The sequence below is a fragment of the Mustela putorius genome, unplaced genomic scaffold (assembly GCF_011764305.1).
Source record: "Mustela putorius furo isolate JIRA1106 unplaced genomic scaffold, ASM1176430v1.1 tig00003964_pilon_pilon_pilon, whole genome shotgun sequence".
Classification (NCBI taxonomy): Eukaryota; Metazoa; Chordata; class Mammalia; order Carnivora; family Mustelidae; genus Mustela; species Mustela putorius.
Genome location: NW_025422108.1, coordinates 994730 through 1066818, shown reverse-complemented (window position 1 = coordinate 1066818; position 72089 = coordinate 994730). Strand labels below are relative to the sequence as shown.

Sequence of the window (72089 nt, the reverse complement as noted above, 5' to 3'; positions counted from 1 at the left end):
TGCACATGGAGATGTAACCACATAGACACATAGACCCTGTTCTCAGGCTGCTCAGCTGGGAGAGGCAGATCTCCAAGGGAGGGTCATGTGTGCAAGGTCACCAGCAACCCTGACCAATGATGGAGTAAAGATGCTGGAAGATTGTATGAAGGGTAATGTCGGAGTTAGAGAAGCCTTCCCTGGGAAGAGACATTTGTGCTGATGTGAGAATCCGCATGGAAGGGAGAAGGGAAAGAGCCTGGCACAGGGAAGGGAAGAAAGGCTGGTGTGACCTGCATTTGCACAGTGGGGGGTTGCGGTGACCCAAGATGAGGTGGCAAAGGGTCACACTGCATGCGACCTTGTGGCCTAGGATGAGGGTCAGAACCCAGTGATTTTAAGCAAGGATCTATCTTGAGTTTTTAAAAAAGATCACTCCAGCCACCTTGTGGAGATACGATAGGTCATTGTTAACACTCCCCATTCTCTATGGGGCAAAACGATTTCCAACAATTATTGTTTCCTGGAGCTGTTCAGGTTTAGTGCAATACCTTTAAATGGACTTTCTTTTAAAGATTTATTTATTTATTTATTTGACAGAGATCACAATTAGGCAGAGAGGCAGGCAGAGGGTGGGGGGGGGGGAAGCAGGCTCCCTGCTGAGTAGAGAGCTGATGTGGGGCTGGATCCCAGGACTGACCTGAGCCGAAGGCAGAGGCTTAACCGCTGAGCCACCCAGGCACCCCAAATAGACTTTATTAATACATTATCTAAAATCAGCAAATCACTTCGTGTATGAGCAAAAAAGCGGACATATCAAACTTCTGCTGTTGAAAATTTTAAGCCTATAAATTCTCTACATTGTTATATGATATAATGGAACTAAAGTAACTCTTTATCTTTATATTCCCTGTGCTGTGATCATGCAATTTGGATCAGCCATTTAAATACTTGAATATGATGCTCCAGAAGACACACAATCATGAACTAAACTTTCAAAAGATGTGGATTCATGAGGCCATGTGAGTCAGGGGCCAGCTGTGTTACTGAGTATTCAAGGATCCATTTCCACATAGAATATAATGTTTATCAAAGGCTAAGTATTGCAAATGGATTTATTTAAAGCTCATATATTAATTATTAGAATTCCAGAGCAACTGCAACAGTTGTATACAACTTAGGTTAAGATTTTCTTTTCCACGGGCATCTGGGTGGCTCAGTGGGTTAAGCCTCTGCCTTCAGCTCAGGCCCTGGTCTCACTGTCCTGGGATTGAGCCTTGCATTGAGCTCTGTGCTCAGTGGGGAGCCTGCTTCCCCCTCTCTCTGCCTGCCTCTCTGCCTACTTGTGATCTCTCTCTCTGTCAAATAAATAAATAAATAAATCTTAAAAAAAAAAAAAGAAAAAAAGATGTTCTTTTCCAGCAATGAGTACATCATTGCTGAAACCATTTAGAATTGCCTTTGCATGGTGATAATAGGTTTGGTAGGTAACTCTTAATGGGTTTTCTTACTGCTTTTAAACTCTTTACAGTCAATGTAACTTCTTCCTAATGCACCCAGGGCACATCTCCACCCTCTGCCCCCAGCCCTCAGGACACCACTGGTGTGGAGAAAGCATTGAATGAGAGAAAAGCATCTGAAGAAAGGCAGTAGGAGGGAAGGTTATGGCAGAGAAAATGGAGGCTTGCTAGGGCTTTGTGACAGATTGGACATTCAGGCAGGGAAGGGAATGAAGCCATGCCCAGCAGTATGTAGATGGGGACTGATGCCACAAGAATGGCCTGGGAAGGGAGGGTTGCGCAGTAGTGCTGAACTTTGATGAACTCTAACATGGAGAAGGGAGTATGTTGGCAAATATTATTTCCATTTTGCAACTGGAAAACCAAGGCACTGGGCAATTACATCACTTTTCCAAAAGCAACTTAGAGATATGAGGGTTGATTTTTTGCCTCACCTTGCACACCCAATCACTTGGTCAAACTGTGTTTTGCGAAAGAACCATCTCTCGGAGATGTTGAAAAGAAATACAAGGTCTATCACTGCCATTGCAGTGAGGAGTTGCTTACAGACGTTACCAGTGTCTGGCACAGCTGGAACTTAGAGCTAAAGAGGACATGGTATGCAGAGAGCAATGCAGATTTGCTTCTCTCTGAAAATAGGTTTGTTTTACATGACATGTGGTTTCAGGAAGTCCAGGAAGGCTACCAAAGACATAGACGAAAGCCCACAGAGTCTAGCATCACCAAAACCAAGAGGAGAGGACATTTCAAGGAGAAAGACCTCTTCTCTGATATCCCTGGCACCAAAACCTGGGGTCTTCACATGTGGTAGGGGCTCAATACTTGCAAGATGGCAGGAAATCAGATAGACCAGAAGTCGCACTAGGCTAAGGATCCATCCCCTGGATCTAGATCCAGCTCTAAGGAAACTAAATGTGCAGCCTTTTTTTTTTTTTAATTATTTTATTTCTTTTTCATTGTTCCAAAACTCATTGTTTATGCACCACACCCAGTGACCCATGCAATACATTCCCTCCTTAATACCCACCACCAGGCTCACGCAACCCCTGACCCCTCCCCTCCAAAACCCTCAGTTTGTTTCTCAGAGTTCACAGTTTCTAGTGGCTTGTCTCCCCTTCCAGTTTTTCCCAACTTACTTCTCTCCATCTCCCAATGTCCTCCATGCTATTCCTCATATGCTCCACAAGTGAAACCATATGATAATTGACTCTCTCTGCTTGACTTATTTCACTCAGCATAATCTCTCCCAGTCCCGTCCATGTTGATACAAAAGTTGGGTATTCATCCTTTCTGATGGAGGTGTAATACTCCATTATAAATATATGGGCCATATCTTCCTTATCCATTCCTCCGTTGAAGGGCAGCTTGGTTCTTTCCACAGTTTGGCGACTGTGGCCGTTGCTGCTATGAACATTGGAGTACAAATGGCCCTTCTTTTCACTACTTCTGTATCTTTGGGGTAAATACCCAGGAGTGCAATTGCAGCGTCATAAGGAAGCTCTATTTTTAATTTCCTGAGGAATCTCCACACTGTTCTCCAAAGTGGCTGCACCAACTTGCATTCCCACCAACAGTGGAAGAGGGTTCCCCTTTCTCCACATCCTCTCCAACACACATCATTTCCTGTCTTGCTAATTTTGGCCATTCTAACTGGTGTAAGGTGGTATCTCAGTGTGGTCTTGATTTGAATATCCCTGATGGCTAATGATGATGAGCATTTTTTCATATGTCTGTTAGCCTAAATGTGAAGCCTTAATCAAATAATTTAACTCGTCATTTTGGACCACTTCCAGAATAATTATCATTGCCTTCATTTATCGGATTGAATCACAAATTCCAAAAGCAGAGCTGGAAGGGAACTTACACACCATATTTCTTCTTTGGGCCCTTCAATCTATGGAAGCTCAGGCTAAGAAAAAGCCTTCCCTTCATAAAGGTCACGGTTCCATCTTACAGGTCCTTTGTCTTTCCTCATGTGTGGAAGAAAATGAAGAAAGACATTAGACTCTCAGAATACCTTTGTGCACATGTACACACATACACACATACTAAAAATTGTAACAGAGTCCTAACTCAGAAACCTTACCTATTTTTTCCCATCAATCTCTGTAACCTCTTGTACAGTATTGATAGGGCCTGTTGCAACAAAGAGATAATTAAAATTTCAGGCACTGTTGACAAGACTAAATCTTGCTAACCACATAACCCCCTTCTATGCAGTTAGTGACACTGCACTCAGAATAAAGTGAGCATACCATTGGAGAATTTAGATGACCAGTGTTTTCTACTCCAGCCTAATGAAATATTCTATGCTGCTTGATTTTGCCAAAAGAATACCTTCCGAAAATTGTTTTGCAGAGATTAACATAAATTACATAGTCAAGCCTTGAATAACACAGGTATGAACTACACAGGTTCACTTACACACAGCATTTCTTAATAAATACAGCATATGATTAAATGTGTTTTCTCTTCCTTATGATTTTTTAAATATTTTTTCTCTAGCTTACTTTATTATAAGAATACTGTATATAAAACATTTAGCACACACAACATGTGTTAATCAACTGTTTATGTTATCAGTAAGGATTTTGGTCAATAGTCAGCTACCTGGAGTTTGGGGGAATCAAGTTACACACAGATATTCTCCTGCATGAAGGGCCAGCCCTCCTTACCACTACATAAGTCAAGGGTCAATTGCAGTAGAAATTATAAAAAAGTTTGATCAATTCCAACTCAACTGCTATGACTTTAGTGAAGACATAGGTTACCAGGTCTCCTCAATTGTCTCTTATTACTCCTTAGAAGAAATCTACTGTCCTCTGCATATTCAAGGGAACCCACTATTTACTGTAAATGTTCTAAGGCAGAACAAATCATTCCTGAGTTTAAGAAGACCATCTCTAATGCTATGGAAACCTCAGAAAAGGTTTATGTCAATTTCACATCACAAGGCGGCCTTCTGTACTTTCCCTGGAATGACATTGGCCTTTCTTCTGCGACCCAGTAATTCAGCTACCTAGGACTCTCAAACTCCACCCCATGCCAGAGAAGTCTCATACAGACCCGTTGTATGTTACTATTTAATGATAGTTTATTTCTTTTGATTTTATCTTCTAGTCCTTGGCACCAGCAAGCTTTAAGGAAGTAAAAAGATAAAACTTCAGAAGCAACACCTAAAAAAAAAAAAAAAAAGGCAGCACCTGCCAATATAGTGAAGCGTCTGTGGCACATTCTCAGGTAGGTATGGCAGACTGAGGTGTGTTGCACATGGTCATGGAATAACATTTCACTGAGACCAGGTCCTCGCCCTGACACCTGCTTAGTGCCCAGCAGTTGTCAAATAACCTTTCCACAGCTCCTTAAGAAGGCTGCATAGAATAGTGGAGAATGCATAGAATACAGAGCCAAGGGGCTGTGTTTAAAGTTCTGGATCTGCTATTTATTGGTATGACCTTTTAAGAGTTACTTATTCTCTCTGGGCTCCAGCAACTATGAACCCTGGATGGCTTTGTGGGTAAAGAGTAGGCAATACAACAGCTCACATCCTGGTCTACATTTGGCCACTTGCCAGCTCTCAGTCAATATGGACTCAAATGCCTTATTATAAAACAAGGACAATAATATCTTCCCTGTTTGCACAGTGTTGCTGTTATAAGGAAAGGAGAGATGGCCTGTGAACTACACAATCTTCAAAGATTGAAGGAACACCCTCCTTGGGCCTCCTTATGTTATCCTGTTGGGTCCATGGTCAAAGGAATGAGACTGATACAAAGCAAAGATCAAGCAAAGTTTTATTTTGCACCAAGCATCGAGGATCAAACTGACCGGCCAGAGCCATCTCTTACAAAGAGGCGACCCCTCCCAGCCTCACAGACTAACTTTTATAGAGTAAAGTCCATGTGCTTGAGCCTGGCCACACACAGGTGGCCAATTGAATTATAATTCACCCTATAGTGGTTACCTGAACTAGCCTATCACTGTGGTCAGAATTGGCACCCAAAAGGCAGGGCCCACATTCTTGGTGGTTAGGGAGGTGCTTTCCTGATTGGATGTCTCCACCTGGTTTGACTCATCCTTGTATTCTAGGCTCTGCTACCTCCCCCTGACCTGACATGTCCTGGTATATGGACTCTGTTATCAGGGGCTGGTCAGTCATATTTTACTTGTTTCCCAGACTTGTTTCTACGTAAGTTCCTCGGTGGTTGGGGGGGTGCAGGGTCAATCTAAGTTTACTGCATAAACAACAAAATGGCTCGCTCTGGCTACGTAGGCCCTTATAATCCATGTGCCTGTTAAGGTCTCATTTAAAAGTCCAAACCCTTCTAGAACCCTTTCTCCCCAGCACGGAAAGTACCATCCACAGTCCTGTGTGCACTAGTGTGATTCCAGATGGGTCAGGAACTCCAGAACACTGGGTCTCTGCTGCCTTACAGTCATAGCGAGAGAACTGACAGCTGGGCAGAAAGCTGATCCCTCCCCCTCCCCTGCCCTCACTCCCTGGGTACACAGGTTTGCTTTTGAAATATGAAAAAAATCAGGAACTTTCAAAGCACAATAAGTTGGGGCATGATTTCTGTAAGTTCTTAATCATGGTTGGCTGACCTTCTTTCTACCCCATGGCAGTTCCCTTGCTCACAATCTGATGTTTTTTTTAAGCTTGCCTTTTCCTTTCTCCACTCCAACAGACACCTTTCCTCCTGCTTATGTTTAAAAAAAAAAAAAAGAATATTTTTATCCACAGACTTAATGAAGTATCCTACAAAGGTGAAATTACAAATACTATATTTTAGGTTCTCCACTATCTAAGGAAGTAATGGCAGAAGGTGTTTTTAATCCCTGTTTTAGAATTAAAAAAATTAAAAGGCAAGAGTCAGGCTGGGTGATGTGCTCCAAGGCCACATAGATAATATGTGGCCAAGCCTGGCCCCACATGCCAGCTTGCTGACTCAAGGTCAACATTCTGACCATTATACCTTGTGAGTTCCATAAGAAACACAAGAGGTACAGCCAAGAAGGAACATTGTAGCCACCTATAATAAACAGACAGCCTAAATCCCGAAGTAAACCAGATAGTTAGAAAAGGAAAAGGTCATTGAATCCAAGAATAACAGGGATCATTTTGGGGTCATTCAGTCTCCCAGAGTCATGTTCAGAGGGCCAAAAACACACTTCAGGGACCTTAGAATTCCTACATGCCTCTGTCTCTTCTTCCCTCTATGGTGGCTGAATTCTATACATTTTCTTCCAGTGAAAAATGCAAACAAGTGCCTCCATTTTCTTTTTAGAACTAGGATGGTGTGGAGATAGAAATACTTCAAAGTACTAATGAGAATATTCTGGAAGAAAAAATGCATATAATTTTCTCCACTTTTTGCATTCGCTCCAGCAAACAGACAGACAGAGCCAACTTGGTCCTTGGATTTGTCAGTCAGCTTCCAGCAAGGTTTGCTTTCAGAAATTTCAGGGCAGCAGTTTGGTGCAGTGAAAAGAACCCCAACCAGTAAACTTGAGCTTCCATCCCAGAATCTGCCACTTAATAGCTATGTGGCCCTGTGATGCATTTATCCTGCCTGGAATCATGGGAGTATCTGTTGGAAAGTTATAGCCAGTATCACAAACTTTTTTTTTTTTTTAAGATTTATTTATTTATTTGACAGAGAGATCACAATTAGGCAGAGAGTCAGGTGGAGGGTGGGGAAAGCAGTCTCCCTGCTGAGCAGGGACCCTGAGATCATGACCTGAGCCGAAGACAGAGGCTTAACCCACTGAGCTACCCAGGCACCCCCTAGTATCACAAACTTATGACTCACAGGCTTTACAGTATCCACAGACATAATTTCCTCGATTCCCAGAACTGTGAAATGTACTTTATAAATTCCTTTAGAGGAGGCCTGCCTTCTCCTGTTTGGCACACTCTGTTCTCCCCTCTGGTCTTATACTGACCTGCGTTTAGGTTTGTGTTCTGCAGCAGGCCCATGGACTTCTTCTTCAGGCTTCCCATGAGGGTGTAAAATCTCCTAGCATACAGCAAACCCTGAGGCAATATTCTGAGTGCTCTGTGCAACCCAAGAAGTGGCATTCTGCAATTTGAGTTTCAACTTCCAGTCTCTGTTGCTGGCGCCTCCTCTTCTCCCCTTTCCCCACGATGGAGAGCCCAGGGCCTAGTCCTTTCTTATTCCCATTGGCGACCCCATCGACTCTCATGGCTTCAAATAAGATCTACATACTGATGATTCCCAAATGTGTAGATTTTACCCAATGTGTTCCAGAACAGACACATCAGGAACCCAAGTTTCATTTATCTAACTAAATGCAAGACTCTCCACTTGACTATCGAATGGTGGGATAATCATACATTGGTTTCTCTAGAACCTTTCTGGTTTGCATAGGAGAGTCTTGGATTGTGCCTGTGGTCCCAACAGCATCCCATCTGATCTAGCTCGTGTCCTGGATTTTCCATTTTTTAAATTAGATTTATTTCCTTTTTAAATAGATTTTATTCATTTATTTGAGGGAGAGAGAGCATGAGCAGGGGGAGTGATGGAGCAAGAGGGAGAATCAGGCTTCCCGCTGAGCAAGGAGCTGGAATCTAGACTTGATCCCAGGACCCTGAGCTCAAGGCAGAGGGCTAACCAAATGAGCCACCCAGGCACCCCAGGATTTTTCATTTTTAGTGAAATACTATCATTATTATTTTAATTACAGTGAGCTGGGATGGGTTTGTGAGGTCTCCACTTTGTACTTCCAACTCCTGCCTGATCTTGCTTAATAATATGGAAGATACATGGGGAGTAAACAAAGTTTTCACATTAACATGTGGTTCCATTTAAAATAACCCATCTCTCTTTTCCCCACCATTTCAAGATGAAACCTAATTCCCCCTCTCAAATACAGCATTGAAGACACTTACTGCTTTAAAGAAAGTCTGGACAGAAGAGAAGGTTAACTCAGGGTGCCTGGGTGGCTCAGTCGGTTAAGCATCCAATTCTTGACTTCAGCTCAGCTCATGGTCTCAGGGTTGTAAGATTGAGTTCCATATCTAGCTCTGTGCTGGGTGCGGAGCACCGCCCTTACCTCAATCGAGCAATCAATTAATCAGTCAATGAAGTAAGAGTTGGCTAACTCCTGGTATCAGTTGGCGAAAGGAAAAACACTGGAAGCTCCTACAGCAACCAGCCGCTTGGTGCACCAGCCAGTGTTGCTCTGGAGGCTTCTGTAGCCTACAAAATGAAGACACAGCTGCCAATCAGTGAGGTCAGGGGTTAGCACAGGAATTACAGGTCAGGCGGACATAAAAAATACGCAGGAAATAGAATGAGCACAGGCTAAGAATTTTTTTTTTTTATTTCTAAGAGTAGTCTTAGTAGTTTAGTGAACTTGGTTACAGAGGTCTTGTCTTTTACATGGTGTTAATCTATAACTACCTATTTATTTTATTGTTTGGGAACAGTTTTTGAGTTTTTAATATTTTTTAGATTTTTTTATTAGTTATAAAATTTTCTTTTATTTTTTCAGTGTTCCAAGATTCATTGTTTACATGATATTTTAAAATATTTATAAATACTTACAAATAGTAAATGGAAATCATTATAAATTTGTACAAATATATCTAATATTTGTAAGATTTATATATACATATATAAAATTACAAAACAGTGTGTGAATAGACGTTAAGATTTTTTGCAAGGCAAAAATATGCTTTCTCCCTTCAATGCATAACCTCAAGCAAATTTAGAAAAGTCTGAGGTTTTAAAAAGCGCTTTGTAGGGTTCCTGGGTGGCTCAGTTGGTTGGGCGACTGCCTTTGGGTCAGGTCATGATCCCGCACTTCCATGATTGAGTCCCTCATCAGGCTCCAAGCTCCTTGGGGAGTCTGCTTCTCCCTCTGACCTTCTCCTCTCTCATGCTCTCTCTCACTCATTCTCCCTTAAATAAATAAATAAATAAATGCTTTGTTTAGTTAACCTTAATGTTCTGCACTAACATTGAACATTTTAGAAGTAAGTCCTCTAAATTGTAGGTACCCCTTGTTATGCATCACTTGAAAATATTTAATAAAATGTTCAATGAATGGAGTATTAAAAATTTCAGCTTTTGCAATTTGCTTTTAAAAGTTTCAGTGATAAAAACTAATGCTTAAAGGCAGAAATTTCATGAACTATATTCTATAAAAACAAAGAAGGAAGGAATTGAAAAAATTTAATAGTCAGAATTCACGCAGGAAATAATATTTAGCTTTGAATTTCCCTAACTGTGCTTTTTGGATATCCTGTTGTATAGCAATGCTCTTTTCATGGAGCTCCTATTTTTAATTGGATGATTTTATATTCTATATTGAAATGAAACAAAATTGAGAAAGTACACAAATTTTCACCATTTACATTTGGAAAAACATTGAAAATAATCATAAACAACTTATTTGATGAATTTTATCTTATAAAATATTTGTTGAATAAACACAAAATTTATGAAAATGTTAAAGCTGCTATATTTATAAATTTCAGTATAGAAAAATTAGAATTTAGACTATTGTTCACCTTAGAGGATTTACTATAAGCTCACTGCATATCCAGACATCTATAAAGAGAGCTGATTTAAAATATGATGGCCTACAGATGAAAATCAATAGAAATATCAGTAATTTCAAAATTGTAATCATAGAATGCAACAGGTTTCTCAAGCAAAAACTAAGCAAGTTTGTTGCCAGAAGATTTGCCTTGACAGATATGTTAAAAGAAGTTATTTAGAGAGAAGGAAAATCATATAGATCATAAATTCAGATCTGCATAAAGAAAAGAGTATCAGTAAAAGAATAAGTGAGGGCAAAATAAAACTTCTCTTTTTCTTATTTTTAATTGTTCTAACTATGACAGTTTGTTCTAAACATTAAGAGCAACAATATGCTTGATTATGTAAGCATACATATATGAAAAGAATGGCAGCAACGATAAATGGGACAGGAAGGAAGAATTAGAATTACTTTGTTATAATGCTCTGCAATGTACTCACACCACCTGTGAAGCAGTACAGTGTGAGTTGAATGTGGACTTGGATTAGTTGTGAGTGTATATTGCTAACCCTAGGGTAAACACAAAAAAAAGTTATGAAAAAAGTATAACTTACATGCTAAGAAAGGAGAAAAATGAAATCATATAAAACACTCAACAAAACCCACAAAAGGCAGAAAAGAGAGCAGAAGACAAAAATAGGAACAAAGAACAAGGACAACAAATAGAAAACAGTAAGGAATGTGGCAAATATTAATCCAACTATGTCATTTGCAACAGTGCAATTGTACCAGTTAAAAGACAGAAATTGTCATAATGCATCAAAATACAAGACCCAACTACATGCTGTCTACAAGAAACCCACTCTATGTATAAAGACACATATAGATAAAAACTAAATGAATGAAGAGATATGCTATGATAACACTAATCAAAAGAAAGCAGGAGTAGTTATAATAATTTCAGACATACTTTAGGGAAAGGAGCAGTATCAGGGATAAAGATGGTAATTACATAATTATGAAAGGGTCGGTTCTCCAAGAAGACCTAATAATCCTTAACACATCTGTTCCTAACAAAAGAGCACCAAGCTTATGAGGCAAAAACTGATAGAACTGCAAGAAATAGATAAATCCACTATTCTAACTGGAGACTTCAACAACCCTCTCTCAGAACTGGACAGATCCAGCCAGAAAATCACTAGAGACGCAGTTGAACTCAACACCACTGACAATCAACTGTACACAATGGACATCCATAGACTATGTCACCCAACAACAGCAGAATACACATTCTTCTCAAGCTCATGTGGAATATGAACCAACACAGACCACACTCTGAGCCAGAAAATATATCGTAACAAATAAATTTAAAAGAACAGAAATCATACAATGTCAGTTCTCATACCATAAGGGAACTCAACTAGAAATTAATAACAGAAAAATAGCTGGAAAATCCCCAAATGCTTGGAAATTTAAAAATATACTTCTGAGTAACACACTCAGAACATCCAATATGATATTAAAGGAGAACAAGGGTGGATGACTGGTACTACCCAACTTCGAGTCTCACTGTAAATCTACAGCAATTAAGGTATTATGCTATTGTTGAAAGAATAAACAAATAGATCATTGGAAATGAATAGAGAGCTCAGCAAAATACCTCTATAAATAGAGTCAACTGATCTTTTTTTAAAAAGGACAAAGGCAATACAAAGAAGCCAAGATAGTTTATTCATGAAATGATGCTAGAACAATTGGACAGCCACATAAAAATAAAAATGAATGTCGATATAGACTTTATACCATTCACAAAATTTAACACAGAATGCATCACAAACTGAAATGTAACAGGCCAAAGTTCTAGAAGATAACATAGGAGAAAACCTATATGACCTGAGGTGTGTTTTGCCTTTATAGATACAACACCAAAGACAGTATCCATGAAATGCATAACTGAGAAGTTGTATTTCATCAAATTTAAAATTTTTGCTCTGCAAAAGACCTATCAAAAGAATAAGAAGACAAGCCACAGACTGGGAGAAAGTATTTGCAAATGATAAATCTGATAGAAATCTGTTATCCAAAACATACAAAGAATTCTTAAAACTCAACAACAAGAAAACAAACATCAGCATTAAAAAATGGGTCAAAGACCTTCACAGGAACCTCACACCCAAGAAGATATCCAGGTAACAAGCATATGGAAAAAATGCTCTACACCATAAGTCATCAGGGAAATGAAAATTAAAACAACAATAAGATACCATTGCACACCTATCCGAATGACCGAAATATGGAGAGCTGACAACACCAAAGGCTGACCAGTGCGTGGAACAACAGGGACTCTCATTTGCTGCTATTGGAAATGTACAATCATTTTGGAAGGCAGCCTGGTATTTTCTTACAAAAGTAAATATGCTCTTACCATCCAATCCAGCAGTTGAGTTCCTTGGTATCTACCCAAAGGAGTTAAAAACTTATGTCCATACAAAAGCCTGCACAGAGATGTTTACTGCACTTCACCTCTGTTCATAATTGCCCAAACTCAGAGGCAAATAAATCTCCAGGAGATGAATGGGCCAACTATAGTACCTCCAGACAATGGGATATTATTGAGCATTAAACATTAAACATTAATGAGCTATCCAGCTCATTAGGTGCATATTACTAAGTCACTGAAGCCAATCTGAAAACACTACTCACTTGGATGATTAGCTCCTCCTTCATCTGCCCCAAGCTATTCTCAAACCTGAGCAAAATTTTTAAAAAAAAAAATTAGTAGAATTTGAATATTACCACTTTTCAATACCTAAGGGATTAATAAACGTAAGTGTTGAACATCAACAGGTGCTAACACCACACGGAAAAAGCAACATCTAGATATTTTACTTCCTGATGGAAGAACACAATGCCATTTGAAAGGTATCTGACAGGGGCGCCTGGGTGGCTCTGTTGGTTAAAGCCTCTGCCTTCCGCTCAGGTTGTGATCTCAGGGTCCTGGGATTCAGCCCTGCATTGGGCTCTCTGCTTAGCAGGGAGCCTGCTTCTGCCCCCACCCCTACTGTCTGCCTCTCTGCCTACTTGTGATCTCTGTCAAATAAATAAATAAAAATCTTTTAAAAAACAAGTATAATAAAAGCTTTCTGACAAAAATAAAACTTGAATCTGAGTAGACCTCTAAGCCTAATTAATAATGTATAAGAAGTACTGGGGCAGAGAGGCATGTTGGAGAGCTCCAGAAGATACCATCAGCAAATCCAGAATGTGGAAGTCTCCACAATGTCAGCAACAGTAATCTGGATTTTTCCACAAATAAACTAAAGAGTTAAAGAAACAAAATAAAGGGAGAAGGAAGAACTTACAGATTAAAACAGACTAAAAGATGCCTCAACCACTTGAATGTGTGTCCCTTATTTAGATCCTGCTTTTTTCTAAAAAAAGACTAAAATATGACATTTATGGGAGAAATAGAAGGATAAATATTGGTTGGGTATGTGATGATATTGTCATGTTATTATTAATTGTGTGGGGCATAATGGTATTGCAATTGTGTTTTTTAAGTGTCTGCTCAATGAACTCCAGTACCTTCTCCTGTTCCTCAGGATTAAGGGCTATAGTTCTTACAATAGCTGTGTGGTAAAACCTACACAGACTGGCTCTTTCCCCTGTCACTTTATCTCTTATTACTCTTCCTCTTAGCTAGTAGGTAATAGGAGTGAGAGAGTTTCCTGTGGGTGGTGGAAGCCAGAGTACTAGATGGTATTAACCAGAACAAACTGGAAATCATCTAAACCTGAATTGTCCTAATATCCTAACATGTCTCAGCTGCTCTTCAACTTCCAATACAGAAGCATTTATAAACCCTTTCCCTAAAATAAAATCATAATTTAGATTTAAGTTGTACTTGAAATAAATAAAGAGTTAAATAGGACATGGAGAGGAAGATATGCCTGAGTACATTAAAGGGAGGATAAATTGCAGAAGCTCCAGATTATGAACAAACTAAGGCTCATCCCTAGCAGATGCATGGTCATCCCTCCCCCTCCCTGCAGTGACACACCGTCTCCCTCCCCTCCCCCACAATAAAGTGCACAGCCCTTGATTTAACCACGGGTGAACATCACATGACAGCTCGAGGTACAGGTCCGGTCGGTGCAGCCCTCCCCTCCCAAGTCAGCGCTAGGAACACTGCATATTCCTCCACTCCAGCCCGTGAACTCTCGGAATGGCTCAACATAATTGTGAAACGAAGCAACTTGGCCCTTGTCCACAGAGCAAATACAAGAGAGACTGCGCCTCCCCCAAGGTGGCCAGGCACAGACACCACTGGGGAGGGCAATATGCGTGACCTGGTAGGAACTCTTAATTACACTTGACACACAGGATTGCAAATAGGGACGGGAAGTCACAAGGAAAGCACTGTTGCACCCGTAAGCCTTCTCTAAACAGCCAACCAGAAAGACAAGTCCAGGAACTGGCGGTGGACGCCCATTGACCCAAAACCCAGGAGCCACGGTATAAAGTAACAGGCAACCCTGTGGCCACGTTAGCAGTAAGATGCTGTGGGGAGTGTGGTGTGGCCATCCGCACAATGCATGTGTGTGTGGGTGTGTACACACAGTGAGTCTTCTCGAATCCCACAGCTCTTGTTCACCATCCTTCTTTAGTGGTATTATGTTTCCAGGCAGATTTGCATGGGCCTGAGGTCACAAACAATTGGCAGCTCCTCCTCTCCCCTGCCTTACCCCATCCGCACTCCAACCAGATCACCTGATGGATGAAGGATTCCTCTAGTTATTGCAAAGCAAGCTCTGCTCCCAGCTGAGCTCTGAGCCGGGAAGTTATCAGTTCTCTGATGCCATTCACCTTGGGATCCAGTGTGGGAAACTCAAAACCATGTCAGCAGCTCTCAGCGTAACTACACAGGGAGAGCAGGTTCTCTTCACCTCTTCCTGCAATTGAGGTTGAGGTCCAAGATCCCAACATCCAAAGAAGAGAAGCTCTCTGCCAGGTAGAGAAGTTCAAGAGCAACAGGGCCTGGATCTAGACTCCCTGGGTTCGAATTCCAGTTTTGCCACTTCCTGGCTCTGTGGTCTGGGGAAGCTCATCCCCATACTTCTATTTCTTAATTGGCAAACAAGGTCAAAGTAGCATGTTCTTCAGAATGTCCTAAAAAGGATTTAAATAGTTAATATACTTGAGGCTCTTAGAACAGTGCCAGGCACAAAAGTGAGACTTAATTACGATTCTGTAAATAAGACACTTAAGGTAAATAGGTAAGGAGTAAGTAGAAAATACTTTGGGGAAAAACTCATGTGATGAAAATAACACTGGAACTGGCCTCAGGAATGGTGGCTGGCATCTCCTTGCTCCACCACAAACTAGCAAATATCTTAGGTAAATTGCTTAGAGTCTTTAGAGCTTACTTTCTGGCAATACCAATCTCTTCCCGGGATTGCTGTGAAAGCCTAGGAGACGCTCAAGACAGTAACACTTTGTAAATACGTATTCTACAAATGCTGGGGATATGCCTCTTGCATTTTCTTTCTCTTGCAACGGCTCTGTTGACACAGAATTCACATACCATACAACTCACCCATTTAAAGTGTGCAATTCAGAGACTTTTTGTATTTTCACAGTTTTGCAACCATCACTATAATCAACTGTAGAACATTTTTAACATCCCCCACAAGAAATCCCATTGGCTTTAGCAGTCACCCCCCATTACTCACTCTCCCTCCCCCAGAGCTAGGTAACTGCTAATAAACTTTCTGTCTATATAAATTTGCCTACTATAGACATTTCATAGAAATTGAATAATATAATGTATGGTGTTTTGTGTTAGGGTTCTTGGACTTGACATAATGTTTTCAAGGTTCATCCAAGTAGTGTTAGTACTTTATTTCTTTGTATGGGTGAATAATACTCTATTATATAGATATATCATATTTTATTATCCTCAGTTGATGACCATTTGGGCTGTTTATACTTTTTGTCTATTATGACTAATGCTGCTCTGAACATTCATGTATGGGTTTTTGTGTGGAACTATATTTTCAATTCTCCTGGGCATGTATCTAGACATGAAATTGCTGGGTTATATGGCTAATTTGATACTTAACTTTTTGAGGAACAGCTAAATGTTTTCCAAAGAGCCTGCTCCAGCAGTCCTACCAGTTTCTGCACATCCCTGTCAATACTTCTTACTATGTCCCTTTTTTTTATAGCCATCTTAGTGGGTATGATGAAATGGTATCTCACTATGGTTTTGACTTCCATTTCCCTGATGGCTAATGGTGTTGAGCATCTTTTAATGTGCTTCTTGGCCATTTGTGTATCTTCTTTGGAGAAATGTCCATTCAGATCCTTTGCTCTTTTTTAATTGGGTTACTTGTCTTCCTATTATTGAATGGTTGGAGTTCTTTATATAATCTAGACACAAATCCCTTACTCTAGTATTCCTTATTCCCACCACCTCCTTTGTACCATTATTGGCAAACATATTACATTTCTGTATGTAATAGATCCACAGTACAATTAAATATATATCACTTCGCAAAAAAAAAAAAAAAAAAAAACATATCGCTTTGTATGGCTGCTTTTTTTTTAAAGATTTTATTTATTTATCAGTGAGAGAGAGAGGGAGAGCGAGCAAGCACAGGCAGACAGAATGGCAGGCAGAGGCAGAGGGAGAAGCAGGCTCCCTGCTGAGCAAGGAGCCTGATGTGGGACTCGATCCCAGGACGCTGGGATCATGACCTGAGCCGAAGGCAGCTGCTTAACCAACTGAGCCACCCAGGCGTCCCTGTATGGCTGCTTTTTAATTCCATTAATACAATAAAGAAGAAATGTGCATTCACCCTATTTTTTATAATAACATAATAACCTTTACCAGCGTTCTTTGTTTTTGTCTGTATAGATTTAAATTACTACCTAAATGGTTTGAGGAACTTCCTTTAGTATTTCTTACAGGGTGGGTTGGCTGGCAACAAATTCTTTATCTTTGTTTATCTGGGAATATCTGTATATCATTTTCATTTTTGAAAGATTGTTTCACTAAATATAAGATCCTTGATTGACAAATTTTCTTATTTGTATGATTACTTTTCAAATTTTGACTAGGACCTCCAACTGCCTTCTGGCCTCCATTGTTTCTGGTCAAAAAAGTTTCAGGTGAGATGTTACTCTTATTGCAATTCCTTTGTATGTCATTTGTCATTCTTCTCTTGCCACTTTCAAGATTTTCTCTTTGTCTTTGTGTTTCAATATTTTTACTACAACATGTCCTTGTGTGGATCACTTTGCATTTACTACATAGAGTTTGTTGAGCTTCTTGTATGTACATTGTTTTCTTATCAGTTTTCTTTCTCCCTTCTCCACTGGGGACTGTGTGCGGATGTGTTTACAGATTTTCTTCATTCTCTCCTTTTTCTCTCTGTTGGGCTCATGATTTTTGTCTTCAAGCTTGTTAATTTGCTCTTCCATCGATTCAGATCTACTGTTGAACCCCTGATTTCCAGAAACTTTAAATGGTTGTTTTTAAATAATCTTCACAAGGTGTGGTTGTTTCATTGGGGAGTAAGTCTTCAGAGCTCCTCATACTGTCATTGCAGAAGTGGAAGTCCCTCCTGTGTTCTTTATTGTTTACCTCCTCAAAGGCCTTAAATTTGAAAACCTTTTACTCTTTATTAGCCCATTTTACTCTTAAAAAACACCATATTAGGGTGCCTGGGTGGCTCAATCAGTTAGGCATCTTGGTTTCAGCTCAGGGTTGTGATCCTGATCTCAGGGTTGTGGGATCATGCCCCTCGTTGGGCTGCACACTCAGCAGAGAGTGTGCTTGGGATTCTTTCTCTCCCTCTGTCCCTCCCCTACACACTCTCCCTCTTTACCTCTCTCTCTAAAATAAATAAATAAATCTTTAAAAAAAAAAACAACAACACACCATATCTTACACTAAGGTACCACTCGAGCCCTTATTAGCTGATAATTCTTGTAAGCCGTTCTTGCCTCATCCTTCTGCACTATTATTTACTCCCTCCTAGAGACTTTCTTCTCCCCTGGTTTCACTATTGAGGTTACCCTGAACCATAAAATGGCTAGGTCTCCTGAATCAGGTCCTTTCCTTCTATCTACTTTTAAATGCTGGTGTAACTGGTAGAGGGTGTTTACACTGTCCCTCTTCCCTTAGTACCTGGACGCCCTGGCAGCCTCATCCATGCTGATGGCTTATACTCTCACTCATGTCTTCTAACCACCGGTTCATGCCTCCAGCCAAAACCTTCCCTTGAACCCCAGCACCCAATTGCCTACTGGACATTTCTGTTGTGACCCACAGACACCTCAAATTTACTAAACACAGCTAAGATTGGACTTCCCCTTTTCTCCAAAGCTTGTTTCTCTTTTCTCTTATATTTTATATTCTGGTTAATTATATCCAACTATCTAGTCACCTAAACCAGGAAGCTGGGAGCTTTCCTTAGGTCCTCCTCTCTTCTCACATTCTACGGTCCTCAGAGCTGGGCTTTTTCCACAAAGTCTCTGCCTTAACTCAAGCTTTGTTTGCCAACTAGCCTAGTATAACCTTCCATTGTTCCCCGCTGCCAGTCCATTCTCTATATGGAAACCAAGGTGATCTTCCTAAATCACAAATCTGATTATGTGATTCCTTGCCAAAACATTTTTATTACCACTGCTATTATCTACAATCATGTTCCCAAATTTCAGTGATCTAAGTACAGCCTTCAAAATATTTTACCATAAATATCATTGCTGTGATCATATATTTATTTGCATTTATTTGCATATTTATCATTATTTGTTTACCTAGATTTATTCCAAGAGGAAATTTGATCTTTATATTTGAAAAATCAGTATCATTGGTCATAAGGAAGAGAATTAGAAAAATAAATCCATAGCTATTAAAACAAAAAATACTTGTCTAAGTAGCCTTTAAACCTTCTTGCTTCACAGCATGAATACATGCTGTGAATGTATGTATGAATGTATGTATGAATGTATGAATACATGAGAAACCCAGTCTTAGAGCAAAATCATTATCACCATGCAGAAAGCAAAGACTTTCAAACCTCAGATAAAGGTAAAGCAGAAGATGGCTTATTCCAAGGGATGAATATTATTGTGGGTTTTGTTTCTTCAGTATCTACAGTGCCAACCCAGTCCAATGAGAAAGGGTAACCATTAACCATTAGATAAGTTGCATCAAAGCAAGAACCATGTCTCTTTCATTTACCACCTGTCATTCATAGCCCATCAAATACTAGAGTACCTAGAGTATGGGAGGTGCTTAATGAATATTTCCTGAATAAATATACCTTAAAAAAACCACTGTAATTGCAAAGAGTTTTCTCTGACAAGTTCATATTTTATCAAAAAACAAGTAACTTGATATTTTGCTAAATAAACAAGGAGATCATACTGTGAATAATATGTTGCCATTGGCATCACACATGCTCATGCATGTGTGCACATGCAGACACGCGCACACACACACACACACACACGCGCACACAAATGACCGCAATAACTACCTGTTAAAAGGTAGGGTTGGTTCCAACTAGAAAAACTAAAAAATAGAAATGAAAATTTTTTTCACTATATTCCACTTGATAGCACTTGAATTTTATACTATAGGTACGTGTATTACTTTAAGAAAATGTTTTTAAGCCAAGTGGAAAATATAGGAATCCAAACCAAGAGGAAATCTTTAAAAGTCATACCACATGTACCTCTATATCAGGATGGTTAAAAAATTACACTAACCTGCATCTTGCAATCAAACAAACAAAAAATGAAAAGCAAGGATGATTAAAGAAGAAATTTCAACCTATGAGAATGAAGCAGATATAGTGAAGAATAAATAGCCAGCCACTTTAAATGCAACCGGGGGTCTAGGTCTGAAAAGTCTGTAATTTTACAGAAGTCAGTATCTTTGCCAATTATGTATAAGGAAAACCAGGAATGGACCAACGGATAAATGTTACTCTGATTTCCAAACATGAAGAAAGGGTAACTTTTTGAAATATTTGATCAATAAATATGACACAAATCACAGTAAAACTTCTAGAACACGTTGATCTAAGAAAAAGAAGATCAGGGGCGCCTGATGGCTCAGTGGGTTAAAGCCTCTGCCTTCGGCTCAGGTCATGATCCCAGGGTCCTGGGATCGAGCCCCACATTGGGCTCTCTGCTCAGCAGGGAGCCTGCTTCCTCCTCTCTCTCTGCCTGCCTCTCTGCCTACTTGTGATCTCTATCTGTCAAATAAGTAAATAAAATCTTTAAAAAAAAAAGAGGGAGAGGAAGGCAGGAGAAATCTAGTGGGCGTGGAAAAATAAGTGATCAATAATAATTTACACATTCAAGATAGCGTACGGAATTCTATGTGCCAGAGAGATCCCATTTTGCTAGTTAGTTCTGCCCCTAGAATGTTTATACAAAGAGCCACCATGAATGAATGTGATAAATGCTCGTGTCAAAGCCATTCAGAACGCACCCCCACCCCTCACTCCCTCTCTTAGGCCTCTGGAGGTAGGAGCAATACCCTGGAGCGTGTGGTTCTCATGGTGGCTGAGCCTCCACCAATCTCCTTGGCCAAGTGACCCTTCTTGTCCGGGAAGATGCTTCTAGTAGACTTTTTCTCTTGATCCTTCTTTTGTTCACAATGTTAAATGGCATCACCATGCTTTGGAGACTCATACAAACTGTGAGGGTGACGAAGTCATGTCACCATTCTAATGATGACTCCGCTTTCGTGTTTCACCACACTGGCCACAGGGCCATTAGGGACTCAAGACAACTCTCTGATGTCTCCCTTCATGTCCAGCCTGCATGCCTGAAAGAAGCATTTTGCGGGAGAAAAACATAAAATAGGGAAAGAGAAGACCTCAGCTGTCATGACTGCTGATCAAATGTTGATTCTGCAAGAGGTGTTGTTAGAACAGAAACTGAAGGCCTACTCCTGTCCTCTTGTTGTGGGGTCAAGGTGTAAGGGTAAAAGGCAATACATAAAGTTGCCTATTAAAAAAGGGGGGGGGGTGGACCACATCCCCATCACTATTGACTGGTTTGAACACCTGCAGGGAAGGCAGGTTGATGGAGAGTCATCCACGGACCACTTGAGGGACTCATGGGAAACGTCTACTGCCAGCTGCTCACAAGTGGGTCTTTGAGATTTACATCCTTATTATTTTAATAGGAGAAACACACACCCTTCACTGCCAATCAAAAAATGCTTTATTCAGGTATTTCACACTTATAACTATGGAGAAATGTCCTTGCCCAGCAACATCTCGCTCTTTTTAGGTACTTAATTAATGGCCTTCCTCCAGGATAAACACATCATGTGGCCAATAAGAAGATGAAAGCTTTCTTTAAAAAAAAGTATTTTGCATGCCATTATACTTGAAATTGTCCTTCAACATAAAATCGTGAACAATTACTTTAAACAAAACCGTCGTAGTAGCAACTGATGACGAGATTAATTCTGTCTGTTCTCTGATGAGTAATTCAGTTCTTACCTAGTAGATGTTGAAAGATGCTTGGCTCAAAATTTAGTGCAAGATGGTATGGTCTGTCCTATCAGAGCAGTATTCTCAATAATGTTGTGGATAAAATTGTGCAATTCTTTTTTTTTTTTTAACAGCGTATTCAGAATTTACTTGTTTTCAGGGTATAATTAATTGATGTTTAGTACATTTTATGATTCCTTTTAACAGTGACTATCCCTGATAAATAAAAGCAATTACTGAGCCTTTTTCAATCATGTGAATCATTTCCAATTCAGATATTTTGGTAGTTCCTGTATCTAGGTTACTCATTCATACAGAACTCAGAGTTTCTGCTAGCTAGGAGAGAGGAAGACCTGGGTTTCCCTAATGACAGATTTCTGACAAATATCTGGTGTGTTATATCTGTATTGTAATGGGAATACCAAGAAATTCGCCTGGCTCATGCTATTTAAAATCACAGAACACTCCAAGAGCAGGCCATGATATAGGAAACATTTGCTATGCTGTGTTTAAGTTTGTCTCATGCAAATCATATTTTTAAAATGGTTTCTTTCACTTTCCAAATACAATGCATTTAGTCATCATTAAATCAATTTTTCTCTGCTATTTTAGCTGGTGTACAGCGTATCGGTCATTTGCAAAGAAGGCCGTGAAGCATAATGTGAAGATATGTGAAGTTTGAGCCTTAGGAATACCTGAGTGTTGTTGTACTTAAGCAGTTTGTAATGTCTATGAGAAGCTAGCTAATCTAATTTTACACTACTGTGATCCACTTGGAAAATAGAAGGAACTGTGATGCTTTCAAATAACACATATTTAATCAGAAGGGGAGGAATAGAAGGAAGGAAGAGAGGAAGGGGCTAGGAAAGAAACAATTATTTGAGTTTTTTTTTTTTTTTTTTTTCAGTTCACACAAATTTCATTTTATTATATATAACCTCAGATAAATTTCAACAAATCATAATTTATTAAAATTATGTCTACTTAAAAATCTCATAGAAGAGTAAAACCATCAAAAATAAAAATACACACGCACAACACACACACATCACCCATGTATTGGCAAATCACAATTGCTGTAACAATACATTAGACATTCCACAGTTAAGGGCTATCAAAATTTCCATCAGTGACAAAAAGATTTGTATCCAAATGGACTGATTTTCCAGAATCCAAGAAAAAGTCTCCTAGGGTTTATTTAAAGATAAATATTTGAACAAATACTTCTTAAATTTAGGAAATTCAGAACATACGATTAAAGAATATTTGCAGTGCAGACTATATTCAATCCTTCCTTCAAAATGTGCCTTTGAGTACATAATTCTGTTTTCTCTATCTAAATTGAGCTGTCCTCCAAGGAAGTTTTCTAAAATGTGTGTCTCTGTGTGATAAATGTGCTAAGACCTAACATGCTTCATTGCATTTTTACTGTGCTCTCAAAAAATGAATATAGCTGTCAAATGACTAAGTGAGTTGGGAAAAACAAACAAACAAACAAATTAATGACTTCTGCCCAAATGCAGCAGAAGAGAAAAAAAAAAAAAAAGAAAGAAAATATTTAAATAAGTACTGAGATAAATTTTGGAGAATTAAAGAAAGATAAAAGATACCAGACTTAAAATGATGCCAAACATGAGAAATCAGAAACAAAACAAAACAAAAACCACACACACAAAATTATTTGAGTTTTAATTAAAATCCATCTGTGGGCCTTGTGTATGACAGTCCACAGTAATATAAGGCGCATTCCAGAACAAGTGAGCGCTACTGAGAGATAAGATCATCAAATACGGGATAAGGAAGACTATGAAGGGGACGCATATGTGGAGGTAAATTGTGTAGATAAAACTAAAGGGTCAGAGAAGTTCAGAGAGAGATCAATGTAGAACATCAACATCAGGAAAAGTTTCATGGAGGTCCAGACATGAGCTGGATCTAAGGAGTGGTTAATATTCTTAACAGAAAATTTCCAAATTTGGGAAGACTCTGGTATGTACAGTCACAGTTTTAACTGAGTGGCATACCTTTATTTATAACCCCTAAACTGATGTAGAAATAGCACATAAATAAAAATGTCTCCATCAAAACATTGGAACTGAACGATATAAAAGTAGTTTGCCAACATCTGGTGTTCCTCGATGTTCTCAAGTTCCTGAACAAAAATGGGGATCTTATCTCTCAGAGAGACCTGGCTTACCAATTTCCTGACTTGGAACACACCCCACACATTAGGATATTAAGGGTCTGAGAAGTTGTGCTGAAAAGAAACCATTCAGCTCTGTTTACTTTAGAATTCCCCAAGCTCACCTGATCATGGAATGTTCTTTTTCACAGCATAGACATGTCAAGGAACTGAACTCCATGGGACACAGACAGGGAAATAATAGTCCACTACAGCAACAAACAAACCATCTAATTTTTGAAATGGGCCAAAGACCTTCTCAGATACCTCACCACAGAAGACATATGGATGGCAAGGGGACATATGAAAAAGATGCTCCATATTGTATGGCATTGGGGGAATGCAAATTATTTTTTTTTTTGAAGATTTTATTTATTTAAGACAGAGAAGATAACAAGAAGTGGAACATAAGCACAGGGGAGTTGGAGAGGGAGAAGCAAAACCCCCACTGAGCAGGGAGCCCCACATGCAAATTAAACGAGTTGGCACTACACACCTATCAGAATGGCCCAGACCCAAAACACCGACAACACTGAATACTGGCGATGTTGTGGAGCTACAGGAATTCTTGTTCTTCACTGGGGCGGGGGTTGGGGGGGATGCAAAAACGGTGTGGCCACTTCAGAAGACAGTTTCTTACAAAACTAAATGATATTGAACAACTTTACTCCATGGTATTGACCCAAGTTATGGAAAACTTACCTCCACACAGATACCTGCACATAAATGTTTACAGCAGCTTTATTCAGAGTTGCCAGAACTAGGAAGAAGCCAAATGAGCCTCAGTAGTGAATGAATAAATAAACTGTTGTATATCCAGACAATAGAATACTAGTCAACTCTAAAATAGAATGCATTAAGAAGCTACGGAGAGGTATGAAGAAACTGAAATGCGCATTACCAAGCGAAAGATGCTAATCTGAAAAGGCTGCATACTGTGGGACTGCAGCTATATATGTGACATTCTAGAAAAGGCAAATCTGTGGAGACGGTAAAATGATCAGTGGTTGTCAGAGGCTGTGAGGGCAAGAAGGTTAATAAGGGAAGCACAGAGGACGTTTGGGGCAATGAAACCTTTTGGGTGACATTGTAATGGTGGCTACATGTCATAAATTTGTCCAGACCCATAGAACGTACAACACCAAGAAAGAACCTTGATGTCAACTATGGATTTTGGGTGACAATGATGAGTCAATGCAGATTCATTGACTGTAACAAATGTACTTCACTCTGTTGAGGGATGGTGATAATAGGGAGGTTGTATGTGTGCTGAGGACAGGGGTTCTCGGGAGAAATCTCTGTATTTTTGCCGCAGTGTTGCTGTGAACCTTGAAATGTTCTAAAAAATAAAGTCTATTTAAAAAAAAAAATGTAATCCAGAGCACCTGGGTGACTCAGTGGTTTAAGATTTTGCCTTTGGCTCAGGTCATCATCTCGGGGCCTTGGGATAGAGCCCCGCATTGGGCTCTCTGGTCAGCAGGGAGCCTCTTCCTCTCTCTCTCTCTGCCTCTCTGCCTACTTGTGATCTTTGTCAAATAAATAAATAAAATCTTTAAAGAAAATTTAAAAATTTTTAAAAATGTAATTCAGTGAGGAAGGCATTGCATGCTTATGAAATCTGCACCACACACACACATTTTTTGTCTTGTTTTATTTATTTATTTATTTATTTATTTATTTATTTATTTATTGGCTACTTTACCTGTCTAGTACAAAGCTTCATTTAAAACAAACAAAACTAAACAAAAAAAGGAAAAATTGGTATTGAGAGTTGTTCTGTGGCTGTTTTAATGGCCCAGTGAATGGTGAAACTCAGATCTGCTCAATGGTAGTCTTATGCTTGTTCTACAAAGTTCTATCTTATGGAAGCATCCTTATCGTCATCCTGAAACTCTCAGAAAGACTGATGAACAGATTGGAACAATGTCACAACTGATCTTGAGAGGAAAAAAATAGAAGCCCAAAGTTCAACCTACTCAAATGTAGCCAAATATAAGTTTTTTAAAATGATGAAAGGAAATGCCTTATGGTTGCAAAATGTCAAAATTGTTCAAAGGCATAGAGATGTTTCCAAAGGAATTTACAACCACTAACCAATTCTATAATGATTTCTAGAATTAACCAATTCTATAATAGCTTCTTAGCCATTAAATCTGTGGTTTCTTATTACGGATTAAGGCTCTTCCACCTAATTCTCACCTTGAAATAAGGGACTTTAAAAAAAAATGTGGCTGAACTCTGTGACTGGAGAAAGATCCAACTTGGTCAAACATACATAAGACACACACAGCTCCCATGTTTCATCTCTTCTTGTGTTGAAGTCCTTGCATTTCCTACTGCCTGTCACCTACCAACCCTTTTCAATGTGTGTCTCTGATCATCTGATCAAAGTTTCTTTTTTTAAATAAGCTCTGTGCCCAAGGTGGGCTTGAACTCACAACCTTGAGATCAAGAGTCACATACTCTACCAACTGAACCAGCTGGGTGCCTCTGTCTTTGAACATATTTAAGTCTGATTCTTTTGTTAATGTCGTTAATCGTTTTATATATTCTTGTTTCACCTCCTTTATTCAATTGTCCTGTTATGTGAAGTTCTGGGGAAGGAAGCTATCCCTGTTATTTATTAAATTGGATGATTTGGAGTTTTGCTGCTGTTGTAGTTTCTAGAGGATTTTACAGTTTAGAATTGGGGGTCATCTTCACAATAGTGGGGTTTAGTATTCTCCGTGGCGTGGGACAAGGGCAAGTGCCTCGAGAGGAGTTTACCAGTGCAGGGCCGCTCTTCTGCCCCAACACAAAGTATCCATTTTATTTAATTAATTTACTTATTTTTAAAAGATTGTATTTATTTATTTTTAAAAGATTTTATTTATTTATTTGACAGACATAGAGCACAAGTAGGCAGAGAGGCAAACAGAGAGAGAAGGGAAGCAGGCTCCCCGCTGAGCAGAGAGCCTGACCCAATGCGGGCCTCAATCCCCGGACCCCGAGATCATGACCTAAGCTGAAGGCAGAGTCCTCAACCCACTGAGCCACCCAGGCACCCCCAAAGTATCCATTTTAAACTCAATTCCATTTGAGAAGGAGGCCTAAGGTTACAAATTCACATGGACTTTAGGGCTGGTCAGCCTTTTTGTCATTGGCGCATGTAAATGGTGGATTTTTATCCAGTCCACCTCTTACTAAAGATACAATCTCTTGGAGAGTGTTTTATCTAGAATTGCCAAAAGTCTCATCTCCTGTCTCACTTGTGTTAAAAATCCAATGCCTTGTATTCCTGAAGCTGACACCCATCCCCAGAGCTGTTAAGAGCCACTTATATCTTTGTAACTTTCTTCTTTGGTTGTGTCTTCCCTCCTTTCTTTTGGGCACAGATGTATGTTTGAATGAGGTTGGTTGTAAGTTATTAGTGTTTCCCGAAGATCACCGCTAGAGGGTTTTGGGGTTCCTTATTCCATATGCTGCCAGGTTCAAACACCCTTTGGCCTTCACTGCATGACTTCTGTCAGGGACCAAGGGTGAAGCCCAGGTTGGTTGGATTTTGATGTAACCCTTGCTTGGCAATTCTGTGAGAACATATAAAATTAAAGTAAGTTCAAAGTTTTCCAAGGAACTGGGAAAAGCTGGTGTGTGTTCTTTTCCAGGAACTTCTCTTATATGTCATAATAAAAAGCATGTTAACGGAGGAAGCAGCAAACGGTGAAGGGAGAAATTTTTGGTTAAATTTGAGATCCTTAAAAAAAACACTTCTTTGTGCAGCAACCCTCAGTGCCAACAAATAACATGTGTTGAGTACCTCACACCAGCCTCTGAAGCACACGGATGAATTACAAGGATTCTTGTTGGTTTAAGGAACTTAAAACAAAAAAAAAAAGAAAAAAAAAGGATTTATTTATTTATTTTAGGGGCAGAGCTAGTGGGTGTTGTGGGGAGGGGCTGAGAGAGAGAGAATCCTCAGGCAGATTCCCCGCTGAGCATAGAGCCGAAGGAGGGGCTCAATCCCAAGACTCTGGGATCATGATCTGAGCTGAAATTAAGAGTCAGCCATCTAAGTGACTGAGCCACCCAGGCTTACTCTAACACAGCCATTTATGTGATATTGTATGTACGCACACACACACACATGCATATATGCAACTACCGGTAATGATGGGGGGCTGTGGGGGGGCGTGTGCAGTGCATCTATGCCCATTTTATCAGGCTTGGAACAGAATTTTACTGTTTTGTAATTTCAGAGTTCCAGTTGCTGAGTCTTGGCTTTTATGATACAGTTTTGTTTACTGCCACAATTTATTTCATGCCAAACCTTTGGTCAGGAAGACGACCTCCAATTATCCTGCTTTTCCCATGGAAGAACGCTGTTTTACCCTGGACCACATGTTGCTCCAGTTCTCTGGAATGCATTTTGGATAAAAGCAAACAATGTCTGCATATCAGAATATTATTATAGCTAATTAATTACACTACAAGGCAATCAATCCAAGAGAAAATACTTACTGTGCTCTCGTGTGCCTAGTACCACACCTTTTTAGTACTAGCTTTTTGAGTTATTCTAAGACATAAAACATGGACTTCTAACACTCAAGGGGCCAATGGGTATTTTATTTTATTATTTAAAGATTTATTTATTTGAGAGAGAGAGAGAGCGAGTGCACTCATGTGCAATCGGGGGAAGGGTGAGGGGAAGAGAGGGAATCCCAAACTCAGAACGTAGGGCTGGATCTCACACCCCGTGAGATCATGGCCTGTGCAGAAACTGTGAGTCAGATGCTTAACTGACTGAGCCACCGAGGCGCCCCAGAGCTTACAAGTATTTTAAAATGTTATGTAAATGCAGCTTATAATCAAGTACCCAATCAAAATTTAAAAGACATGCTAAAGTCACTTAAGACATATTTAAGTCGATTTAAATGTAATTTTTTAATATGTGGAAGAATCTATTTAGTTAATATTTGAAAAATTAATCACCTATGCAAAAAGTTACAATAGGGTGGGGGGAAATCTGTGTTTTTTAAACCCTAAAAGGGTGAGGTAGACTGGAAGGAGTGGGGTGGGATTGTGCAGGAGAGGTGGGAAATGCATTTTCAATTATGGTGCCTTTTTTGGGTAACCTTGGTTTGGGACTATTTTTATTGATTGTGGTTGGAAATTTTCATTCAGGGATTTCTTCTAGGAAACCAGCAGGAAACAACAGAAAACCCAAATAGATCCTTTCCTTAAGAAAATTCTAAAGAAATGTAAATTGTAACTCCTTCTAAATCATCCATTCCTGGGTCTGTCTTAACCATTTTTCTTAGCATGCAATAAATAATTAAGTTAATGATGAGCGCATTAGATCATGAGAAGTAATCCAGGATTTCTAAGATATTATAAACCCAGAGTAGTGTTCTTGAGGAATATTTTCTCAAAAATTTTCATCTCAAATTTCTTTAAAATTGAGAGAAAATTGCAGAAATACTCAGCAGAAAATTGAATTACACACATTGTTCTTATACAGTCTTTTATTTATTTTTTTTTTTAATTTTTTTTAAATTTTTTTTTTTTTAAAACATATATTTTTATCCCCTGGGGTACAGGTCTGTGAATCACCAGGTTTACACACTTCACAGCACTCACCAAATCACATACCCTCCCCAATGTCCATAATCCCACCCCCTCATACAGTCTTTTAAAAAAAGAGTAAATTTAGACTCACTAAGTCTATACAAGCAGAAAACACCAATTTTATAGGTTTTATAAGTTTTAAGTTCTTGGTGGGAGAATACAGCATTGAATGGGTCAAAGACTATTGCTCTATTTGCAAATCTTCAAACTGACAGAACCTTCTGGAAAGATTTATGGCAAGTTTGTCTTTTTAAAAAGCAATATTTCCATAATCCTACCAAACTGCTATGAATAAGGCTATAAATCACTTCACTGACTTGATTAATGGGACTTTTATTTCATGAAACCAGTCTAAGAAACCCAGAGGCTTTCATTGATATTGAATCTTCTGTAATATCTAATACCTATCTGTTCCTAAAAAGATGAATTTTGATAATGACTGAAAGTATTTTTTACCATAATTTTTGCTGAAAGGAAAAACAAATAGAAATCAATGGTATTAGGTCCGATGGCTTTAAAGAGGTTTTTTTTAGCACCAGCAGAGAGGAAAAAAATTAGAAGCAGTAGAAAATAAGTATAACCACATTCACTAAATTGATGTAGCTGTAAGTTCAGATTTTATCTGCAATCATGATTGGTACATCCAATTCTAATGGATGAATAATCTTGAGTGTTTCTTTCTGCCTGACTTTCTTTTTCTTTTTCTGTCTTGCTTTGAATTTGTTGGACAAAGGAGAAACTCCTTTGAATGATCTACTCTTCTTTCCAATTATAGCCACACATTCTCATAGGGAAATGGAGAACCTGGTAGCTAACTACACTAAAAATCCACCAGCGGGTAACTCCTGTGGGGAAAGAAGGGGACTTGTCCCACAAATCCAACATTTGCATATGATAACCAAGAGAGCTAAGTGTACAGCTGTGTAGAGGGAACCCTGTGTGCCTTTAGTTAGGGACCTGACTGACATTCTGGGCCATGAGCTTTATATAGATAGATAGATAGATAGATAGATAGATAGACAGATATATTGTCCGTGTTACCAATCTTTGCCTCGGGTAGTGTCAGAACCTAGAAGAAACTGGGCCATGCACAAAAGAAATCAGGCTAAGGGCAAGAGTAAACTTTGTAGCCCCAGACGTTTATAATGTCCTATGGCCTTTCAGATCCTGGTCAATGATTTGCATGTGTTTATGTACACCCTACTTGTCTTCACGAAGAATTTGATGGGGGTCAGAGATTCATTCAACACTTTAGGTACAATAAATGAAAATTAGAAATAAGCTGAGTTAGAGGGGAAGCAGGGGCAGAGAAGTAGGCAAAATCCATTCCATGGGCTCTTAATTCTGAAGTCATATACTCCATCTCAGAGACTCTGGTGGTGATGGGTAGCCTTAATATTTATACCCTTGTACTACAAAAAAAGATGAGTCTGGAGCAATGGTGGGAAAAGGGGTCAGAAAGGTGCTTCAAATAATTCATAGTTCAGAAGCACGTGTGTAACCTGCACTTGGTATTTTTTGTATGTATGCAAATTCAACTGTATTACAGAAAACAAGAAAAAATAAATGAGATGGATGAAATTTCATATCTGTTAGCATGGATAAGAAGTTAGTAACCCTATAAGACCAAGAAGACAACAAATATTCATTGAGTATTATATAGAGAGGCATGTAAGGTACTCAGGATTCATGAGGTACTCAGGATTCATGAGGTCTTCAGTACCCACTGGTGGTTCCAGTTCTACTCCCAGGAAACACAAGTAAACAAGTAAGCACAAGTAAAACCTGCTTATCAGGTTAGTTGGCAACCTATAGCTACTGACCAAACATACTTACCCCTCTGTATTTGCTTGGGTTGATAGTTTCTGCTCCCAAAAGTTTTGACCCCAAGTGCTCTTTCTAGTTCTGAATCCTCTTCCCATCTACTTCCTGCTCTGGCTTCCCTGGTCGACGCCAGAGTCACCCTGTCTATCCCACGGGTCCCCATCTCTACCCCAGGGGCCCTCTAACTTCATATCCCCGAGACTGACCTCATCTTCCCTTCCCCAAACAACTTGTCCTCCTGTATTTCAGCCCCCATGGCAGCAATATCTACCTAATCACTTCACCAAAAGCTTGGATATCACCCTGACCCTATCCTTTTCCTCAAGCACAAAGTCATTTTATTTCCACCTCCTTAAAGTATCTTGTTATTGTTCTCTACCCATCATCTCTGAGCATCTGCCAAATTAATGACATAATGGGCAAGTCTAAGAGAAAGGCTGTCAAAATCTACCTTGGTTTACCTCTCTGCTCTTACCTAAGTCCTGGACATGGTGGGAAAGACCCTTTCTCTCACTCTTCTCTTCCTTTTTGCCTTTTCACAGCCTGAGCTCTATTGCTTAGAGCTGAATGATCCATTATCTATCTCAAATCTGTGATTTTACCCTCACTATTTTTTCTCTGTCTAGATGTCCTTCTTTCCCACCCTTGGTGCCCCCCAATCCACCACCCCATCACACACCATTTTATTCTGCCAACTCTTAATCTTTTTTTCATGTTTTATTAGGATGTCAACTCTTCTAGGAAATTTTCCTAAAACCCCAGGCCCCCCCTATAATCACCCTCCATCCTTGGCCTTTATTGAATTAAATGCACTCCCTTCGTGTTTTCACAGCAGTCTGAGATTCTGCTCTCATTACACTAGCAATCAGGGTCCCAGAGGAAGGAGATGGCGCTTGCTAGTTAGGATGATTCAGAGAGGTGTGGGAGAGGGGCAGGGGAACCATAAGGGATAGGGTAGGAACCCAGGTTAGTAACGGTTGATCTGGCACCCACTCTAGGTCTAAATAGACAAGGTGAGAGAGTGGTTACTGACAGTCTAGACAGAGAAAATCATGTGGGAGAGGTTAACTGATGAAGACCAATGAGCTTTGTTTGACAGTGACCAAAGGCAACCTTTCTGTGAAGAAAACAGAAGAGTGGGGCACCTGGGTGGCTCAGTAGGTTAAAGCCTCTGCCTTCGGCTCAAGTCATGATCCCAGGGTCCTGGGACAGAGCCCCACATTGGGCTCTCTGCTGAGCAAGGAGCCTACTTTCTCCTCTCTCCGTCTCTGTCTGCCTCTCTGCGTACTTGCGATCTCTGTCTGTCAAATAAATAAATAAAATCTTAAAAAAAAAAAAAAGAAAGAAAGAAAGAAAGAAAAGAAAACAGAAGAACAGAAGAGTAACTCTCCTGGCTTCATTCTCCTTTTCTACTAGACTTCATACCAGGGTTTCCCACTGGCCAAACCAACCAGCAGGCAGAGGACAAGGAAATGAGTTAAATAATCTCATAGCCCAGCCTGGTGGCCTGTAAGTTTGGAGAAGGGTAAAGATAGGCTTTAGAGAAGTGAACAGATTATTTCTAGCAAAATCACATGGTAATGAAAATGCCTTCATTGTTCATCGGGCTCCTTCATTAGCCTGAGTTGCTTGAGGATAGAAATTATTTCTTTCATTTCTGCATCCTCGGTATCTAACATATACTAGATAACACGTGCTTATGGAACACGGAGAATTGGACATTACTCAGAGGGCTGTACTTTCTGAGCATGTCCCACATGCTTTTTGGAATCCAGGGAAAATGGAAAACAGAATGAGTTTTACCATTTTCATTGTCCTGCGAAGAAGAAACATCATTTGTTCGAGAGAGATGAGTTATGTTAGTTCTCAGCACTGGGAGGGATCGGATGCAGTCTTGTGACTTCCTGCATAAGAGGTACTTGGCTGCATAATGGGCAATTCCTCCAAGGGAAGCCACAGGTGCAGAAACAGTTTTCATAGGGCTGTTTAAAAACTATGAGCCCCTTGGGGGTGCCAGGGTGGCTCAGTTGGTTGAGCATCTGACTCGGTTTCGGCTCTGGTCATGATCCCAGGGTCTTGGGATTGTGCCCTGAATACAGCTCCATGCTGGGCATTGGAGTCTACTTGAGATTCTCTCCTCTGCTCGTGCTCATGCACACACAGGCTCTCTCTCCCAAATAAATAAATCTTTAAAAAAAATTTAAGGGGCACCTGGGTGGCTCAGTTGGTTAAGCATCTGCTTTCAGCTCAGGTCATGATCCCAGAGTCCTGGGATTGAGTCTCAGGATGCATCTGGCTCATTGCCCAGCAGGGATACTGCTTCTCCCTCCCTGTGCCTGCCGCTCCCCCTGCTTATACTCTCTCCCTCTTTCTGTTTAATCTTTTAATCTTTTAAATCTTTAATCCTTTTTTAAAATTCTTTTTTTTTTTTTTATCTTTCTTTGAAGATTAAGCAAGAGAATAATTTAGTCTACCTGGCATCTGGTACATGTTAAGACTTTTCTTCTTTTCTTCCTAACTCTCTGATAAGTTATTTATTGCTGTGTAACAAACCACCCCAAAATAATGACTTAAAAAGTAACAATCATTGATGGTACTCCCAGAGCCAGGGCTGTGAAAACCGGAGTAGCTGGGAGTGGGGTGAGATTGGAACAGCTGGCTTCCTTGGGTTTCTTTCTTTCTGTGGTCTCTCCACATGGTCTCTCCACATGGCAGCCCCAGGGTAACCATGGCAGCTGAAGGCTTCCAGTGAGAGCAGAGGGAGTGAGAGAGTAGAGCGAGAAAGAGAGAGCCAGAGTGAGTTACAGAGAAGGAGAGGGTGAGGCAGAAGCTTGTAATGCCTTATGACCTAGCCTTGGAAGGACATTATGCTGTCTCATTTCCGTCACATTTTCTGAGAAGCAAAGCATATGAGCCAGCTCATGGTCATGGGGAGAAAAATTAGACTCCACTTCTTGATTGAATTTTTGGCCATGTTTTTTTAACTACCACATTTTCCTTCTCTAAAATGCTTGCCTGGATGAATGCAAACACAAAGCTCAGAATGTAAGGGTCACATCCAAGGTCATTCAGCCCTTAAATGGTTCCACCAATATTAGATCCAATTTTGTGACTCCTACCTCCATGCACTTCCCAGGATCCCAGAAAATCTCGCGTGATTAGCATGCAGAACCTGGTAGGCAAGACATGCTAGCCCCCAAACAGACCCAATGCTCATTGCCTTGGAAAACACACTTACATTTATTTTGGAGGAAAAATATTACCCAGAAAGCAGTCATCGATGAGCACTTTCCAAGTTTCTCCCAAACGTCTGTGTTTAAAATTTCCCCCCAACAGATGTATTCATTTGCATTTCCCCCAGATGAATCACTTTTTTTGTTGTTGTTATTTTTTTACTGTATTTCTCACCTCTTATGATCCTTTGGTATTAATTCTCAAACCCACCACCTAGGTTGGTACTGTCTCCTGATTTGGAACCTTCCCTTTCTTCTATTATCATGAACATTTGCCCTTCCTGTGGGCCACTAAATGAAATGTTCTTTAAGCGGATGATCTGAGGAGTACCTGGGTGGTTGAGTTCGTTAAGCATCCCACTCTTGGTTTGGGCTCAGGTCATAATCTCAGGGTCGTGAGGCAGACCCACACCTTGGGTTTCTGCTCAGCAGTGAGTCTGCAGGAGATTTTCAATGCCTCCCCCTTGCCCTCTGACCCAACCCTGCTCTTATTAGTGTTCCCCCTCTCTCTTTCTGTCTAAAAATAAATGATTTTTTTTTTAAAAAGGAGGACAGTTTGATAGGTCTGAGGGGCATTGTGGTTTTTTTGTTTTGTTTTGTTTGGGCAATAGGCCAACATTTCTAGAATTGAAACTTCTGTTGACCCAGAGAGAGTTTAAAACTCATTTTAGAAAATCTGGGTTATTTGAACAGTGATATAACTCTGAAATCTCAGAGGGCTCACATAGTGCCTACAATTCGAAGCAGTAAGGTATATTTCCATGCAGGAGCTTTCCTGTTTAGGGATCCCCAGGAGTCTCTATGGGAAACCATCCTTTCTCTTTCCCAGACCCAAAGTCTTGATGGGAACATGGGGTAAGAAAAAGAGAAAGTGGAGGAGTTTCCAGGAGATCTCTGTGTGGCGGTCTCTGTGCAGACCAGCACACTCTTCAGAGACATAATGCAAGCCCTGAGGGTAGTGCTATATTTTCTAGTTAAAAAGTAAAAGGTGAAATTAATTTTAATAATAGATTTTAGTTAACTCGGTATATCCAAAATACTATCATCTGAATATGTAGTTATTAAAAAAAAAAATCCACGAGATACTTTTCATTCTTATTTCTATACCCAGTCTTGGAACCCAATGTGCATTTCACACTTCTTGAACACTTCATTTGGGACTAGCCACTTTTCAAGCCTATCCCATATTGAAGAGCACACATAAACCCTTCGTTTCTATTGCTCATTGGTCCTCTGAGACCCCAATCTTTTCTCTGTTTGCATGCCTTATCATTCAGATCTCAACTCAAAACGCCTATTCTGGAGAGGAAAGACAAGTAAATTCGACCCACTCCCTCCCTGCCCTCCTCTTTCCCATTCTCCTGTGTTATTGTCTCCCTAGACCCGAGCTCTTCTGAAACGGTCTCATTAACTTGCTTACATATTTCTTTTCTATCTTCTCCACCAGAATGTAAGTTTCACGAGGGCAGGGATTTTTAAAAATTTATTTTGGTCTCTTGAGTTCCCGGGGCCGAGCACCGTGCCTGGCACATGCCAGGCGCTCAGGGCACATTTCGCTGGACGAAGGAGTCGCATTTCTCTGGAACGCGGCGGAAGGGGGCAGCCGAGCGGCGTGCACATGTGGGGCGCCCACGACGCGCGCGGCGCTCCCTCGGCTCCAGGGTGGGTGTGGGTGAGTGGGTGTGGGTGAGTGGGTGTGTGCGGGGGTGTGCGCGGTAGAGCGCGCCAGCGAGCCCAGAGCGCGGAGCTGGGAGGAGCAGTCGGCGCTGCGCAGAAAACGCAGCGCCCGCTGGGCCGGGCACCTCGGAGGTGGGTGGGCCATGCCGCCAGCCCGCCCGAGGGGACCCCATTGGCCGTAGGCCGGCCGCCCTCCGCCAGGAAGGCTGCGAGGAGCCGAGGGGCTGCTCCCGAGCCAGGGGGGGAGCGCCCGATCAAGCCGACGCCGGGGCGGACGCGTGGGATCCGCGCCCCCCACTCGTTCCCTCCCCCCGCTCCCGCCGCCGCCCCGCTAGTCCCCGGCGCTGGCTCCCTCGGTCGGTCTCCGACAGCTACGGAGGGACCCGGGCAGCTCCCGGGCGCCCGGGGTGAGTGGCGGCGCGCGCGCTCCCAGGCCCCTCGCGGGCCCCGCCGCCTGCTTTTGCTTTCTCGGCGGCGGCGCCGCGTGGTTTGCCGGGGCAGCGCCCAGGGCAACCCGGAAGGCCCAGGAGGGGGCGGCTGGACTGCGGGGAGAAATGGGGCCGCAGCCAGGAGGCTCCCCCTGACCCGAGGGCCGGGTGGGAACAGGTGGCGCGGGCCGGGCCGGGCGCTTTGTGTCGGGGCGCGGAGACCGGGAGCGGGCGACCGCGCCTCCCTCGGCAGCTCCCTTTCCTCCCCTGCTCCCCCGGGCGACCGTACGCCGGGTCGGCCGGGTAACGGGGCGGGAGTCGCCTGGAATGTGCCTCTGGAGACTGCCTGGCTCGAGGGAGGAGCGGGGGTGGCCACGGCGGCCGGGGAGTGCGGGAGCCGGGAGGTGGCGCGGAGGCCGCTGAGACGCCGCAGGCCGGAGGGGGATGCTTCCAGCGAGGCGCGTTCCGGCCGGGCGAGGGCTTCATTCTCCCGCGGCGCTCCCGGAGGTGGGGAGCTGGGTGGGCGTGCGTGTGTGGAGAGAGGGGAGGCGGGGAGGCCAGTCACTTCCGGAGCCGGTTCGGATCCGCGCCGAGCGCCCTGCTTTCGCCGACGCGGACCTCGGGGTGCGGTTGTGCCCGGCTCCACGCGCGCGCGGGCGATGCGGGGCTGGGGGACGTCCTGGCGCAGGTTTAACAAAGGGTGCCCCTCTTAGCAACCCGGCAGAGGTGGTCCTCGGGAGGGGCTCTTAGCTGGGGAGGACTCTTTCGTTTTGGGGTTGTCATTGTATTATTATTATTATTGCTATTATTTTAAAGGACTGGAGACTGATGCATGAGGGGCCCACGGAGGCGCAGGAGCGGTGGCGATGGTGTGGGAAGCGGGGCTGAAGTACGCTGGACTTTGGGGAGGACTGACAGTTTATCCTGACTGTGTTCAGGCAGGAAAACGTGGATGATTACTATGACACGGGCGAGGAACTTGGCAGGTACAGGGCAGGGCGGGGGGGGGGGGGGGGGGGGGGGGCGGAAGCGCATGCTACTGGGTTGTGCGAATGCATAATATTGGGGGCAGTGGGCGGTAGACAAACGCAGTTTGAATCCAGGGGCTCCCTCTCCCTTCCAAGAGATGTGCAAATTACAGAGAAGAGTTGTTAGCCCAGCGCGTCCTGGGGTCCAGAAATAAAGCCGCGAAAATGGGCTATGATGGAAGAGGCAATTTCAGTGCTAGACGATGCTGCATACGATATTGATTAAGACCCCTGGACGGGAACAGATTTAATGGTCTGCAGTAATTCTTGTCAGCTTTTGTAGTTCTGAGATGAGGCAAAATCTTAGTAAGATATATTTGCAAATCTGGTGTTAGGTCTTGTATGTACTTGAACAGCGTACCGACGAATTAGTAGGATTTAAAATATTCATGCTTTCTTTCTTTGAATTTTCAGAGTAACAAGAGCAAGTATGGGTAGGCCATATATGGCGACTTGCCCGATGTTGGTGTTGGGTTGGATTTTGAAACTTCCTCCAGCCAGAGATTTAATTACCCCGTTGGTGTTCCTGGTTGCTTTGGTTTCCTTTACAATGTTAAAGTTGTAGCAGATAAAAGATTGAGGGTCTAATATGGCTATCTGGATTCAGAGCATACTTCCATTGGTTGCGGAAGCTGTGACTCTGAGGGCAAAGTCGTTCAGTTTCTGGTGAACAAGGAATGATTATTTTGAGGCGTCTCAGGAGGGGCTCAGCTTCCCCTTGACTGGTTATTGACAGGATGTGTTGAGCTCTGGTCTAAGTAGCACGAAACCCAGTTTTCACACCTGAATTTAGGTTCAACATAAGGATTTGATTTTAGTGGATATATTTTGTGTGAATGATCTTAAAACAAACACAAAGTGTGTATTTACTTACACTTGTATCAAAATATGGACTTTTCCATATTCATCTAATGTCCTGATCCTAAGCCTTTTTTTTTTTTAAGAAGGAAATTCAAAAGCACCCACACCCTAGGTTACCTAATGGGAATTTCCAGTGTGGAGCTTAACAAAAATTTGTTAGAAGTTCAGATAAGAATGGGGAACAAAAGCCATTTTAAAAAATAGTTTAGTTATTTGACAGAGAGAGGCATAGCGAGAGAGGGAACACAAACGGGGACGGGGAGAGGGAGAAGCAGGCTTCCCCCCACACCCCAACAGGGAGCCCGATACAGGGCTCAATCCCAGGACCCTGGGATCATGGGATCATGACCTGAGAAGGCAGACACTTAACCGACTGAGCCACCCAGGCACCCCTAAAAGCCATTTTTTAAAAAAGATTTATTTCTTTGACCAAGAGAGAGAGATCACAAGTAGGCGGGGGCAGGGGGGGAGGCAGGCTCCCCGCTGAGCAGAGAGCCCCACTTGGGGCTTGATCCTGGATCCTTGAGATCAAGACCTGAGCCGAAGGCAGAGGCCCAACCCACTGAGCCACCCAGTGGCTCACCCAGTGAGCGCCCCTAAAAGCCATTTTTAAAAGGTTACTGGAACAAAGTATTTCCGTATGTGTTTAATAACAACTCCGGATGTCACTGAGAGCCTGCATTGAGGAGGAGCTTATGATATATTGGAGATTTTCTGAGGGAATAAGGAAGAAGGAAAGTTCTGAAAAATGATATTTCATGGATATGTTTAAGATAAAGGTTTAAGGGTGAAAGTGGTTGAAGTACTTGTTTTAACTAGAATTAAATCACTTTGTTCCTGTGGTTTTCAGCAAAGCGAGTGGTATATGGAGTTTGCCTTTGAGTTTCCCCACTGGGGGAAAAAATATGGTGAAAAAATATATTTTGATACCATTTGTGTAGTGTGGGCTCATTATATAAATTCTCTTAGAAAGAGGGGTGATTAAAATTAGGCGAGCCAATTGCTTTATGGATTAAGTATATGACTTTATTTTCAGTAAGATCTTTTGGTAGAATTATATGTTATGAGAAAGAAAGAAAAAAAAAAAAACGCAGTCTCCCTAAGGCTGGTGGGGGCGGGGGTTTGTGATCTTCCCTTAGTGGGCAAGATGGCAGGCCCTCTGCCTCTGAGCTGGGAAGTGGCGTGCTCTGTTTTCACTACATTTAGCTTTGACTTTTGTCTTGGTCTTTGTTTCTGTGTAGAACTTTCTCCCCACCATGTAAAGCTAATTGACACCTCGTTGATGGGCTGACTTAATTTGTGTGACCTGTGGATTTAGGAGAAAGGGCTCTGAGAAACTGGGAGTTGTGGGTTTTTTTATAAAAAAATATATTCCATCTGCCTGATACAGCTGCTTTTGCTTTGCCTGAAAATGAGGAAAATGGTTGATTTGAGGGGGAAGTGGGTTTTTTTTTTTTTTTTTGTTTTTTGTTTTTTGTTTTTTTCCCCAAGCCCTGTGGTTTTACATCTGCTTTGGAAATAACCACTTCCTGAAAACAAGTCCTGAGCTAAGACAGAGATGAAGGAAAGAGCACAGAAATGGAAATGCGCAGATGAGGAGCACAGATGCAGGGCCCTTGTGAGCAGTGAGTTATACCCAGACCTGTGTACATTCTACACTTGACCGGCATGTCTTTAGGAGTCATCGAAATAAAAGGTACTCTTTTCGCTTATGCATATGCTGAGACCAAGTCCATAGCCAGAGGAGGTGAGATGTGTGCACTCGATATTATTACTATTATTGCTTTACTTTTAGGAAAACAAGAGAGTACCTTATGTATGAGTGTCTGTGTGTCTGTGTGGACTCCCCAGGACTGTCATAAAAGCTCTCTGTCCCTGTAAAGAACTTTATAAAAGTACCTGATAGTCGCAGTAATGATCCAGCAGACAGACCCCTGGACAGAGATCCTGGTTCAAAATCTGGCTCTGCAACTTGCTACTTACCTTGAGTAAGTCCCTTACCCTCTCTGACCCTCAGGATCTTCATTTTGTTGTTGTTGTTAACGATTTTATTTATTTATTTATTTGGCACAGAGAGAGATCACAAGTAGGCGGAGCATCAGGCAGAGAGAGAGGGGGAAGCAGGCTTCCTTCTGAGTAGGGAGCCAGATGCGGGGCTCGATCCCAGGACCCTGAGATCATGACCTGAGCCGAAGGCAGAGGCTTAACCCACTGAGCCACCCAGGCTCCCCTCAGGATCTTCATTTTTAAAGCAAGTGGCCTACGGGTGCCTGGCTAGCTCAGTCAGAGGAGCATGTGACTCTTGTTCTCTGGGTTGTGAGTTTGAGCCCCGTATTGGGTATACACATTACTTAAATGAATACATAAAAACTTAGAAAAAAAATAAAGTGAGAGTCTCAGTGCTTATTTGTGGCTATTTTGAAAATCACATGTAGAAGTATTTTAATCTGCAGTAAAGCATTTAACCAAGGGAGATATGATCTGCAGGACTGACTGACACATGTGGGTGTTCCAGGCAGGATAATAACTTGGCCTGCAAGTCAATTTTTGTTCAGCCTTCTGTTTGCCAATTTTGTGAATGGAGGTCTTCTGGGAAAAGGGTCATGTGCGGGGAGGCACTTTGATGTTGCCCTTGGCCTCCCCACTCTGAGTCCAAACTCCTGTCATGAGCACTGCTGCCCCTTTAGAAGACTGTTTGTTGAGTCTTCAACTTTGTGTTGACTCCAGGAGGCCCTTTGGGGTCTCACTCTCCATCCATAAAGCACTGCTTCCATCCCCTGGAGTGATTTCTGGGAGGGGTTCTTGTGAACGGAGCTGTAATAGCTGGGTCACTTTTAGCCCCACGGGGTACCCTCGCCACTCTTAGCAGCTGGAGCAGGCTGGCTTGTCCCGCCCTCGAGCTCCCCTTACAGGGGTGGTTCAGCCTAACATGGGAGCCTTCTGGACATCCCGCTGAGCACCGCTTTCCTCTCCCGCCTTCCTGACTGACCTCACATGATCTTAAGACCAGGGCCCTGCCTCCTGAAGACCTTCCCTCCACAGTGAGTTCTTCAGACTTGCTGTCTTGAAGCACTCCGCTCTGCTGGTAGGCGACCACAGACTGTCGTGCTGTGCTGGGTCCTTGCTTTGTGCTGTCATTATTCTCTTGTTTCTTGTGGCCTGCCGGAGCGCTCCTTGTGGTGAGTGAGCTCCGTGGTCTTTTCTTCCCAGGGCATGCAGTGCGCTGTGTAACACCGAGCGACATCTGGATCAGTGCCTGGACAAGCCATGCGGGTGGCCAGGTGCGGCGTTGGGACCACGATGGGGATTTAAGACCTAAATGATGATGCAGGCGCTCATGCTGGTAGAGAGGCAGTGTGCGGTGTGAGACAGTCTCGGGACACTCATTTGGAAAGTGGGGAGACACCTACCTTTGTAAGGTGTTGTGGGAATGAGACACTGTGGCTGTCAACACCTGACACGCTGTCCCTACCTGAGGTATTATTTTTAATAACCTGTTGTCCCATCCCTGTGTTTCCCACATTGTAGAGTCATTGTTTAGGTGATTACCTGCTTTCCTCACAGGTCGTCCCAGGGCTGTGACCTTGGACTTGCTCATGGGTGTGTATCTCTAAGACCAACTTAGATACTCATCAGTAGGGGCTCAATAAATGCTTGTTGATGGGATGAATAAATTGTTGTGTGTGAAGCACTGTGAACACACACACACACACACATGTGCACACATGCACGTATGTGCGTATGGCCCTCAGTAAGGGATGACCCTGGTGGGGGATGAGCTTAGGAGGTCATGGGCTGTGACTCCTAAGAGTGGAAACTGCTCTTCCGTTTGTGTTCTCTGTGCCTGGACAGTAATATGCACCGCAGCCAAAATGTCCAAGCCCAAGGTCCGTTTTTAAATGAAACAAATTGGAGCTAGATAATTTACATCCATTCGGATGGTGGCTGGAAGCTTAATAATTCAAATTTAAAACTTTCTCATTCTGGCATACGATCCATAGGCATTTTAATTGAAGTAAGGCTTTGTCCTAAACTCCAGGAGCCAGCAAACGTCTTTGATTTGGTTTGCTGCGGATCACTGGGTGGGTTTGTAGAATCACGGCAGTCCTACGTGGCTGGAAGGACAAAAGACATCCTGGCCTGTTTTCCCTTTGGAAGGGGCGACCTCAGGCCCACCTGGCTGGCTGTGAGATCATCCGTAGGACTGTGCTGAATGTGATTTTTTGTATTTGCCTTCTGCTTCCGTGCGCCCTCACATGTTTCCTCTGATAGGAGAGGCTGTAAAGTTTTAAGAGAGATAAGGTTCAAATAGATGCATTAGAGGTGATGTTCAGTGATTTTTTTTTTTTTTTTTTTTTTTTTTTTAGTTGAAGTGTAGTCGACACACAAATTACATAATTCATTTCAGGTCTACAACATAGTGATTGACAGCTCTGTGTGCTATGGTATGCTCACGGGGGTGGCTGTCCTCTGTCACCCACTGTGCAACACCATTATGGCGTCATCGACTACATTCTGCACTCAGTGACTGTGAATTCTGTGCATTTTAGGATGGTCTAATCATGGTCTTCCAGCCTGTGAAGGGCGGGCACAGTGATGGCGGCTGGGGGGCAGTTTGGCTGGATGCTTGCTTGCCAGCACCGGGAAGGCATCCCTGGACCACCCAGGCGGGCATCATTTATGGCCGATGGGGCCAGAAACATAGGGGGTTGAGGTTTTATTGCTGGGGAGCTGAGAAGCAAGAGGCTGACTCTTCAGTCCCCCCATTCCCTGTTACCCCAGGCCTGTATCTTACCAAGCCGCTTGGAAACCTAAGGCCCCATAACACTGGCTGCCTCTCCAAAGCCTTGGAAAACACACAGCAGGCTCACAGAGATGGGTGCTCAGATTAATTCCAGGAATTACATATGGAGGTTTTAGAAGGGGAGGTGACAGGGTCAATACGTTCTCTGACCTTCTAGCAAAGTTGTGATCCCTTAAAGGCAAAGACCATTTCCTCCCAGGTGGAGTGGGGCTGAGGAGGGCATCTGGGTGGAGAGGCACAGACATGTGTCGCCGGATACCATTGGAGAGGGTATGGTGGGAGGGCAAGGCCCACGCCCGGTGAGCTACAAGGTCAGTCACATCGTCTGACCTCTTTGAAGGCTCCCTGTCTTCCTACAGGGAGATGTGTTACCAGCTTTCACCCTGAATTCTAGGCAGCTGCTGTGTGTACCTACACAAGCCAGATATTTTGTTTTTAGCAGAAACCTATTACTGATCATGAGACAAAGAAGCCGCTTCCTGGTGGAAAGGGTGGGCATGCCTTAACGAAGACCCCTCTGCACCCGGACTTGGAAGAAGCTGGGAGTCATCTGAGGGTCCTCCCTTCCCATTTCTGACACGGCCGGTGTCTCAAGCAGCTGGTTAGTAGGTAGCAAGAGGTGGGCCCGAACCTGGCCAGGCCTGCTTCGAATGTTCTTTACACTAGTTAGGATTTGGCAAGATATTTGAGAGAGGTGACCTGGGAAGCCGGCTACTGCCAATCCATTTTTAATATCTGCCTTGGAGAGGGTGGTTAGGAGCAGCTAGTAGCCAACTTCCCTGAAGGCTGGATTCTTCCCCCCCGCCAGAGGCTTACTCTGAGCTCAGAACTCTCCGGGCCACTTTCCTGCACACAGAAACTTCTTTCGTTTTCCCTTGTGCCCCACGGTTATGAATGATGTTCGTGTGTGGCATGGTTTGACCCAACTCCCCAACTTAATAGTTCAGCTTTTTAGAAAGTTCACAGAACACTCTTCGTATTACTGAACTTTCGAGTAACATCATATGTGAGAGTCACGGCTCTGCCCGGTGGGCCATCCCCTAAGTGACAAACTATTTCATGTTTCACGAAGTGGCGCTGGTCTATCTGGGGTAGGGCTGCTGTGCCGTTGCCTGAGCCTTTATTTAGAAGGCAATACTTAATTGTTTTGCCTTGGTTTAATAAGGTAGATTATCACAACAGAAAGCCTCCTCTTTCAACCTTGAAAGAGATAGTAAACCCAATTTATCACTTTATTAACATTCTAAATGAATTCCTTTAAATGGGCAGTCAGGAGAGAGAGGAGGGAAAAAAAATTGCCATCCAGTTTCTTCTACAATATCTAAATGGGATTGAAACATCTGGGTCTGTGTAATAAATCTTTCTTAGGTAACCCATCTCGTTTATTGCCTCTCTCTTTTTTAGGTGACGTTAGAAGCAAGTATGGCTTACAGGTCACACTGTGGTCACTTAAGTGTCACGTTACCTCCCCCTGAGAAATGACCATGGGGCTCACCCCCCTATTCTATGACCTTTCAAGTGTGAGCTTAAGGAATTTTATTCAACTGTATATGTTCAGAGATGTCAGGACAGGAGGTGGGGTGAATGTTGTAGATATTTTTCCCTTTATACACACATTCAACTTTGGATGATGAACATAATGTTTGAGCAAATGAATGCTGGAAACTGCTGATCTCTGGTGTTTGAGAAGTTTTTATTGATGGTTTTCAGCTGGGAAATTTGGCTCTGAGCGGGGCCTCTCTTTGGGGACGTATTTTCTGTCAAAACTACCTAGTTATTTTTATTATGATCTAATGTGACAAACGAGGCTGGTTTCTCTCCAGTAGTATGGATATTGTAAGTGTTCACCTGCAAGGAATGTGCTAATTTCCATTCTTTCCCATAGTTCAAGAGCTCTTTCTGCAGCTCGGCGTTTCCTGCCTTTGAAACCACGCACAGTTTTCTTTGTAACTTAAAAAATCAGGAGTTTTGAGACCTTACTTCCATCTTCCGTGCTCATGTTGCAGGCCCTTGAGGTTAGAATTTTCCAGTTGAAAAATACATGTAAGGGGCCCGTGGATGGCTCAATGGGTTAAGCCTCTGCCTTCGGCTCAGGTCATGATCTCAGGATCTTGGGACTGAGCCCTGCATCTGGCTCCCTACTCAGCAGGGAGCCTGCTTCCTCTCTCTCTCTCTGCCTGCCTCTCTGCCTACTTGTGATCTCTCTCTCTGTCTCTCTCTCTCTCTCTGTCAAATAATTAAGTAAAATCTTAAAAAAAAAAAAAAAGAAAAAGAAATGTAGGGAAAATAAGTAGTGCCCCTTTTTCGATCTGTCATGAAAAGGATTCCTCAGCCTGTGAGCAGGCTGCACGTGCAGAGGGTAGGTAGGACTTGGGTGAGGCAAGGAACAAGGAGGAGGGATCTGTAGGGACAAAGAGGAAGTGGCTTGGGGCAGAAGAGATCAGTCATTGGCGCTGACCGAGGCCTTTGCTGCCTACCCTCCTCTGAGAAGTTGCTTTGCCTCATCTGTGCAGTGCTCCAGTTTTTTTGTTTGATTTGTTTGTTTTTTGTTTTTTGTTGGTGGTGGTGCCGTCTGTGGTTTCTAGGTAAGCAGTGTAGGTATGTGTGTGTGTCTCAGACGCTGTCGAGAAGAGACTTTGACCAGCCGGCTGCTGATGTCTGAGATGCTGACTCGTACATGATACACAGAGGAGATGTCTGTAGAAATTTGGTAAGCAAAACCCAAACCCAGACCGCTAACAGCTCACTTGCTACCTTACAAATGCCATTTTATTGGGATATAAATCAGTATAATTTGAAAGCAGAGCCTGCCCGGGGTTTCTCCTGTACACCTAGGGCGTGATTATACAAAACTGTCTCTCTAAATATTGTCTTTGCCACTCAGAGTATCTAGAATCAGCATGTGAGCTGTTGTCCTTGAAGCCAGAAACTCCTACTGAGTTAGTCCTCAGGAGCTCGTCTGGCTCCTGCTGAGCACTTCGTGGCTTCTTATGTCACTTCTCTTGGGTCCTTCCCCTCCGCAAGACATGAGTAGCCCCTCTCCCGGTGTGAGTGCTGTGGCACTGGGCTGCTCTGAGCGAGGCCGGGCTGAGGTCAGGCCCTCCCGCTCCTTTTTCTCCTGGATGTCATGTGTCCAACATTGTGCCGCTGGAACCTGTCATCCCTTCTGGCAGTGAGCCTGTCAGGTGACCACTTGGTATCCTGTTCTTGGCATTTCTTTGTAATCCGAACAAACTCTGGGATAGCTGGAGGATATTTATTGTTTTCCCTTAGAGAACTGGTGAGGGCTGGAACTAAGTACCACCCCGTATTTTCCCTCATGTGGAGCTACAGGCGGCTGGCTCAGTTGTCTGGGAGAGGAGGTGGGTGAGTACAAGCGGAATATTTTCCAGGATAAAGTTTTATCAGTCCGTACTCTCCCCAACCGCTCCCTTGACGCAGAGTTGGCAGTGCTTGGCAAATACAGCAGTGGGCAGGCCTCAGCGTGGTGTGTGTGGAAGTGTGAAGTCGCTGGGGTTGGCTGAATGTGATCCCGGGGTTGAACGAGCATGTGTCCTGTTTTGTGAATATCGCTGACTTGTAGGGACCACCCTGTGTAGGTCTCATCTCCTCTTCAGAAGCACTGTTCTCTCTCTGATGAAGATAATTTTAAGAAAGTCATCTACATGAGAGAAGAGCGATCGCCTGGAGAAATGACCTGGAGTGGCAGCCCGTGCCTTCTCCAGAGCATGTCCCCGGCTGGTCCACCAGGAAGCCTGTCTTCCTTGGTTTCTGTATTCCTTAACAATTCGGAATGAAGAAGCAGCCACTTGGTGTGCTTGCGCAACTGGGTTCTGCCTGTGATTCTCCACTCTCCCTATGGATTGTGCGTCTTCTGAGTAGAGAACGTGGCTTCTTATGTCACTTCTCTTGGGTGGGATTAAGGTAAGCACACAGTAGGTCTTACTTATTTGCTTAATGAAGGTACATATGCAGAAATTAGAATATAGTTCAGAGCTTTGGACCCAAATCCCTGATTCCACAATGCATCAGCTGTTACCTTGGGAAACTCACTGGGCTTGGTTTTTTCATCCATTAAATGGGAACAGCAATCATACCTGTCTCCTAAGTTCGCTGTGAGATAGTAGGTAATGTGTGTAAAGTGCTTGGACTGGTACCAGGCATAGAGTAAATGCTTAAGAAATGGTGGCTGGTTAACAAGATGGAAAGGGTGAGAGGGACCGAGGGAGAGGGCACTATATGACATGCTTCTGAATCTCTGTGACAGAACTGTCCCTTGTCTCCATTCGTTCCTCCTGGACACCTGGCGGTGGGGTGGGGGGTGAGGGCTCACTCCTTAGTTCTCTTCTTCCGCCTTCTCTTCTCCATTCTCTTCTATCTTCGACTCAGCCTGCAGGGTGGGCTCACTCTGCCAGGCTCGACTTTGTTCATCTGATAGTTCATCTGATCCATCCTTGTAGGCGTGCCTGCCCCTTGCTGGTGGGCACCGACACAGGACTCGGTTTATGTGCTGGGCTCCCTCAGCAAGTTGGCCTCATGTTGTGGTAAATGGCTCTTTGGAGTTCCTGAGAAACAAATAAGGAATTTAGCTGGGCATTCAAAAGTGGGCTGCTGGGGCGTGTGGGTGGCTCAGTCGTTAAGTGGCTGCCTTCGGCTCAGGTCAAGATCCCAGGGTGGTGGGGTTGAGCCCTGCATCAGTCACCCTGCTCAGCGGGAAGCCTGCCTCTCCCTTTGCACTTCCCCTGCTTGTGTTCCTTCTCTTGCTGTTTCTTTCTCTGTCAAATAAAGAAATAAAATCTTAAAAAAGAAGAAAAATGTGGGCTGTTGGGGATAAGATACCATCTTGAAAGTCCACCCAGGGATGCCTGGGTGGCTCAGTGGGTTAAGCGTCTGCCTTTGGCTCTGGTCATGATCTCAGTGTCCTGAGATCAAGGCCCCCATCGGGCTCCCTGCTCAGCGGGGAACCTGCTTCTCCCTCTGCCCCTCCCCCTGCTGGTGTTCTCTCTGTCTCTCTCAAATAAATAAAAAAATCCTTAAAAAAAAAAAAAAAAAAAGAAAGAAAGAAAGAAAGAAAGTCCATCCAGATGCCATGGGAAGAGGGAGGGAGAAGCTTCTGTCAAGGAGGTTCTATAAAAAGAGACGTGTCCAGGGAAGCCAGGTGTCCTACTCAGAAATGCTCCAAGGCTATAGCCCTCCTGGCATTTACTGGGAACCCCGGATGTGTCAGCATGCAGATTCAGCTTTCCTGTGCTGTCTTTGAGTTCCTGAAAAGCCTATGCTTTTTAAGTTAAAAGTACATTGAGATATCACCTTACACCAGTTAGAATGGCCAAAATTAACAAGACAGGAAACAACATGTGTTGGAGGGGATGTGGAGAAAGGGGAACCCTCTTACACTGTTGGTGGGAATGCAGGTTGGTGCAGCCTCTTTGGAGAACAGTGTGGCAATTCCTCAAGAAATTAAAAATAGAACTTCCCTATGACCCTGCAATTGCACTCCTGGGTATTTACCCCAAAGATACAGATGTCGTGAAAAGAAGGGCCATCTGTACCCCAATGTTTATAGCAGCAATGGCCATGGTCGCCAAACTGTGGAAAGAATCAAGATGCCCTTCAATGGACGAATGGATAAGGAAGATGTGGTCCATATACACTATGGAGTATTATGCCTCCATCAGAAAGGACGAATACTCAACTTTTATAGGAACATGGATGGGACTGGAAGAGATTATGCTGAGTGAAATAGTCCAGCAGAGAGAGTCAATTATCATATGGTCTCACTTATTTGTGGAGCATAACAAATAGCATGGAGGACAAGGGGAGTTAGAGAGGAGAAGGGAGTTGGGGAAAATTGGAAGGGGAGGTGAACCATGAGAGACTATGGACTCTGAAAAACAATCTGAGGGTTTTGAAGGGGCGGGGGGTGGGATGTTGGGGTACCAGGTTGTGGGTATTATAGAGGGCACGGATTTCATGGAACACTGGGTGTGGTGAAAAAATAATGAATACGGTTATGCTGAGAATAAATAAATTAATTTAAAAATAAAAGTAGTCCTAAGCCACCAGAGAAGACCCCAGGCATTTGATCAGAGGCACAAACCACTGCTTTTTGTCACAGATCTTTATGGAAAAAGAGGTCTGCAGTGAGTGTGCGGGCCCCCGAGTTCCTGAGCAAGGCGAGTTTGCCTCAGAACACAAGACCTGTGGCAGAGCCGAGCCTCCGTTTAGCTCTGACACGTACTGATTTAAGATGTGAAAATGAGTGTTTGGCAAAGCCCAAATTGCCTGTGCCTGTGCCTATTAGGTTGGTGACTGAAAGACTGAATTGTTAGGACTCACTTAATGGCCGGGAGGCTCTGCCCGGTGCTGGGAGTGAATGCCCACTTACACGCTGGAGTGCCCGTCCTCGTTCCCCTGGGCTGGGGTCTCGTTGGTGCAGGGAACATGGCTGCTGACCAAGAGGCCACTTTTAAAGGGCAGTGCCTTATTCTTCAGGCCCATTGAGTGGATAGCTTTAGTTTATGAAAATGACATTAGATGCTCACAAATTTGGATTTTTTGGTGTTTTTTTTAGCATAACAGTATTCATTATTCATCAACTATAAAAATGAGAAATCTGATGCATTCACACCCACCCTGTGTGTGCACTTGTCGTTATGGTCAAGACACTGAGGAGACGTAGCAGAAGGTTAGCATTAAACACAGAGCATTCATAAATGGACTGTAATTCATTATTTGGTCAGAGTGATGCAGTTCAATGGATTGCAGCACAGAAAAATGCCAGAGTGTTTTACATAATGTCAATGCGTGCTTGGTAATTATCTATCATTTACCTAGTGCCTTGTGTTTTCATTATGCACTGCACTCATTTAAAGTGGGCAGGTGGTATTCTTCCTCCTGGAGGGCTTGGAAAATAAATATAGAATACTGTAGGAACTAGGACTGTTTCTTAGCTCTTCGTGTTCCATAGTTGGAAGGACCTGACAAATGAGGTATAGAAGTGATAGTATCTGATGATCTTTGTTCCAATATGAAGTTCTTTTTCATCACAAAAGGTGCCTTATTCTTACTAATTTCCTCTAGTTAGAGAGATTTCTGTGGGCCAGTGTTTCATGGCCCTTTGTGCTCTAACTCCCAGATGAAGATAGGGGATTGGCATCTGCAAAACTACTAGGTGGGAGTGAGCATACTTTCTGGATGAAGACTTAAATTTACACGGTAGCCTGTATTTTCCACAGTAGTCTTACATGTATTATCACGTGACCCTCACCGTGCCGTGAGAGTGATAAAGGGCAATAATTACTATCTCTATTATGCGGATGAAGAAACTCCACTGTAAAGAGTTAAGTGACTTGTCTAGGTCAATTTAGCTAGTTAAGTAGCAGGTGCCAGTCTCAAATAAAGGATTTCCAACTTTAAGATCAGCATACTTTCCATTCAAATACAAACTCCCTGTGCTAGCAATCTTGGTTTTGTTGAGTAATCCTACTGGAAGCTACAGTGCTAACTTCTGGGTCTGTTGGTAGACAAAGCTACCATTATTCCATCGGAAAAATGTGGGAAAAGCATGCTTTTCTGTGAATGGAAATAGCTTTGCTCTAGCCAATAATTCGTTTGGAAAGTGAAGCAAGAGCTAGATTTCAGATCTCATTTACCCTTTCAGCCAGACAAGCTTGTGAAACACTCATGGTAGACCTGCTGGTGGGATAAAGGAAGGCAGACTGTGGTAACTGGCCTCCAAAGATAGTTGTCAACATTACTCCCACTTCTGTATGCTCACGAAGTACTGCCATTGAAAACTGAAGCTTGTTTCTCCTCCCTTTAAATATGGGTTGGTATTCTAACTATTCTGACTGAGAGAATTCTGTCATAATTAGTCTAATATTTCTAAGCCCAGGCCTTCAAAGAACTGTCAACTTATCCTTCTTTCCTTTTGATGCTCCACATTGGAAATCAAGTCATCATGTTGTAAGGAACCCCCCAAAAAACACAAGGAGAGGCCCACGCAGTGGAGAACTGTGGTCCCCAGCCACAGCCCTGTTTGAACTTCAGCCAACAGCTAGTACCAACTAGAACCCATAAGAATTAAGCCATTTGGATTTTTCCAACCATCCTAGTGCCCCAGCTGACATGAAGTGAAATAGACCTATGTAGTCAACTCCCAGAATCATTAGTAATATTATTTAAGACATTAAGTTGCTTTGTAATATAATAGTAGATAAACTAAAAAGAAATTCACATGGATTAGTGAAAACTGGGGCACAAATGACCAGAGCTGTTACTAGCCTCACAGTGAATTAGCTACAATAATGAGGTGACGACAGTGTAGCAGACTGGTTGGTGGCCCTGAAAAAAATCTATGTCCATATCCTAGTCCTCAGAACTTGTGAGCATCAAATTATTTGGAAAAGGGGTTTTTGCAAATGTAATTAATGTAAGGAATCTGAGATGAGGATGTCATCATAGTAGGCTCTAAACCTAATGACAGCTGTGACCATGGAGACAGAGATTGGAGTGATGTGGTTATAAGCATTAAGAATGCTTCAAGCCACTGGAGGCTGGAAGAGGCAAGAAATGGATTTTCCCCAAGGTCCCCAGAGGAAGTATGATCCTACTAGGTTCTGAATTTCTAGCTTCCAGAACCATCCAAGAATGCATTTCTGTAGTTTGAAGCCATCTAGTTTGTGGTAATTTGTTGTAGGAAATAGATACAGATTTTGAAATGGGTTGCTGTAAATGTAAATAAATACCTAAAAGGCAGAAGTGGCTTTGAAATTTGATAGTGGGTACAGGTTGAAAAAATCTCGAGATGCATGATAAAATAAAATATATCAACTGCCTTGTATAGACCATTGGAAGAAATCTGGATGTTTAAGATAGTCTTTAGTGAGGGCTAAGAAGAAGATAAAGGAACATGTTATTGGAAATTGGAGAAAAGGCAATCCTTGTTATATTATAACAGAAAACATGGCTGACTTATGTTCTGTACTTGTGTAGAACACAGATTTTTTTCCTTCATCTTGATAAGTATATTATTTAATCCCTATCACTTATTCCCTCCTCCTCCCCCCGACACTCATCTCCTCTCTCATAACCATGTATGTACTCTATAGCTAAGAGTCTATTTCTTGGTTTGTCTGTTTTTCTTTGCTCATTTTTTTTTGTTTGTTTCTTGAATTCACATATGACTGACATTATATGGTGCTTGTCTTTCTCTGACTGACTTATTTTGCTTAATGTTATTTTTTTTAGGTCTATCCATGTTGTTGCAAACTTCAGGATTTCATTTTTTATGGCCAAATAATATTCCTGTGTGTGTGTGTGTGTGTGTGTGTGTGTGTGTGTGTGTACACACCACATCTTGATCCATTTATCTATCAATGGACACTTGAGCTGCTTCTATAATTTGGTTATTGTAGCATATGTTATAATAAACATAGGGATGCATGTATCCCTTTGAATTAGTTATTTTTGTATTTTGGGGGTAAATACCCAGTAGTGTGATTACTGGATTGTACGGCAGTTCTATTTTTAATTTTTTGAGGAACCTTCATACTGTTTTCCACAGTGGCTGCACCAATTTGCATTCCAATAGTGCAGGAGGGTTCCTTTTTCTCCACATCCTTGTCAACACATTGTTTCTTGTATTTTTTATTTTAGTCATTCTGACGGGTATGAGATACTTTTTTTGTGGTTTCAATTTGCATTTCCCTGGTGAGTGATGCTGAACATTGTTTTGCATGTTTGCTGGCCATCTGTATGACTTCTTTGGATAAATGTCTCCAAAGAAGTCATACAGATGGATTAGTTGTTTTTGGGGTTTTGAGATGTATCCAGTTCTTTATATATTTTGGGTGCTGACCCTTTATTGGATATGCCATTTGAAAATATCCTCTACCATTCAGTAGGTTGCCTCTTAGTTTTGTTGATTGTTTTCTTTGCTGTGCAGAAACTTTTTATTTTGAGATAGTCCCAGTAGCTTATTTTTGCTTTTGTTTCCCTTGTTTCAAAAGACGTATCTAGAAAATGTTGCTATGACTGATGTCAGGGAATTTATTGCCTATGCTCTCTTCATGGATTTTTGTGGTTTAAGGTCTCACATATGGGTCTCAGATTTTGAGTTTGTTTTTGTGTATGGTGTAAGATAAGTGGTCCAGTTTGGTGCTTTTGTATCTAGCTGTCCAGTCTTCCCAACACCATTTGCTGAAGAGACTTTTTCCCTTTGCATATTCATTCCTTCTTTGTTGAAGATTAACTGACCATATGAGTGTGGATTTATTTGAGTTTTCTATTCTATTTCATTGATTTTAGTGTCTTTTTTTTTTATGCCAGTACCATACTGTTTTAATTACTACCACTTTGTAATATAACTTGAAGTCTAGAATTGTGATCCCTCCAGTTTTGTTTTTCTTTTTCAAGATTGCTTTGGCTATTCAGAGTCTTTTGTGGTTCCATATAAATATCAGGATTGTTTATCCTAGTTCTGTGAAAAATGCTGTTGGTTTCATGGCATTAAATCTGTAAAACATAAACTTTTAAGGGATGAACTTGACGACTTGTGGAGGAGTTTTCCAAGCTAAATGTTGAAGGTGTGGCTTGTTTTCTTCTTAATGCTTATAGTAATGTGCTAGGGGAAATAGATAAATTAAGGAAGAAACTGTTAAGTAAAAAGGAGCAAGCTCTTATTTGGAAAACTCTCAGCAAATTCTCATTGCAAAAGATGCTAAATCTGGGAGATTCGCTGTTAGGAAAACATCCTGGAGAGAAGGCCAAGGGTGTGTCTAAACAATCTTTTGCTGAGGAGATTGGGCAGTGACTCATGCATACAATCATCTCAGCAGAATCCAGTAATAGAGATGAGGTTTTCCAGGAATGATGTGTTGGGAATCCTCTTGTTTAATGGTTTGGATCCTGAGACGTACACAGAAGACCTGAAAGGTTTTTGAGAATGTTGTATCAGCAGAAAAACACTACTAACTGAAGGGGAATCCTGAAAGGAATAGAGACAGGACAAAGTGAAAGTGGTCGGTTGGGCTCACAAAAGTCTATAGAAAAGAAACAAGCTGATAGAGTGACTTTATAGTGCTCAGCCGGTGTTAGTCTTCAGATAAAACAACACCAAAAAGCAGAATGACTTGAAGAGGTTGATAGATTGAGAGGCACAGGCCTACCAAACTGAGCAGGTGCAGAAGCCAGCTGAGCTGCCACAGGCCTGCAGGGCAGAGCCTCTGGCCCGGAGCAGAGAACCTTGAGCCACAGAGGGATATTCTAAGTCTTGAAACCTAATGGAATTTTTCCCCTCTGGACTTTAAAATTGCTTGGGACTGGTGACTCCTTTGTTCCTTCCATTTTCTCTTTTTTGGAATAGTAATGTCTCTAACTCTTATACCCTATTTGTGTCCCACCATTAGGTTTTGGAACCAGGTAACTTGTGGTTACTCATTTCACAGGTCCACAGATAAGAGTGGAATTTTGTCCCATCATGGATCATACTGAGTCTCATGCAGACATGATTTAGATGATTTTGATGTGATTTTTGACTTTTGAGTTGATGATATACAATGAGAAATTAAATCTGAGCTAAGGCCTATAATGAGCTGAGACTTTCAGGGATCTTGAAATGAGGTGAATGTATTTTGCACGTGGAAATGATGTGCATATTTTGAGTGGAGCCAGACAGTAGGCGGCCGTGGGCTGAATAGCGACTTCTGAAAATGTGTGTCTATTCCTAATCCCAGAACCTGTGAATAGTACTTTATAGTACTATCTACTATCTACTATAGTAGATATAATTTAGTTAAAGATTCTAGAATTCTAGAATTAGAATTCCATCCAGAATTATCCAGGTGGGCCCTAAGTTCAATGACAGATATACTTAACAGATACAGAAGAGGAAGATTCCAGGATTCTCTCCTCCAGAATTGTGGGAAAATAAATTTACCTTTTTAAAGTCTCTTGTGTTCATGATAATTTGCTATAGCAGGTTAGGAAATTAATATAGCAAGGAAGTTCATTCTGTGGTTGGAAGGAACCTGTTTCTCAATTTTAACACAATCTCTTGACAGTGGTTTTTGGCATAAGATACCATAAGATACCCCCATGTCCCCATGATCCATATAGCACAGGACATTCAGCTCTATCCACACCCACAGATAGGAATTGAGTATCTCGATTTTCCAACCCTGCCTGCCTCTAAGCCCTTTGAATTGTTACAGTGTAGCTCCTCCCATTAAGTGGTAGAGTGGATTCCCATCCCTTGATTTTGAAATTAATCTTTGGGCTAATAAAATGGGACAAAAGTGAGAGCACACAAGTTCGAAACCTATGCCTTAACCTCTTGCATATTTCTACTCTCTCCCAGAATCCTATTCCCAGCCTGTGAACAAGCATATGCTAGCCTGTTAGAAGATTAGAGACCCTGGGAAAAAAGAGCCCAATTGTCCAAACTAAGGCTTTCCTCAGCCAACTTAGAGCCAAGTAGGTGAGCAAGCCCCACCTACCCCACAGCAGGGTCACCTAACCCAACCTCCAGGTCACCAAAGCTCATGAGGAAGCCCAGCTGACATATAGACTTCTGAGTTTTAATTAAGTATCTAAATGAAGGAGTCATTAACTAATGCAGTATGCAAGAAGACTTTTCCTAAAGGTTATTGAGAAGACTTTATTTCCTTGTGATGAAATAAAGTCTACCTGAGAAACTCTAGGGTCAGGTATGGCTCCAATATTTCCATATAAGGTTTCATATAAATATCTGAAACTGGATGGAATAAGGCAAGAGAATTTGCCTTGAAACTGGGCATGTATAGCAAGCATACGTTTTTTGCTTTGGTATATTTATCTGGGGGTGGGAATAAGGGATAGTTTTCACACGGAGTTGACATTAACTACACAGTCCAAAAGATGAGCAGTGAGTTGGCCAAGGCAACAGGTTATAGGAGGACAGCAGAGGTTTTAGCTTGAGCAAAGGCCCCGAGTCCTTTGTTGGTACTCAGTATATGTTTAATAAATAAGCAAGTGTCCACGTACCTCTTAGTACTTTGCTTCATTACTACCTTTGGAACAGCCCCCAAGATGCCTACTATGCCAGCTGTCGGCCTCCCCTCACTTCCTCTCCCCTTCCTTTCACCTGCAAAAACACTGCCTGCTGATGAGTTGTAAGTCATTTTGCAGAGGAAATTGGGTGTGCAAATCCTGTGATTAGACAAACATCCCTCATTAAAAGTTGTAATCCACTGGCCCTCTGTGTTGACACCTTAATTCTGAACTCTTAACAGCCTGAGCACACTCAATGGCCCTGAACAACTCCACCTTCATCATCTTTCCCAGCCCCTCCCTTCCTTGCCTGAGTCCCCAGTAGAAAATGACATCGTCTTCCAGATGGGGTAACATGGCCTTCTCTCACTTGCAGTGATGATAGTATTTTCTCAGTTTTATTACAGTCTCTTGAGAGTGGGACTGATTTGCATATTCCCTAACACTTAATTAACGATGTCACCTTCCCAGCACCTTGAAAACAGTTTGCATTTTTTCTTCCTCCCCGGGCAGACCTCCAACAGTTACCTCCCACATTTTCTGCTGCAGTCCTTTTTATTACTTTAATGACAAATAATTGGAGAGATTCTGAGTAATGAGGGTGAGAGCCAAAGGACTGTTGCAAGGGAGACGGCTGCGTGTTACAAGACACTTTTAGTGGTCTCTAAATCAGACAGACAAATAGAGTAATGATCATCTTGCCGAAATGAGACACAATTAAGAATCACTGCGGCAAATGACAGAGCAGTTCATTGAACAGTAACCTCCTTCTTCACGTTCTCTCTCCCTTCCTTTTTTCCAAAGGAGATCGAAGCTTAATTATAGCATCGCCATTTGCAATGCTATCGTTAAGATGGTGTCAGCACTTCTAATATAAATCACATATTTTCAAGGATTTATTACTTAAACATTAAAAACTAGCTCCATTTTGAAATTTAGGGAGTCAGATCTTAATCTAAAAGAATCAGAAAATATAGATTCTCTCGTAGAAAAAGGTCTTAACAGGTGCTTGATTTGTATCTGATCTCTGAATGCTAGAATGCATTTAAAGCCTTTTACGTTTTGCAGATTTCTAAGGAAAGACCCTTTTTCCCAATGTTTTTCAAACTTGAGCATGCATAACGACCACAGGAAGGACTTGTCACAACAGACTGCCTTGCCCCACCTAAGTACTTATTCAATAGTTGGGGTAAGGCCAAGTTTACATTGCTAAAAATTTCCCAAGTGATGCTTCTGTTGCTGGTCCAGGTAACCACACTTTGAAAACCATGACAAGGATCAATAACAAAATTCCAAATCATGGAACCACACATCTCAGAGGTTAGTGACATTAATTAGTATTTGAAAGACTAATCAGACGTCATGTAGGAAACAAAGTGTCCTCTGCAGAAATCCACCCTGTGACTCCTCTCCACTCTAAGTGGCAGGGAGTCTTTTCTAGTCAGTTCTTTCAAAATAAAAGGGAAATTAAAAACCAACTATATACTTGATGAGCCACTGCAATTTAAATTAAATATTCTTGGGGTGCCTGGGTGGCTTAGTTGGTTGAGCATCTGACTCGGCTCAGGTCATGATCTCAGACTCTGCACTCAGTGGAGAGTCTGCTTGTTCCACTGCCCCTCCCCACAGTTCATGCTTATTTTCTTTCAAATAAATAAAATAAATAAATTTTTTAACATACATATTCTTTTTTATTTTACTTTGTATCTTTCCTCATGAGCTGAGTGCCCTTTGGAATGTATTCTTGCTCTCTATACACATTCCCTTTTCCCAAATCTACGTGTCTCTCTCAATATAGTATGTTTGGAATGGCCAACATTCCCAATTTCATAGACAGAGAAATGGCAATAGACTATAAATAATTTGCCCCAAATCATGGAAATTTTGTGGTAATGGCAGATATATGTGTGGGTGCTCATTCTATGGATTTATAATCCATAATTTACAATATAAATGGTTACATCCATCCTTATACTTAATTCCATTCCTTCTGTGATTGGTTCATAGCAATACAGTTTGCTATGGAATAAGATCAATTATACTATGTAGTTTGTATATAATATAAATTTGAGATGGTGGAAGAATTCAGTAGTGACTAAACATTTCGGTGGAAGCACACTCAGGAGTGAAGGAAAGTAACTTATTTTTTTCTGAATTTGCTAAACCAACCAGTTTTTCTAGCGTTGTTAAAATGCAGCTGAAAGGCAAGTTAGTGAATTGAAGAGTTTGAATATACTCAAAAAAGTTTTCTTGATTAATAGCACTTAGGAGATTCTGATATCTAAAGTTTAACATCAGCGGAACTCTGTGCTTGTGTCATAGGTGGAAGTATAGAAACCCCTGCCAATTACCTCAGTGATTATACAAGTCAGGATAGGCTGAGTTATTCAGTGGTAACAAATATCAATAAACAAAACAAACTCAGAAGTGTGATAGAGGTTTATTTCCTGCTCATGCAAAATCTACTATGGGTCCAGATGGCTCGGGTATAATATTCCTTGTTTACCCACATCATTTACCCAAGTGGCCTGGATCTTTTGGCTCCACTATTTCACCTAAGGCTCCTCAGTCACCTTTGTAGGTGAAGGAAATGCCACCGGGGTGGGGGGTGGGGGCTTTGCACTGATAATTAGAGCTTTGGCCCTGTGGACTCAGATATCACTTCTGCTAGCAGACTGTTGGCCTAGAACAGTCACTTCACTCTGCCCAGTTTGAAAGCGGCAGGGAAAGGTAATCAGTCAGGAGGAGAGAGGACAAGATAAATGGGAGGACTAGAAGTCCTACCACCTGCTACAGTGATTCAGACAAAATTTCCTTCCTTCAATACTTTACACAAAATTGTTTTTCCTACCTAGCATCTACCTTTTATTTATGATTGGATAGTAGGAGGCTTTTGTTATATTTGGTTAATTGTCTCTGCTCTGCATTTTTATCATTGAAACATAAACTAAGGCCTAGTTGTATTGAACATATGTCATTTCCAAAGTATTTTTTTACATATTATCTCAGTTAATATAGCCCTGCAATAATGTGTGTAGAAGGATATCATGATTGCTGTCAGGAAATAGCCTCAGCAATGCTTAGAAACTTCCAGGTTTTCCTAGTCAAGTAAGTGCTGAAGATAAGACTAAAAAAACCCAAATCTGACTAACACCTCATATTCATTTTACTATACCATACTACTGTTTTTGCTGGAGCTCTTTATGCTTAGTCCTCTCAAATAAGTAAATTAAAATTACTATTGTGCCCTTAAACATGGAAGGTTCTGTATCTTGTTTGCCTTAGAGTTTCAGACTTCGTTTAGTATTTATGAGGTCTGGAGTTGTTTTTTTTCACAAGGTTGCTGCAGAAATCATTAGTCCATAATTTCCTTAAAAGTCTAAAATTAACTCTGCTTTTATTCCATTTTATTTGATTCTCACATGTGCTTTTAAAATTTTGGATTACTGGCCATTAATTTTATTAAATATCTATAATTACAGGTCTTGGCTAACATAGCTCTCTGATATGTGCCATTTGTACTTCTTTACCAGTAAATTGAGATCTGTCAACTTTTATGGTGTCATTTTGTAGTTCCTCTTACCCCAGAACTTTAATGCTTTTTATAGAAACTAAACTCCTTGGAATTAGGTGTTTGCCTTTTTACCAAGGGAGAAAGCGAGGCCCACTAGGAGCTGTAATGCAGATACTCAACTCCCGACCAGTTGTTATTTTCATGGCTTGGTTGGTATACATAGCAACATTTTGAATTGATTTTCCCATATCATCCATAAAACATTCATCCATAAAATCCAGTCTATAACAAATGTAACTATATTTCCCCTTAGGTAACTCTGGCTAAGTATCTCTTATAAGCCCCCGTTCCCCTGGGTGTTAGAAATTTAATTTCATGGCGTTTAGGATGCCTACCAGTAAATTGTGTCAGTGCCCCCACCACAGCCCCTTGGCTCTCACCATTCCCATATATGCAATAGTGCTTTACTGCCAACTTCTACAGCTCTCTACCTGAGGGCTCTCTCTCCCACATAGAGGGCAAAATGGAATAGCCCTCAGCCAAGTAGAGATGAGAGCTAAAAAATAAGTACATTAGCTTCCTCGCCCCTCAGGTGGAAAACTCAGGTGTATTTCACAGTCTCTCCACAGGTTCCTATTAGGATTGATTCAGAGTTGCCCACAGCTGTAACATGTTCCTTAATGCATGCGTATTGGTTTCCTTCTTTTTCCTGTTTAATTTCCCCACTCCTCTATGACAGCTTCCTATAATTACCACCCACATAAGCCCCATGCTTTTGGACACATCTCAAGTTCTGTTTTGGAGGGATCAGTCCAAGATACTCCCTTTCCAGTTTCCCCTACATCTGAATACCATTGGCTCATAGAACATTGAGACACCAGTGGAGGGGTGACTGTTATATGGGTTTGAGTTCCAAATAGGTAGATACATGGATCTGGGAACCAAAAGGTGGAAGTAGAAAAGGTCCTGCTTTTATTACTCCCAGAGACTTTAAGGGGCTTTGTGCTTCCCTACCCCTCGACTTGAGATTGTCAGTCTTGTGGTTCTAGTTCCTAGATGGGGAGAAACTTCCACCAGAAAACACAGCCTGAGTCTCATTCAATTTAAAGTTAAGGTTGCCACCTCATCACTCTGAGTTCCTGTGCTAGTAGTCCAGTAGGCACAAAAACGATTTACCCCACTGATATGGGTAATTGTCTCTGAATATCATAGGTAGTAGGAATGGCACCATATATTGGGCAAGGAAGAATATGTTTGGTATTAAAGTAATCCATTAGAGTCCTGGTATTCATATGTTCAGTAAATTGGCAACCATCACGTTATAAGGGCCTACGATCCCTTAGTGGTGAAGATCTGGGTCATCCTATCAGAAAAACCACCTAGAGTATCAGAATGATGAACTAAGAGTGAGAGAAATCTAGATGGCAAGGGATGGAAATAGTATCAGCATGATCTCGGATTTTAAGTGCAACATCAGGTATGGTAGTTTGACCCACAAATTCCCTTTTGTAAATCTTCTTAGGAACTATGGCCATAGGATCCTGGAGTAGCTGCACCTAGATGCTGGATAGAGTGAATAGAACATGAGAAACAAGTACATTTGCTCAGTACAAGGGGTGGACTGTATTAGACGTTTTGGTGCCCCACCCCACCTTCTTTAGCAGGATGCTGTAAATGCTCACAGATGACTTTCTACTTTGTAGAAATTGCTTTTATCTTGTGGGTTCTTAAATATCATCCTGCATCCCAAGGAAGAGCCATAGCCAAAGGCTGAGTGATAGGAGAGTACATCAGCTCCTGCCTCAAGGAAATATAGCACTCTGGTACAATTTATGTTCCAGAGCTCTTGTGGATGTGAAACCATATCCTCGCTCAGTTATAACCTCTTCTCTGTCCTGATTCACTTCCTCCTTTACAAGACTTTCTCAAGAGCACTCCCTCAACTCATGCATCTTCAAATCCCTGTTACAGAGTATGCTTTAAGGGAATTTGACCTATGACACTCAATTACAGAGGTTATTTTCTGAGATTTACATAGTTTTACAGTAAAAAAAAAAGGTCATTTTCTTAGTTCCTCAAATGATAGGACAAGTCAAAATTATGATTTAAAAGGTTTTTTATTCATATCATATTTTATAATCAGTCATAGTCAAGGTCATATTTGAGAATTCTGTTTTCTTCACTAATTGTAACTCTGCTATTGTAGAGTTGTAGTGTAACTCTGCTAATTGTAACTCTGAAATTTTAGTTCAAGTAACTTGCCAAAATAATTTTATGTTTGAAAAGTGGGCCTGAGCCTATCTTAGTTGACTGAAGGTAAGAATTGGAAATAGTTAAATACTACAGAATGCACTCTGCAGGTGTTAGCAAATAAAGGGTGAAAAATTGGAGCACTTAAAAATCTTTTGAGTATAAAAAAAAATGCCTTTCTGTCTACCTAATTGTTGATCTGTCCAATCTATCTAGTTTTGCATGTATTATATTCACACAGTTTTTTACTAGGCTAAGATAACTATTGCTAGTGAGAAAGCAACACAGAAATACACTGTAAGAAATACTAGGTTAGAAAACTTTAAGATAGTGCCTCAGCATCATAGTTTAGAGGTGGTGGTAAGGGCAGTGCTGATTAAGTGGGCTGTTCCTTCTAAATTCTTATGCATCTACAATATCTTGGCTTTATTCTTTTGCACTTACTGGGCCAAATAATGCCTGGTCATGACAACCTCTCTAGTCACATTCCTTGGCACTGTTCCTTTGTATGCTACGCTCCATCCATTTCTGGAAAAATGTCAGTGCAGTTCTCAGAAAGTGCCCTACTATTTTCATCTTTAAACTTCACACAGGTTCATAGGCTCCTTTTGCCTGGAGCTAGCTCACATTTTTGTATGGCCAAACTCTACTCACTCATGAGATATCCCACCCACTAGGAAATTGCTGATTACTTGTACATGTCATTGCATTATGTTTGCCCAGAACCTTGTCTTTTATATAAATTGCTCTAAGTTGTTTGTTTGATGTTAAGGAATGTATATTCAGTTCTGTACTCATACTGCCTAACAAACAGTTTGCTTGTTTGTTTGATGTTAAGGAATGTATATTCAGTTCTGTACTCATACTGCCTAACAAACAATTTAACATATAGTAATTGTTTAAAAATGGTGCTTATTATTATTTAAAAGTGGACACAGAGCACATACCTGAATTTTAACTAAGTTCTGCCAGTTTCAAAAGCTCAGACATAAAACACTTTTTTTACTGACATAAAACCATACCTATCACATCAATTTTGTTTTTTGTCTTTTATTCCCCCACATTCTCTGATATTTATCAGTAGTCCACAATATGATGTAGATCAATGTAATTTACCATGTGGGGAAATTGCAAATTACCCTGCAAACCATTACAGGATTTCATAGAATTGATGAAAGTGATGTTGGAGGACTACTAGATTCTGTGTGAACTGTTGAAAAACAGGGCATACAAATGAAGATTGAAGAAGATAAGATGCAAAGACAGTTTGAGTGATACTTCAAATAAGGATAATTGGTATACTAATAAAGATTAGGAAAATCCCTTGGAAAAATGGTTGAATCCTTTGAGTACTTTAGGAAAAATTATTCACTTTATAGTAATATTTTAAAAGTAAGAAGTGACATAATAAATGTTCTGTCAATATTTTACCTCTGATTTTTTTTTACCTCTTAAGAAAATTAAGAATTAGCATAGAGATGCATTTCTTATCTAAATTCCATTAGTGGCACAAGATAAACACACTGCTTTTCTATACTGTTAAGTTTCATTTTCATAGTACTGGCCCAATCGAATTTTTTTTTTTTTTTTTTTTTTTCACCATGAGATTTTGGTGCCCACTTAAAGTGGATTCACTTCAAGGTGGTCTTCTTTTTGAGTACTGATTATCTTCATATACTGAGAACTTTCTGTACTTTCAGGGACAAAACTAGAACTAAAATATGGCAATTATAGGCAGATGACCAGGAAACTTTTGAGAATGAAAGGGAGCATACTTTATACCCATCACCCTGACACGACTATTAACTGGAACTGCTCTGGGAAAACCAAAACATTTAGGCACCCTTATTTTAGGGAGGTGTGTGCGTTGAAGTATTTATTAAATATTTTCTGATGGTGTGAGCAATCTCCTACTATTATGACTTCCCTGACATTGGAAGTATTCAATCAGACTATCTGTCAGCAATGATATGATGACATCTGAGAACCCCTTTCCAATCTCCAAGAGCACTGCTTTTTGATACACACATAAAGCCATTATAGTATTCCAGCGTCTTGCTTGGCTATAAAAAAACCTTTTTTTAGGACAACAACAACAATGGCAACGCTGATAAATATAGTTCTTGGTGTTTGATAACCTTGTTTCTGGTCTTTTTCAGGTTTCAGCACATTCTGTAACTGAAGACTCTTTCTTCCATTGGTCAAGGCTTGGATAGCCTCAGCTGTCTATCCCAGGCACTCCCTAGCCTTATGGAACTAGAATCACAAACGTGAGAATAAATGAGGACCTTAAGATCAGAGATTAAATGTAAAGTTGCTTTTTTTGTTTGTTTGTTTTTTTTTGTTTTTAAGATTTTATTTATTTATTTGACAGAGAGAGAGAGATCACAAGTAGGCAGAGAGTCAGGCAGAGGTCAGCGGGGTGGGGGGGGGGAAGCAGGCTCCCTGCTGAGCAGAGAGCCCCATGCTGGGCTCGATCCCAAGACCCTGAGATCATGACCTGAGCCAAAGGCAGAGGCTTAACTACGCCCACTGAGTCACCCAGGCACCATGAAGTTAAAGTTTTAAGTATCATGTTATTTATAGATGAGACACTAGGAGAATTTGTCAATTGGTTAGTGCTTTAAAAACCGGAGGGATGTTTCCTACTCTTGCTATAAAGAGGAAAACTGGATGAAAACTCTGTCTTCAGGCATTGGGGTAGATCAATATTTCCTAAGAGAAATTTTGTAACATATTCTACTAGACTTTGATTCAAAATAGCAACCTGAAAACATGAGTGTGTAAGCTAGGAGAGAGCCATTTAATTTCTGGATATCTATAAAGCTATAATGCAGTAGAATTTTTTTCTTGAGTCTAGCCACTAAGATAGCTGCCCTAAGTTCTGTCAATCAGACTGTCACCTTATTTTGAGATTATCTTATCTGTAGATAAAACAGAAAAGGGAAGGGATAGAAGAAAAAATAGATAACTAAATGTAGAACTTGAAATAATCCTGTGCTTTCATTACATCTTTTCACCTCTCCTTTCCATCTCCCTTGCTGTGGCTCACACCTCTCATTTTCCTTCTGATCAGCAGATTTCCTTGTGTATACTGAAGGGCCAGCATTTCTGCTCTGTTCTTTCTGATTTTTAAAATAGCCTTCTGTCCTTCAGAAAGTTGTTAATAATACTTCAATGGACTGATGGCTTGTTCTCTGGCTATAAATGTAAAGTGAAGGAGACAAGCCCCACCCACTTACATGGAATGTCTATTCAGGCTGCCTCATACTCCATACTTAATATGGATAGAAAATTAAGAATCACTATGTATTTAAGAAATATTGAAGTATGGAGGAGGAAAGGCAAACATAGACAAATGTGGAAAATTTATAAGTAACAGAATAGAACTTTAAACATTGTGATTGAAGACTTCCATTCTGGACAAGATGGCATAGACCTCCTTACCCTGATATCAATGCCAAAGATGATAAATTATAAACTGCTATCTCTTCTGAACTTAAATGCAAAAATCCTTAACAAATTTGAATCTAATAACATATAAAAAGAATTATACACCATGGCTAAGTTGGATATATTCCAGGTATGGAAGACAGGTTGAACATTCAAAAATTAATCAATATAATCCACCATATCAACACCTATATGAGAAAAAAAATCTCCTTTTTGTGGCAGAAAAAACATTTGACAAAATTCAACACACACTAATGATATAAAAATTCCAGCAAGTTACGAATTGAGCAGAATTAGCTCAACTTGATAAGTAGCAGGTACCAAAAAATACACAATTAATATCATGGTGAGGGACAGAATGCTTTCCCTCTAAGATCAAGAACAAGGCAAGGATGTCCTTTCTCACCACTCTCACTCAACAGTACTGAAAATTCTAGCTACTGCAATGAAGAAAATGAAGTAAAAAGCATACAGATTTGGAAGGAAGAGATAAAATTGTCTCACAGATTCTAGAACAACATACCAGAAAATCTGTAAAAGAACATCTAGAACTAATAAATTCAGCAAGGTCACAGGATATAAGATCAACATGCAAAAAAATCAGTCCCGGGTGCCTGGGTGGCTCAGTGGGTTAAGCCACTGCCTTTGGCTCAGGTCATGATCTCAGGGTCCTGGGATCGAGTCCTGCATAGGGTTCTCTGCTCAGCAGGGAGCCTGCTTCCCTCTCTCTCTCTCTCTCTGCCTGCCTCTCTGCCTACTTGTAATCTCTGTCAAATAAATAAATAAAATCTTTAAAAAAATTAATCCCATTTCTGTATACTACAGTGAACATGTGGAAACCAAAATACAAAGCACAATACAATTTACAATCACTCCAAAGAAATGGAAATACTTAGGTATACAGTTAAAATATATATACATAAGATCTGTATTCTGAAAATTACAAAATGCTGATGAAAGAAATCAAGGAAGACCTAAAAATGGAGAGACCTGCAGTGTTCATGAATTGGAAAGCTCAACATACAAAAGATGTCAATTTTCCTTGAACTGATCTGTCAGCTTAATGGAAGTCCTATCAAAATCCCAGGTGTTTCTATACACATAGACCAGCTTGTTCTAAAATTTATATGGATAAGCACAAGCCCTAGAATAGCTAACAACCTTGACATTGAAGGGAGGAGAAGGAGTCACTGTATCACATATTATTGCTTAATGGAAGTCCTGTCAAAATCCCAGGAGGTGTTTCTATACACATAGACCAGCTTGTTCTAAAATGTATATGGATAAGCACAAGCCCTAGAATAGCTAACAACCTTGACATTGAAGGGAGTGGGAGGAGTCACTGTATCACATATTATTGCTTACTATATAGCTACTGTAATCAAGACAGTATGGTACTGACAGAGGGATAGACACAAAGATCAGTGGAACAGAAAAGATTACCCAGAAATAGATCCACACAAATACGTGCAATTGATTTAGGCAAAGATCCAAAAGTAATTCACTAAAGGAAGGACAGCCTTTTCAGCAAAAAGGCTGGAGTAATTGATATCCATAGGTTAAAAAAAAATTAACCTTGACTGAAACTTCACACCTTGTATAAAAATTAACTCAAAATAGTGGTGCCTGGGTGGCTCAGTCCATTAAGCATGTGCCTACTGCTCAGGTAATGATCCCAGGGTCCTGGGATTGGGCTCCATGTCACGGTCTCTGCTCAACGGGGAGCCTGTTCCACCTTCTCCCTCTGCCTGCTGCTGTCACCCAGCTTGTGCATTCTGTCTCTGTCAAATAAATAAATAAAATATTAAAAAAATTAAAATAGATCATAGATATGAATGTAAAATGTAAATTTATAAAAATTAGAGATAGACATTTCATAGACTTGACACAAAAAGTATGAAAAACAATGGGAGGGAGGAGGAGCGAGATGGTGGAGGAGTAGGAGACCTAAATATCGTTCAGGTCCCAGGAATCCAGCTAGATAGTTATCGAACCATTCTGAACACCTACAAACTCAACAGGAGATCAACGAGAAGAAGAGCAGCAACTCTAGGAAGAGAAAGTGACCACTTTCTGGAAGATAGGACATGCGGAGAAGTGAATGTGAGGTGATATACAGGAAGATAGACTGTGGGGGCAGGGCTGGCTTCTGGCAAGCTGTAGAGCAGCAGAGCACATAATCAGAACTTTTTATAAGTTTGCTCCCATGAAGGATGTCACTCCAGAGGCTAAGCAGCATGGTGCAGCCCTTGAGGGGACAGTGTGGTCTCAGGACCCATGGGGTCACAAAAAAGACCAGGAGTGCCCAAGTGTGGCAGAGCCCCCAGGTATCAGAGACAGCTGCAGAGACAGATCTGAGGGATGGGTCTTCAGCTCAGGGCCACCTTAAACTGTGATCCAAGGCACATTTGGACCACTGCTCTTTGAGCAGGGAATCCACTAGTGGCAGATCCAGGGAGACTCACCTTCCTCCCCCAGGAGGAGCAGTGCAGGAGCGCACTGTAGGAATCTGCTGGGTTTGGAGACTCCAAATGGGGCTGTGCATCAGAGATAGAAACGATCAGTCACAGGCCGGATGAGCTTGGAGCATGGCCAGAGACCAGGGAGACAGGAGGGATTGACTGCTTTTCTCTGAGGGTGCAGTGAGTCAGGCCCTGAGCTCTTGGTCCCTATGGGGACAGAGATTGGGAAGCCACCATATTATTCTCCTCTTCCAAAGCAATACAGAAAGTGATCAGGGAACAAAAGCTACTGAGAGTGAACCTGAGCAGATTACTTAGCCTGGCCCCTAGCAAGGGCAGTGTAATTCTGCCTTGGGTAAAGACATTTGAGAATCACTGCAACATAACCCTCCCCCAGAAGGTCAACAGCAACATTCAGCCAAGAGCAAGTTCACCCATCAATGAGAACTGCAAAACTTCAGAGCTACAGAATACAACACATAGACTTCATGGCTTTACCCCCCATGATTCTTAAGTCTTTCAAAGTTAAATATTTTCAGTTTTCTTTTTTCTTATCTTATTTTTAAAATTTTTTCCACTTTCCTATTTTAATGTTTTTAACTATTTTATATTACCAATACCTTTTTTGAAAATCTTTTAAAATTTTTATTGTTATAGTCATATCCTATCCCTTAATTGTATTTAACCTTATTTTTGTATACATACAAGTTTTTCTTTAAAATTTTGGAATACAGTTTCTTCTGAGATCAAAATATACCCTAAATCTAGTGCATGGCTTTGTTCTAGTCTCCAGCAGCATGATCACATTCTTTCCTTTTTTCCTTTTTTTTATTTTTTCAACCAACTTATCATCAATTCCTTTTTAGAATCTTTTTAAATTTTCATCTTTACAGTCATATTCCATCCCTTTGTCATGTTTACATTTGTGTGTGTGTGACATATGTGTTTTTCTTTCTTTAATGTTTGGGAGGCAGTTTCTTCTAACAGACTAAAATGCACCCAGAATCAGGTGTGTGGCCCTGTTCTATTCACCAGTCCTATATATCTATCTATCTATTTATTTTCCCCTCCTTTCTTTGCCACTTGGTTTTGGGTCTCTACCGATTTGGTTAGTATATATTTTACTGGGGCCATTGCCACCCTTTAGTATTTTCTCTCATTCATCTATTCTTGCCTGGATAAAATGACAAGGTAGAAAAACGTACCTCAAAAAAAAAGAACAAGAAGCATTACTGACAGCTAGGGATCTAATCAATGTGGACATTAGTAAGATGTCAGAACTAAAGTTCAGAATAACGATTATCAAGGTGCTAGCTGGGCTCGAAAAAAGCATGGATGATACCAGAGAATCCCTTTCTGGAGAAATAAAGGAACTAAAGTGTAACCAAGTTGAATAAAAAAAAGTTATTGATGAGGTTAATAAAAAATGGAGGCTCTTACTGCTAGATAAATGAGGCATAAAAGAGAATTAGTGATATAGTACAAATGATGGAGAATAAAGAAGCAGAGAAAAAGAGATCGACAGCTACTGGGCTTCAAGGGTCAATTTGAGAGACATGTGATACCATAACACAAAACAATATTAGAATAATTGGGAGCCCAGAAGAAGAAGAAAGAGAAAGAGGGGCAGAAGGTATGTTGGAGCAAATTATAACAGAGAATTTCCCTAATTTGGCAAAGCATATGAGCATCAATATCCAGGAGGCAAAGAGAGCTCCCCTCAAAATCAAAAGACTGGCAGCAGGCCCATCCACAGAGAACTGACAGACCAGAAAGGACTGGTGTGTGATATATTCAGAGCACTAAACGAGAAAAATATGCAGCCAAGAATACTATATCCAGCTAGGCTATCGTTGAAAATAGAAAGAGAGATAAAAAGCTTCCGGACAAACCAAAACAAAGAATTTGCAAACACCAGACCAGCCTTACAGGAAATATTGAAAGTGGTCCTCTAAGCAAAGAGAAAGCCTAAAAGTAACAGGTCAGAAAGGAACAGAGAAAATATACAGTAGCAGTCACCTTACAGACAATAAAATAGCACTAAATTGTTTTCTTGCAATAGTTATCCTGAATGTAAATGGGCTAAATGCCCCAAACAAAAGACACAGGGTATCAGAATGGAGAAACAAAACAAAACCAAAACGAGATCCATCAATATGCTGTCTGCAAGAAACTCATTTTAGACCAAAAGACACCATCAGATTTAAAATGAGGGGGTGCAAACAATTCACCATACCAATGGACATCAAAAGAAAGCCGAAGTGGCAATCATTCTATCAGATAAATTATCTTAAGCCAAAGACTATAAGAGAGAGAGGAAGAACACTATATCATATTTAAAGGGTCCATCCAATAAGAAGAGCTAATACTTTTAAATATCTATGCCCCTAACATGGGAGCAGCCAATTATATAAAACAATTAATACAAAGTCAAAGAAACGCATTGACAATTATACATTAATAGTAAGGGACTTTAACACCCCCCCCTCACTGAAATGGACAGATCATCTAAGCAAAAATTAATAAGGAAATAAGGGCTTTAAATGACACATTGGACTAGATGGACATCACAGATATATTCAGAACATTCCATCCCAAAGCAACAGAATACACATTCTTCTCAAGTGCACATGGAACATTCCCCAAAATAGATTGTATCCTGGGTCACAAATCAGGTCTCAACCAGTACCAAAATATTGGGATCATTCCCTGCATATTTTCAGATCACAATGCTTTGAAACTAGAACTCAACCATAAAAGGAACGTTGGAAAGAACTCAAATACATGGAGGCTAAAAAGCATCCTCCTAAAGAATGAATGGGTCAACCAGGAAATTAAAGAGGAATTGAAGAAAAATTCATGGAAACAAAGGGAAATGAAAACACAACTCTTGAACATCATTGGGACACAGCAACAGTGGTCCTGAGAAGAAAGTATATAGCCACACAGGCCTTTCTTAAGAAATAAGAAAGGTCTCAAGTATACAACCTAATCCTACACTTAAAAGAGTTGGAGAAAGAACAGCAAAGAAAGCCTAAATACAGCAGGAGAAGAGAAATAATAAAGATCAGAGCAGAAAACAATGAAATAGAAACTGAAAGAACAGTAGAACAAATCAAAGAAATCAGGAGTTGGTTCTAGGAAAAAACTAATAAGACTGATAAACCTCTAGCCAGACTTATTAAAAAGAAAAGAAAAAGGACCCAAATTAATAAAATCATAAATGGAAGAGGAGAAAGCACAACCAACACCAAAGAAATACAAAGAATTATAAGAACATATTATGAGCAAATATACACCAGCAACTTTGACAATCTGGAAGAAATGGATGCATTCCTAGCGACATATAAACTACCAAAACAGAATCAGAAAGAAACAGAAAACCTGAACAGACCCATAACCAGTAAGGAGATTGAAGCAGTCATCAAAAATCTCCCAACAAACATGAGCCCAGGACCAGAAGGCTTCCTAGGAGATTTCTACCAAACATTTAAAGAAGAATTAATACCTATTCTCCTGAAACTGTTCCAAAAAATAGAAATGGAAGGAAAACTTCCAAACTCATTTTATGAGGTTGGCATCACCTTGATCCCCAAACCAGACAAAGACCTCATCTAAAAGAATTACAGAACAATATCCTGGATGAACACAGATGCAAAAATTCTCACCAAAATACTAGCAAATAAGATCTAACAGTACATATTCACCATGGCCAAGTGTGATTTATTCCTCAGCTGCAAGGTTGGTTCAACATCCGCAAATCAATCACTGTGATAAAATACATTAATAAAAGAAAGAACAAAAACCATATGATACTCTCAATAGATGCTGAGAAAGCACTTGACAAAATACAGCATCCTTTCTTGATCAAAACTCTTCAAAGTGTAGGGATAGAGGGTACATACCTCAGTATCACCAAAGCCATCTATGAAAAGCCAACAGCAAATATCATTCTCAACAGGACAAAACTGAGAGCTTTCACCTAAGGTCAGGAAAACAGCAGGGCTGTCCACTATCACCACTTCTATTCTAAATAGTATTAGAAGTCCTAACTTCAGCAGTCAGACAACAAAAAGAAATAAAAGGAATCTGAATCAGCAAAAAAGGAGTCAAACTCTCACTCTTTGCAGGTGATATAAGGCTTTATGTGGAAAACCCAAAAAGACTCCACTCCAAAACTGCTAGAACTCATATAGGAA

At 41.2% G+C, this 72089-nt stretch overlaps 1 long non-coding RNA gene across 1 annotated transcript; it reads left to right on the top strand.

Annotated features, from left to right (window-relative positions):
• The first annotated feature begins 37039 nt into the window (after positions 1-37039).
• LOC123389262 lies at positions 37040-64275 on the top strand. Its single transcript, XR_006603840.1, has 3 exons — positions 37040-37174; positions 37303-37472; positions 64135-64275. It is a non-coding gene; the product is annotated as an uncharacterized LOC123389262 (long non-coding RNA).
• The last annotated feature ends 7814 nt before the right edge of the window (positions 64276-72089 follow it).